This window comes from Phoenix dactylifera, chromosome 12 (genome assembly GCF_051530095.1).
Source record: "Phoenix dactylifera cultivar Ajwa chromosome 12, Ajwa_hap1_PhDact_Kaust_v1.1, whole genome shotgun sequence".
Lineage (NCBI taxonomy): Eukaryota > Viridiplantae > Streptophyta > Magnoliopsida > Arecales > Arecaceae > Phoenix > Phoenix dactylifera.
The window spans coordinates 13,554,218-13,626,306 of NC_143201.1; the positions used below are offsets into that span (position 1 = coordinate 13,554,218).

Consider the following 72,089-nt stretch of genomic DNA (forward strand, 5'->3'; position numbering starts at 1 on the left):
GCTTCAGCCGTAGATAGTGCAACCGAGTTTTGTTTCTTGCTAAACCAGGAGATTAAGTTTTCTCCTAAGAATTGACATGACCCGCTGGTGCTTTTTCTATCAAGTTTGCAACCAGCGAAGTCTGAATCAATGTACCTTATTAAGTTTATGCTCGAATCTTTAGAGTACCATAAACCTATGGTTTTTGTTCCTATTAGGTATTTAAAGATTCTCTTAACAGCAATTAAGTGTGATTCCTTAGGATTAGATTGATATCTAGCACACATGCATACACTAAACATGATATCAGGTCTACTTGCAGTAAGATATAATAAAGATCCTATCATACCTCTATACATCTTTTGATCTACTGATTTACCTGATTCATCTTTGTCTAGTTTGCATGATGAACTCATGGGTGTGCTGATTGACTTGTTTCCTTCCATGTCAAACTTCTTAAGCATCTCCTTAATGTATTTTTCTTGACAGATGTATTTTGCTTGACAGATGAAGATGCCTTCTTTAGATTGTTTGATTTGGAGGCCAAGAAAATAGTTCAGCTCTCCCATCATGCTTATTTCAAATTCACTCTGAATTAGATCAGCAAATTCTTCGCAGAGGCGATTGTTAGTAGCACCGAAAATAATATCATCTACATAAATCTGAACTACTAACATATCTTTGTTTTTCTTTTTAAAAACAGTGTTGTATCAATATTCCCTCTAGAGAATTCATGGTCTAACAAAAATTTGCTAAGTCTTTCATACCATGCTCTAGGAGCTTGTTTCAAACCATAAAGTGCTTTGTTTAGTTTATACACATGATTGGGGTATTGATGATTTTCAAAACCAGGAGGTTGTTCTACATACACCTCCTCATTAATATACCCATCCAAAAGGCATTTTTTACATCCATTTGAAATAATTTGAAATCTTTAGAGCATGCAAATGCTAGTAACAATCTAATTGCTTCAAGTCTAGCTACAGGAGCAAAAGTTTCATCAAAGTCTATACCTTCTTCTTGATTATAGCCCTTTGCTACTAGTCTAGCCTTGTTCCTAATCACGATTCCATTTTCATCAAGTTTATTTTTATATATCCATTTAGTTCCTATTATTGAGTATTCAGTGGGTCGTTCAACTAGGTTCCATACCTTGTTTCTAGTGAATTGGTTTAGCTCTTCTTGCATTGCATTTATCCAATTTACATCATTTTCAGCTTCTTCTATGTTTTTAGGTTCAAAGTGTGAGACAAATGCTAGATGATTATTTAAGTTCCTAAGAGATGCTCTAGTTTTAACAGGTTGAGAGGGATCATCTAAAATTAATTCCTTCGGATGACCATGAGCATACCTCCAAGCCTTAGTCAGCCCATGATCCACAATTACCTCTTGGCTTGTTGATGCTTCTCCAATTACTTTGGTTCATCTTCTTGTAATGTCATCTCATCAATCTTTTCTTCAAGAATTTCTACATCATCATCAAGAGCTACTTTCTTGCTAAAAGAGATATCATTAGTATCATCAAAAACAACATGTATAGACTCTTCAATAACAAGGGTTCTTTTGTTAAAGACTCTATAAGCTTTAGTTGATGTAGAATATCCCAAAAAGATACCTTCATCAGATTTAGAGTCAAATTTACCTAAGTTATCTTTGCCATTATTATGAATGAAACACCTACATCCAAAAGCATGAAAATAGTTTACTTTGGGCTTTCTATTTCTCCAAAGTTCATAAGGTGTTTTCTTTATAATGGGTCTCAATAAAACTCTATTTAATATATGACATGATGTATTAATGGCTTCTCCCCAAAAGTACTTAGGGAGGTTACTTTCACACAATATGGTTCTAGCCATTTCCTCTAGAGTTCTATTCTTTCTTTCTACAACTCCATTTTATTGTGGTGTCCTAGGTGCAAAGAAATTATGAGCTATCCCCTTTTTACTACAAAATTCGTCAAATAGATGATTTTTAAATTCCGTTCCATGATCACTCCTAATAGCTATAACTGAAGCATTTCTTGAATTAGTAACTTCCTTATGAAATTTCTTAAATACTGAAAATGCTTCATCTTTATGAGCTAAGAACATGACCCATGTGTATCTAGAAAAATCATCTACAATGACAAGGCCATACTTGTTTCCACCAAGACTTGTGGTTCTAGTTGGTCCAAATAGATCCATGTGTAGTAGTTCAAGGGGTCTAGTAGTAGTGACACAGTTTATGGATTTAAAAGAGCTCCTAGATTGTTTGCCATATTGACATGCTTCACAAATTTTATTTTTCTCAAATTTTAGTTTTGGCAAACCTATTACAGAATCTCTTTTAACTAGTTTTGATATTGTATCCATACTTGCATGACCTAACTTACGGTGCCATAACCAACTTGTATCATTAACCTTAGTATCACTAGCTACTAAGCAAGGGTTATTTTTGGCAAGATCTTCAAGATCTACCACGTCTTATTCCTTTGAATACTAAGCTATTGTCAATTGAGTTGGTTATGATGCATAGGGTTGGCTTAAACAGAACATCAAAACCCCTATCACATAATTGACTTATGCTAAGTAAGTTATGCTTAAGACCATCTACAAATCGTACATTATCAACAAAGGTTGAGGAGGTGATTTGTATTTTACCTATACCAATGATGTGACCTTGGTTATTGTCTCCAAATGTCACTGCACCTCCCTTTTTAGGCTCTAGAGTGAAGAATTGCTCCTTGTCACCCGTCATGTATCTTGAGCAGCCACTATCCAAGTACCAACAGTTTTTGTCGACTTTGGCTGCAAGACACTCCTACACAAGGAAATCATACAATTTTAGGTACTCAAGTTTTCTTGGGTCCTTCAAGGTTAGTAAAATTGGTTTCTTTTGGAACCCAAACCTTTTTAATTTTTCTTTTAGCTCCTACTTTCCTATGGTCACACACATTAGCTTTATGTCCTACTTTTCCACAGCAAAAACAGGTTATATTCTTAATTTTACTTTCTCCTGCTTTCACAAAAAAGTTACTAAGGAGCTTTTGCTTATTCTTAGGTTTATACCCTAAACCAGCTCTATTAAACACAGCTCGTTGATTATTAAGTATCATTTCCAATTTTTCAGAACTATATGTAAACTTTTCAACAAAAGGTTTGTATTTGTCAAGTTCTTTTGTTAGCTTTTGTTTTTCTGTTTTTAGTATGTTTAAGTCTTTTGTGAGATTATCTCTTATAGTTTGTTTATCGTTTTTAAGTTCTGAAATTTCCTTGGTTAGTTTTTCGTTATCTTTAAATAAGGTATTAGTTTTTTGAATTAACATTTGCTTGCTTGTTTTAAGTTCTAAATTTTCTTTAATGATAAAATTCTTATCCTTAATTAATTTATCGTATTTATGGAAGTGAGATTGATTGGTTAGTTTTAGCTCTTTATTCTTAAGATTTATTGTCTTATATTCATCCATTAATTCATTAAACGCATCATACAATTCATCAAAGGTAAAATCTAAATGCGTTTCAGATGTTACCTCATTTTCATTCGCCATGAAGCAGAAGTTGGCCTTTTCCTCTTGTTCCTCATCCGATGATGATGATGATGAATCGGAGTCCGACAAAGTGGAGACGAGGACTTTCTTTTTTTTATATTTGCTGCCCTTCTTAAGCAAGGGACAGTCAACTCTGAAATGTCCCGGCTTCTTGCATTCATAGCATCCGATTCCTTCATTTTCCCTTTCCTTACCTTTATCCTTGTTGTAGGAACTTGAGGAACCTCTCCTTTAATGAAAGGACTTCTTCTGGTTGATGAATTTTCTGAACTTTCGCACGAGAAGAGCCTCATCATCATCTCCCTCATTATCTTCTTCTTCGCTGCTGCTACTGCAAGATAAATCCTTGTTAGAAGAAGTAGATTTGAGGGCTATTACATTTTTCTTATGAGAGGATTCTTCTTCGCTGTGTTGTTCATTGTGAGCTCGTGCGTCATCAGGGATCCAAGAAGCTCCTCAAGTGGAAGCTTGTTCAAGTCCTTGGCTTCTTGGATTGCCGTTACCTTGGCCTCCCATGACCTTGGCAAACATCGAAGAATTTTTCTGACAAGGTCACTGTTAGTATAATTTTTGCCAAGGCTTTTTAGGCCATTGACAATATCAGTAAATCTAGTAAACATGCAAGTAATAGTTTCATTAGATTCCATCATAAATAGTTCATATTTATGAACTAGTATGTTTATTTTAGATTCTTTTACTTGATTCGTGCCCTCGTGGGTCACTTCAAGTCTATCCCATATCTCTTTTGCAGAATTGCAAGTAGAGACTCTATTGAATTCATTACGGTCTAAGGCACAATAGAGCACATTCATTGCTTTGGCATTTAGTTGTGCCTTCCTAATATCATTGTCATCCCAATCTTTTTCAAGTTTGGGTATAGTAACACCCTCTACAAAAATTGATGGGATGTATGGTCCATTAAGTATGGTGGTCCAAATCTCATAGTCTTGAGCTTGGATAAATATCCTCATCCTAGCCTTCCAATAGGAGTAGTCGGTTCCATTGAAGAATGGAGGTCTATGGGTGGACTGCCCCTCAATATGAGAAGATCCAAATGGGGTTGTCATTTTGATCTTTTACTCTTTTGGTAGAAGAGTTCCGACTCTGATACCACTTGTTGCCCAAAAAGACAACCCAAGAGGGGGGGTGAATTGGGTTTTAAGTAATAGTTGCAAATTAAAAACTTAATGAGTAACTAATTAAACTTTATTGCAAGTGGATTAATTAGTTTACTATATGCAGTGGATGAAGGGAATGGGAGAGACAATAAAACAATCACAAACACAAGTGATTTTATAGTGGTTCGGAGCTAACCCTTGCTCCTACGTCCACTCCCCAAGCTTCACTTGGGAGTTCACTATAATCCCTCGGATTACAGCCGGTTGTTTTACAAGCTCACAACCCAACTTGTTGTTTTACGAGATCACAACGAACTCGGTCGGTTCTCACAGGCTCACCGACTAGAACCACCCGATTGTTTTTCCGGAATTACAATCGAACCCTTACACGTTGGTTTTACCCTCGGCTCACCAACCAACCTTAACACCCTTGATTCAATCCCCTGATTGAATCAAGTAAGAAAAGTAGTTTGAGAAGAGTACAAGGATAGCTTCTTGAAAAGCAAATATAAACAATAAGAATAAAGAAGAGTTAGAAGCCCTCAAACAGATTTTTGGATGTGAAGTAAGGGGCTTCTCGAACTCTGCAACTCCTCTTGAGTGTGCTGAAGATTTGCTGTCAGAAGGGGAGCCTTGAATGCGAGGAAGACGTTTGAAGGATGGACTTCAATGCACTTCTTCCTTCTTTCTCTTGTATTTACTCTTGAGTGGCTTTGGTAGGTGGAAATGCCTTTTTCTTTGAGTGGAGTCTCTCACTTTCTGTCTATACTGTTCACTCTGGCTATTTAAGCAATTCCCATCGAAAACTAGCCGTTAGACACACTTTTAGAGCCGTTCTGCACAATCTGCAACTCCTGACACAGTGTCCGTTGGGATCGGAGTCGACTCGCTCGATCTGGAGTCGACTCGCCTGTTGCTGGAGTCGACTCATGCTTTGCTGGAGACGACTCGCCCACTGTTCAAAATTTAAAATAAAGTGCCGTCCCGTTCTGGAGTCGACTCGGCCAAACTTGGAGTCGACTCGCCAATATCCGAAAATGACTCTTCCTTCTGGAGACGACTCGTTTTCAGGAATCCAAAGGTCTTTCTTTTGGGTTTACTTCCTCGAGTCGACTCGGATTCTCTTGGAGTCGACTCGGCTCTCAGAGCCTGAAAAACTGGTCTTCTGTCTTTGGAGTTGAACTGCCTCGGAGTCGACTCGGACTTTACTGAAGTCGACTCAGCTCTCAGAGACCAAAGTTGGCTCTCTAACTTTTAGTCTTGCACTCCTCTGAGAGTCGACTCTTGCTTTTATTGGAGTCGACTCGCCAACCGTTGGAGTCGACTCGAGTTCTTCTGGAGTCAACTCGGCTCTCAGAGTCCAAAAAACAACTTCTCTGTCTTTCTATCTGTTACTCCTTGGAGTCGACTCGGAACCATCGGGGGTCGACTCGGCAAGCATCGGAGTCGACTCGAATTCTTCAGGAGTCGACTCGGTGACTGGGTCTGAGATTCATCTTTCTGTCCTGCTGTCTGTTCTCAGTCGGAGTCGACTCGCAGTGTGCCGGAGTCGACTCGAGCCTGTGCGAGAACATCTGAAACACTTGGAGTCGACTCGAAATCCTCCGGAGTCGACTCGAGTTTCAGCCTTTGACTTAAGTTGTTTTCCACATGCACTCAAAAGAGGATTCTTACAAATTTTGTCTGATATACTGGATTGAATTCATTAGTATAACATAAAATATACTCAATGGCTTTGTGCTCATCAAAATCAAATAGGGTTATAATCAATCACTCCACAGTACTTCAAGCACCAAAATCTTTTTCCCCATCTACTTATACTTCATTTGTATTTAGGCCATATACATTAGTTTTATATGGTTTCTAGGCTCAATACAAACTTAATCCATTCAAAAAAAGAAAAGAGAGAGAAAAGAATTTTCTTCAACCCACTCAACTCAAATATTTTAAAATAATAAATAAATAAAATAACTCTTAAAAAGAGTGTTATTTTCTTTCATCCAAGAAACATCATCAAAATTGGTACACATGATATTTTTTTATACTATTAAGGTTCGTCCTTTTGAACCTAGGGTGGAATCCTTTTCTAATTGAGAAGAGTAAATGGGAGGAAAATAGTATAGGAGCCCCTTTACTTTTATCTTCTCATAATATGCACGAGATTATGGTACAAACCCTCTGTCTACGGTAGTGAAGTCTGCCCTTTTCAAAGTTGTATTTTTCTCTTAGTTAGGACTAATTTTTTATGCAAAAAATATCATAAAAAAATTTATATTTCATAAAAAAATATCATAAGAGTCTAGATCTTGACTCTTATATTAATAGTCTCTTGTTGTATTGCGATTTTTCTCCCTCATTTGAAGTTATGACTTGTCAAAACTTTGGTTTGCGATTGAATTCTGGATATAGTGGGATCTTGCTTCCAAATCCCATTCTAATCTATCCAAAGTGGCTAGATTGGTCGACGGTAGGTTAAATGATCCTTCTTGATCACATGCCCTTGTAACTAAAGAGCTCGTAGCATATATGGACAACAGTAGCAATCTTTCAAGACAAATGTCTGCAGATAATGGATAGGCAAATGAGCTATAGACAATAGCCCTCCACCAAATGTGAAAGCAGGATAAAATTATTGGAACAATCAGTTATCATTTTCACCGATCTAAAGTGTTGATATCCTTTTAAAGTTGAAACAAAACATTTGATTTTTCATATATTTAGAGTAGAATAATGACTCAAAATAATAATAATACGACATAAGAATCGAGATTTAAAATAATAAATATTGAGTTTTAAAGGCTTCCATTTATATGAACAAAGCTAGGTTTCAATGATGACTAATTGTTAGTCATGATCTTAAGATAGTGGTTGGGGTCTTTGCTTGGTGTAGGAGTCTTGGAACAGCAAATATGTGCAAAAAAATTCTGATTATTAGTTTAACAATAATTTCCATTTCTTAAATATTTTTGTCATCTTGAAAAATTTAATGTTTGAAAATAAAATAGTTTTATTGTTTTGTTGTTGTTGTTCATTATTTTCCATAATAATAACCCATAACAAAAGTCATATTCATTCTATTTCTAAAAAAATCAAGTTAGAAATTGAATTAGACAAATAATAACAATATTCTTTCTTATGAAAAAAATAATTAATATTACAATTGAAAATTGTTAAACTAATATCAGTGCAAAAAAAGAAGAAGAAAGGAATGAAATGAGAGACAATTTAAGCGGTGAAGGACTAGATAATTAGATGGCTAGCCTACTTACATATATATAAAAACATGATTGCCAATCTTTAGTTATCTTGGATTAGCAATTTAGCATTGCTCGGTATCATTATTGTTCTAATTGATGATTATTTAAGAGACCCTTCTTATTATGGAAGAGTTCGGAATGTATCCTTCATGTAAAAAAAGAATGAGGTTCTTTCGCGACATCAATTATTGGATCGCATATTTTGCCGTTATCAAAGTATTTGATCTTTTTCTTTTGTTTGTGCAAATCTCAAAACGGCTATTACGCGGTCCAACCCTTTTAGGTGGGGAAAAAAAAAAGTGAAATATTCTTTGGTGCGAAAGATACAACCCCAACCTATTGCGGAAACCTTGATCAACGGACGTCTCCATCCGTTCCGTCTTGAAAAAACACGCGAAGAACGCACGAGCACGAGCGCACGCCAAACGAACGGTTGCAAGCTGTGTGGGGCCCATATCATGCAGCCTCGAGTGCATGGGTCTCATGATTCTTGCTCTGGGGCCCGTTCTTTTTGGACGACATTCTCGTTGGCCTGCAGAGAGCCAGTCGATTTTGTGTTAATAAGATATTATTATATATATATTCTGTCGAACCAAGTACTGATCTGGACACCTAACATGGAAAACTAATTGGAGATTGGGATGTTTGGTACGTCTCAAGAAAATTGAGAGCTCTAGGTTTTGCTATTAGGAGTCAGAAGGTATGTTTGGTTGAGCAGTGGAGGATTTTAAATTTGAAAAGGGAGAAATGGAAGGATTTTTAATTTTGACATTAAGTAGATCTGGCTCTACTGGGCCTCTGTTTTACCCTCCAAACACTACACATTCTGGATGTATTTGTAGAAGATTGACTAAAGTTATGTAAGTTTGTTATTTCATGAAGTTCATGAAATGGGATGGGCTATCTACCTATGTTTCTTCTCAAAATAAAAAATTGTTAGTCATGATTTTGGTAGCCTAATGACATCATGTTGTCATGTCCCGAGAGGGGGAGAACTCTAAAATTATAACACATGGATTTCATATGGCAAGCCAAATTCCGTGCATGTCACATGCAAGATATGTGCATGGAACCTTGAAGGCTTTTTGAGGTAAAACTTCGAAGGCTTTGAGTCCAAAACAATTGCCTTCATATTATGTATGTATATAAAAGGATATGCTATCAAGTTTCCATGGATAGTATATTACTATGAATTTTTTCAAGCAAATTTGGATTGAAGTTTCATCTATATATGACTAGTATTAAGAACCGAACATAAATGCTCAAGTGGAAAAGAAAATAACGAAGAGAATAAGAAATTTGGAAACTATATTGGCTCGCTCCTTGGAGGGCATGAAACTTACTCAAAAAATTATATTTTTTTAGATAAGTGTTACCTAGGCAATACTTTGACGGAAAAATAATTACCCATATTTTTTTATGCATTGGAAGGTGGTTTTGGAATTTGTTACTCATATTCTTTTGTATTATGATTTTTTGGATAAGTAGCTAAAATCTATCCATCTTTTTCATAATGCCCTTTATACTTTCAAGCCCTATTTGCACACTTATTCTATACTGCCTCTTTGTGATTGAAGCTCAATGTCCTCGTACCAAACTAGGCTTTCAACCCGTACAAAATTGGAGGGGCTAGGTAATCCAGAGGCATGAGAAAACAGTCAAAATTGTATTCAATTAAATATGGGTAAAGAAAAAAATATTGCTTGAATTCATCACCAGCTATTAAAACAAAATCCAATATTAAATACCATAAGTCATGTTCTATCACATAAAATAAGTCCAATTAGTTCCACTAGTCAAACTAAAACAAAAGCCATGCTAGTCTCATAAGGGACCAACTGGGCAAGAACTTAAGCCTGCCTATAATCCTCACGTAGACTAAAGAAGTAATCAGTCTCAGTGCATCATTTAAAATTTTCCTTCTTGCCATCATCCTCTCATTTTGTGTTAGCCCTTCCATTCATCAAACACTTTATATTGTAGTTTTATATAAGTAAAGATAGTTATTTTTTTGGGTGCTATGTTGCTCCTCTTTTCTTTGCATGGTAGATTCTGCAAAGTTCTAATAGATTTCAGGAACACCGATGAGGCTAGTTGGTGGAGTTCTTACTCACGACGTGCTTTGGGCATCAGACGGTGGAATCTTTGGCTTGGAGAAATCCTTCAGTAGCAAGCCAACAAGCTACTAAATATCGTATAGTGCTTAGATCTTTTTTTGCTGGCCTTTTAGTTTTTTAAAATTAAGCTTATTCATTTTCTTACTTCAATAATTAGATTATATCTTGCTTGGATTAATTTTTCTTGTTCGGTGAAGCTTACATCGGGTCCTCCTCGCTTGCATTATTCCATGAAATCGAAATTATGATACTAAGACGATTAGCATCACCATTGCACAAAGATGACAAATGGAAATTGAGAAGCAACACGAATTATTACTAAAAAACATAAAAGCTAACCTACCATATATTTAAGACTGACTACTCTAATTGTAAGCACTGCTTTTCTTTTATAACCCAAAATGAATGGCTCTTTCTTAGATTCTTTTGGTAGATAAGTCTCTTAATTATCCGCGTGAATTATGGAAGTGGGCTCTGAATTATGACACATAATTGTACGCCTCGTAGCATATTTGCGAAGCCTTAATGTGATCATTTAATTGAGGTCTTGTAAGTTAAGTGGGACAGGTACAAAGAATAGATTGGAAAGACAAGGGTGATTTTAGGATCAAAGAGCACTCACTCGGCACACCCTTTTTCCCAGTTGGGACCCTTCCATGGACGCATCTGTACCACCTCTTGTAGAGACCCCACATCTCAGTGATTTAGAATTTGGTGTAGTTAATATCACTCTTTATAAATATTGCATAGTTAAAGTGCCTTTGGAGGGGAAGAATAACTTTGGGTTCGTTTGTCCAAATCGCGTTTCATACGGCTGGAATATTCTTCGCTTTCTTTTCATGAGTTTAATTACTTTACACTTCTTTTAGCTGCGCATGGGAAGCTCTTTTTAGCATGGAAAGATGTGCTTTGAAGTTTAAAACAACAAATAAATGGATAAAGGGAATGGAATAATTAACATCATCACCAGGGGATAAGAGTGCATGAGTGAGAATAGAAGCATTTACTTGATGCTCGGACATGTTGACGAGGGGATAAGACTGGGCATCTTGTTAAATGACAGGAGGAAAGAAAGAGATGCCATCATGCCACTTCTCCCGTCGAGAGAGAGGCATCCCTATTTTTTAGAGCATGTTTTGATTGTCTTCTCCACTTGGAACAGACCGTTGTGCTAAGAACTTATATCATCTTTTTGCTACATGATTGGTTCGAGAAATTAAAATTTTCAATTTTGAAAAAACTTTTTCAAATTTATACTTTTAATCTCATTGTCAATTTACAACTTTATGTTCATTTTAAGTTTCTGTTCTGCTCGAGATGCACCCACCCGTGTTATAGTTGTCCAAGATTTGAATCCAAAAATCTCTGAAGGCTAAACAGTAGGGTATGATAACAGGAACCAGACCGGTTCATTTGAATATTGCCAACAAATAAAAACTTCTCTCAAAATTTAAAAAATTTGTATGCAAGAAAAAAGTCATAATTTTGACATAGAAACGTTATACTTTCTCGTTATCTATAATGAAAATCTTTTTTATGGTTTAGTAATAAAGAGACTCAAATACTCCTGTGATGGTGGTGGTTATTTCCATGATGCTTAGAAATACTCCTGTGGTTGGATCTAGTAGATAGGAGCATCTTTATCCGGTTCCCTCAATTGTTTCCTAAATTTATATGTTCATCATACTCCTGTTGCTGACCTATCACGAATAAAAGGAACAAACGTCTCTGACATACAGATTTCTCCATTTCTTTGAGCAAAGAGGATCACATTTCACGGAGAGTTGGCTTGGATAAACTAGGTTGATTCTTATACTGAATCAAAAGAAATCCAAATGATACAAATACTGCTTTTCTCCTCCAACACTATAGTTTATCATGGAACCAGATATATATACAAATTTCCACTACTAAGAAGGTATCTAATCAAGGTCAATCAAAGAACAAGTTAAATAGACTTGGAAACAAGGCAATGTACACTAACTCACACAATGCATGCAGCCGCAAACAAAACCAACTGAATAAATAAGCAGACACCTTACGTTACAAAGCACCAGAACCATATCCTGCTTCCAATCCCCAGAACAAAGGGTGGAACTACTTGACTTGTTGAGCATGGGCATCCTCGGTGATCACAGGCAATAAGCAATCTGCTCATTTGCTCCTGCAGGACAAATGCTTTCAGGAATTGATCCAAAACTTTTGAAATGTAGCACCAAGTAATCATCCCGAGTCTTCACACTATCTGTGCGGGTCTTCCAAGAGAAAAAGAACCTCTTCATCTTCAACGTTTCCAGTCTCTAATGCATACTGTAGGGGGGTTTTGCCATCTCTGTCAATAGCTTGTGGATCAGCCCCCCTGCAACCAGAAAATCACATAATGGATTTATATCTCATTGTTTTATTTAAAAAAAAAAACAAGAACATTAACTAGCTGACTGATGTATGAAGCCATGGAATGGCTCCAATTTATAGAGGTGAATTCCACCTATATTGCCTTAAGTAATGTAGGTAGAAGAACAAGCCATCTTTTTGGTAATATGACATAAAAAGCCACATATAATCTGAAATATACAAAGCTGCAGTCCACTTAATGTGGTCTTAGAAAACATATGACAAGAGCCGCATATAACTGTAAACCTACAACCTTACAATCATCGCATATTATGTGGGAACGTAATTGGTTTACAAGTTCGTGATATTTTCTAATCACTTGATTCTGTATCAATACTCGATACCATCACAGCAACAGTTGTCTTTGTCATGGTAATCTAAAGCTACTCTAGAGGAAATCCAGTACAAAATAATTCATCCAGCCTCTATTCATCAGCCATGCAGTGACTCACCCCACTTACAAGGAATGCGAAAACGAAGATAATGTAAGTCTGCACAGATAACAACACAATCTTGAACCTCAAGGAATTCACCCAGCAAGATTGACAGAGACCGTTAATTTCTTACTGGAGGATTAGAATTTGATAACATGATCTCGCATGGCACTAAGTATGACCTCTGACTTGAACAATCAACCAATGGACCATTAGGGCTGCTTGCATGTCAAAGATTAACATACTCTGTCGCATATAGACAACAAAATATTGTTGCCACATATGAAAACATGTACTGTACACCAAGTAGACGTACATAGCAGATATATGTAAGGCACCATTGCTGGAACATTACCCAGGTGCTTCTTTTTGTTGGATAAACTGTATGCAACAGAATAAATAAATAAATTTGTACTGACCTCCGCCCATGCTGTTCAAGCACGAAATTGTCACACCTGAAAGAGAGAGAAGAGAAATTCCACGAGAGAGAAGAGAAATTCCACAGGCTTATTTATACTGCTAGGTTAGGAACCCGTATCCTTATCCATGAGATTTATCTCTAATTATTTCCATCCATCACAAAAACTACCAGATAAGATAAACTCTTAATAACCTCTTAATTTGATTGGATTTAAATCACCATTTAAACAAGGTTTATCTTGATGTGGGATAAATTTATCAAGTGGGCCACATCAGTCTTCTAAAATTAAGAGACGTGCTAACATTCTCCGACTTGGCCCACGTGACATAAAGGTGATAAAACTGTATTATGGCCATAAATTAAATTTATCCAATCTTGTAACTTTATCAACAAATACCACTACATGAATCATAGCGGTTATAACTTATTATGAAGACATTTTTTTCCATGTATAACAATGTAAGATATTTGTTGATGTGTACTTTATAAGATATATCCATATCTTACCGAATGATTAAATAATAGTCCCTTAGGATCCTTCCTTTATGCATCAAAAGATACCATACATGACAAAAGATAAACTTTATGTGCACAACCATAGTCATGTATCAAAGCTGTAAGTATTGTTCACAAAATGCAAACACAAAAATGAGAGGAAAATATCATACATCAAACGAGCTAATAAGTTTCATATGATCCACATAATTAGTATAAACTTTAGCCGGCAATGCTTTATTCATGGGATCAGCAATCATCAGCTCAGTACTGCTATGTTCAATAAACACATCTCCAGATCTTACTTTATCTCTCACAACCAAATACTTTATATCTATAATGCCTGCCACTTTTATTATTCTTAGAGAAGAAAACTGCAGCCATATTATCACAATAGATCTTTATTGGCTTTGATATAAAATCAACGACTCTTAGTCCTGCTATAAAATTTCTTAGCCATATAGCCTGTGAAATCGCTTCATAGCATGCAACAAATTCTACTTCCATGGTTAATGAAGCAGTTATAGACTGCTTGATGCTTCTCTAAGATACAACTCCCCCAGCCAAGAGAAAAACATATCCTGAAGTAGACTTCCTTGTATCGGAACATCCAGCAAAATCTGAATCTGAATATCTGACAACCTCCAAGAAATCTGTATGTCTATAAGCTTGAAATTCTTGGTTCCTTATAAATACCGCATCACCTTTTTGGCAGATTTCCAATGTTCCTACCCTGGATTGCTTTGGTATCTCCCCAACATTCCTACTGCAAATGGAATGTTTAGACGAGTACATACTTAAGCATACATCAAGCTACCAACTATAGAAGCATAAGGTATGGTTTTCATATGCTCCAGTTTCAAACTGTTTTGTGGTGATTGTCTCAAACTGAATTTGTCTCCTTTGACAATGGGTGCTACTGTAGGTGAACAAAACTTCATATTATATCTCTCTAAAACTCTTTCGATGTAGGCCTTTTGAAACAATCCCAATATCCTTTGGAATCTATCTCTATGAATCTCTATGCCAATGACATATGAGGCTTCACCCAAATCCTACATCTCAAAGTGTTTAGAAAGAAAATCTTTAGTTCACGTAGAAGACCTAAATCACTGGTTGCGATCAAAATATCATCCACACATAGAACTAGAAAAATATATTTACTCCCACTCACCATAAGATATATACACTGATCAACAATGTTCTCCGTAAAACCATATGAAGTAACAATATTGTGAAACTTAATATTACCACTAGCGGGAGGCCTGTTTAAGTCCATATATGGATTTTCTTAATATGCAAATCAGATGATTATCCTTAGATGAAATCTTTCAGGCTGATCCATGTACACCATTTCTTCAAGATCACCCTCCAAGAAAGCCGTTTTCACATCCATCTGATGTAGCTCTAAGTCAAAATGAGTTACTAGTGTCATGATTATCCTAAATGAGTCCTTAGATACTGGAGAGGTCTCATGGAAATCAATTTCTTTCTTTTGAGTGAAACCTTTGGCCACAAGTCTAGTTTTATATCGTTCAACATTACCAGAGGAGTCCCTTTTAGTCTTAAAGACCCATTTACAGTCAATAGCTTTTGCTCCTTGTGGTAACTCAACGAGATCCCAGACTTAATTCTTAGTCATTGATTCCATCTCTTCATGGCATCATGCCATAGAAAGGAATAATCTCCTATCATGGCGTCTAAAAACGAAATAGGATCAACTTGAGGTCCAACATCAAAGTTGGATTTTTGAAGGTCTACAAGGTAGTCACTAGATATTGTTGGTCTCCTTATTCTTGATGATCGTCTTGATTCAATAAGAGGTTCCGTATGAGTTTGTTCCTCAAGGTGTGGTTGCTCTTGAAATGGTTGTTCTCCAAGTATATTTGGAACTAGATTTTGAAAAACAACCATATTTCCAATTGATTCACCACTTGGTTCACCAATTAGTTTCTTTATTTTCTCAAACGATATGCTTCGAGGAAAACCACTTCCACTAAACTCATGATCCTCAAGAAATTTAGCACTTCCAGCTTCAACGATTCTAGGTGTGTGCGGGAAAATAGAACTTGAATCTCTTGAAGTTTTCAGCATACCCAATAAAAAAACCGCTAACTGTCCTAGGGTCTAATTTCTTTATGTGTGGATTATAAATCCTCACTTCAACTGGACAACCCCATATATGTAAATGTCCTAAACTTGGTTTTCATTCTTTCCACAACTTAAAAGGAGTTTTAGGAATAGCCTTAGATAGAACCCTATTTAGTACATATACAACGGTTTTTAAAGCTTCACTCCATAGCTCGATAGGGATATTTGAATGACTAAGCATGCTCCTTACCATGTCCATCAGCGTACGATTACTTCTTTCTACCACACCATTTTGTTATGATATTTCCGGCATTGAATATCGAGCAATTATGCTCTTTTCCTTTAAGAAATCTAGCAAATGGCTCATATATGTCCAGATTCTGTGTACCTTCCATAATACTCTCCACCTTTGTCTGACCTAACAATTTTAATTTTCTTTTCGATTTGTTTTTCTATCTCTGCTTTATATATTTTGAAAGCATCAAGTGCCTCAGCCTTATCATATAGATATATATACCGAGTATGGTCATCAATGAATGAGAAAAAATATCTCTGACCTTCAGACAAGGTAAGGTAAATGATCCACAAAGATCTGTGTGTATTATCTGAAGAGTCTCAGAACTCCTTTTGGCTCCTTTAGTGGTCTTGTTGGTTTGCTTTCCCTTTATGCAATCCACACAAGTACCAAAGTCGGTAAAATTAAGAGTATCTAGTACCCCTTCATTTACCCACCACTTTATTCTTGCCATTGAGATATGTCCCAATCGCCTATGCCATAATAACAAGGAGTTCTCCTTAATAACATTCCTCTTTATGCCAATCTTTAGGAAAAGAAAAACCCAGCATGATATTGGCAATGTAAATTGTAGTACCAGAATCAATCCACCATGTATTATTAGGAACATTAACAAAATTAGACTCATCACAAATAAGAGAGTAGATTACCTTTCTCGAACCCCTTCTTGTATTTGGTATAATCGTTCTTCACGTGTCCTTTTTTTTTTACAAAAGAAGCATGCAACCTTATTGCCTTCACGCTTGAAAGACACTTTAGCATCTTTCCATTAGAGACACCTTTTTCTTTATGAGTTTTTTCTTTTCCTTGAAGTGCTAAATTAGCAACTTCAAGAGTCTAATGCTTTAATCTCTCTTCCTCCTGAACACACATGGTCAAAAGTTCATTAATCGACCATATTTCTTAGGAAGAGAATAAAATCTACCAAAAATGACTCTGAAATCTCTATCTTTAAACCTCTGAGTTGAGTAGCAATGTCCCGCATTTCAACAATGTGTTCATGCACACCTTTAGAATCGTTATGCTTCATGTCGGAAAGCCTTTTCATCAGGGTGCTGACCAATGCCTTATCAAAGTTGATAAACTGCTCTTTTATGGCCTTCACGAAATCCTTTGCCTTATGGCAATCAGGGATTGAACCCCTAATGCCCTTACTGATATGAGACTTAATGAGCATCAAACTTAAGCGATTAGATCGCTCCCACTGCTCATAAGAAGCCTAATCAATTGGCGAACTTGATTCTGTGGGAACTGGTGGTTCATCCACACGAAGCGCCAAATCAAGATCCATGCACCCCAAAGTCAACAAAATCTTATCTTTTCCATCAGAATAATTATCATCACTCAATAATAGAACCCAAGATGATTCAATACTTAAAAACGTAGTAGGAATAACTCCAAAAATCAAGAACATATTATGCTACGAAACATTTCAAAATTATAGTAAATTCAAACCTCTCTGTGGGCAAAGATTGCAACATGCATTGAATTTACTTAAACTTCATTAATAAGACTAGTAAATATCACACTAAAAATAAAAAATTTTCATTATTTGCGGATATAGAAAATTCTCATTTCAGCGATGAATCCACTATCTTATCCCAACTAAGACAATAAATTAAATAATTTTTTTGTGGGCATAATAATTATTTTATTAACTTAATTGCAATATTAGATACCATTTAATCCCTTAATTTTGTCTCACAACTCTGAATGTGATCCAAAATTACACGTCATAATAATTTAAGATGTCGTGGCTACTCCCAAATTATCATGACATTTTTTTTAAAAAACGGTATCAAAATAAAGCTTTAATGGGATAAATATTATATGAATATTATAATTCATTTTAATTATCCCAAACAATAAAACTTAATTGCAATATTAGATACCATTTAATCCCTTAATTTTGTCTCACGACTCTGAATGTGATTCAAAATTACACGCATAATAATTTACGATGCTGTGGCTACTTCCAAATTGTCATGATGTTTTTTTTAAAAAAATGGTATCAAAATAAAGCTTTAATCGGATAAATACTTTATATGAATTATTATAATTCATTTTAATTATCCCAAACAATAACTTTCTGTTTTTTCCAAAGAAAAATAATGTCATGAAATTGTTCATCTTTAAAATGCAAATATGAACAATTTAAATAATCAAAACTCATCTAAATTGATTATTTATGCAATAAATTCATTACAGAGATCAATATATAATTATCAGTGTACTGTTCTGTAATGAAACTTGAGTATAGGAACCAAATAAATATATCTAAAGGATCTGTACATAATAAAACTTTCTTCTGCAGATCACATGCAAGTTTCTGAAGACCCTTTTGTAAAATAACATACTTTCAGGGGTCAACTAAATATATTTTAGGATCTGCATGTAATTTAAGTTTCTTCTGGGGATTAAATATAAATTTCTGAAGACCCTTTTCTGAAATAGCATACTGTTAGGGAGTTAACCGTAAAAAGCACAGTTTATGCCAAACGGATTCGGGTTTCGGGTCGGAAAACCCAGAAACCCGAAACCCAACTCTCACGCCGGCGGCGGCCGGTTTCTCACGCCTCCAACCGCCCAAACGACGCCGGCGGCCCCTCGCTGTTGGCTCCGGCCAAATGGGAGGAGAAACGACGGCGTGAAGACCCATCCTTCCCCTTCTCCTTGAAAGCCCACGGGAAGAACCCCCTTTCCGCCGCCCCTTCACACGGTGACGCGGCCGCTAACCGACTCGCCATCGGTGGCCTTTTTGGCCACTACATGGGAGGGTATGGCGGCGGAAATCGGAGCGCCGCTGTCTTTCCTCCTTTTTCCCCTCCGACCCGCGGTGGCAATGGCAGGTTGCAGCTGCTGCGACTCGTCGGGGCGGCGGGCCGCAGCGGCCGCCGGGAAGGCGGCGGCCGTGGGCGGCCACGGCCATGGCTGCCTCCTCCCCCTTCTTCTGTTCTCAAAAAGGGGAACAGGCTTGAGAAAGGATGGGTTTAATCTATTTTCTTTATACCAAACAGCATGAGCCGGAGGGTGGCTTTGATACCACAATGTTGGATAAACTTTATGCAGCAAAATAATAAATAAATAAATTTTTACTGACCTCCGCCCATGCTGTTCAAGCACGAAGTTGTCACACCTAAAAGAGAGAGGAGAGAGTCCACGAGAGAGAGGAGATCCGGATCTTCTAACCTATGCAGGACTTGAGTGCCTTAGGTGATGGATCCACAGGCTTATTTATACTGCTAGGTTAGGGACCTGTATCCTTATCCATAAGGTTTATCTCTAATTGTTTCCATCCATCACAGAAACTACCAGATAAGATAAACTCTTAATAACCTCTTAATTTGATTGGATTTAAATCACCATTTAAACGAGGTTTATCTTGATGTGGGATAAACTTATCAAGTGGGCCACATCAATCTCCTAATATTAGGAGACGTGCTAACACTCTTAAGTCAACGCAGTTCCCATGTGTCCTGTTAAGTTTTCTAAACACATGCAATATGCTTGGCAGCAAAGTTGTCCATCAGCAACTATACAACATGTCAGCCACCTTACAGTCACTCCTATTCCCGGAAGCAATCATACAATTTATCTAGGCAAACCCATAAAGACCAACTAAACAGCCATGATCAAATAAAAGGCAACCATGCACAGACCACAGTTTTTTTAACCACATAAATACTCAAGAGTGACAAATAAGGACACTAACTTAGTAATGAGGCCTTTTGGTCATGGTAGTTGTTCATGTCTAGTGTTCATTCAGAAAAACTACTGAATAAGAAGTGTCCTTGCAGTGAGAATGAGGAAACAAAAAATCAGACAGAGAAAAGTGCCGTATAGAGAATACATCGTTAAACAAATAATAGACAATAATTTCTTGAAATAAATGTAATAAATTGTTGAGCAAATTTTCTGAAAATAGTCTCCTATAGTCAAAAATGAAATAGAATAATTTAGAAACTTCTAAAGCTTTGCCATAAAATGTTTTTGGATTAGGGATATTTTTTTGACCTAATGGAGATGCCCACAAGGATAAGGAAATTGACCTGGAAAGCAGTAGTCTGGCAAACAAATGTCTTCCTTTGAGAATACAATGATGAAGTGGTGTCCTTCCCCTAAAATCAGTAGAATTTACATTGGCACCATACTGTAAGAGGAGCTCTACCATGCCCATATCTGCAGTTCGGCATGCAAGGTGAAGTAGGGAGAAGCCCTCAAGGCACTCTTCCAACTCAGTTCGGTCCTCATTTGTGCTCGCTGAGCTAAAGGAGCTCATAGCGGAAGTCTTCTGCAGGGAATCACCTGCTACACAGCTAGAACTTCGATCCAGTACTGCAGTTGGCTGCTCTTGCAGAAGCATTGCTTTTGCAAGAGTTAGAGATAAGTTGAAACATCCCTGCCCATACACAACATTAACATCAGCATTTGAAGTAACAATGTAGTGGTATAGTGCTTTCTTGTCATTGGCATTGACGCTGTCCCACATCTTTTGAGCCACTATATGCTGATCTGTCTTTGCTCTACGAACAAAATCCTTCTCTGCATACTGGAAGCACAAAAAGGCTACTTCAGTATCACATTCGAAGAACCAAGAAACCTGTTACTGAGAGATATCTACAACTTCCAATGGGGTATAGCAAACCAAAGTTAGACTAGATCAACGATACACAAAAAGCTTAATTAATATATTCTACAGAAGAGTTGTTTTTCTGCAATATATAAAACCTGCAATTAGAACTAGAGAACAGTGCACAACATAAATGGCATTCCAGCGCACAAGGCTTCTATAACCGAAGGGTCTGGGGAGGGTCAGATGTATACAGCCTTACCCCTAAAAGCAAACAGGATGTTTCCGTTTTTTTGAGCGCATGACACCAAGGTCGTAATGGAGCAACTTACCATTGCGCCAAGGCCCGCCCTTAGGGAACAATGCACAGCATTAGCTCCAAAAAACACACATCACACTAGTAGCGCCAAACGACAAGCATGTACACTCACAGCACACCTTGAGGATAAGTTGACAGAAGATTACAGCATACATATATAACTCAGTCATATAAATATACATTATAATGACTAAATACCACAAGCTGCACGTGCATGTATACACAGAGATACTAAAGTATATGCACACATTAAAAAAGGAAAATTGTGAAGTTGTGTGCACTATACCATATAGAGAAGCCATAGAGATCCTGAAAAGAGGTTCACACGACATGAGGGCATAAGTTATGTTTAACAGAATAGAGCAGTCAAAAGAATTAGTTCAGGACAAAGAGTAATGCAGAGTAAGAGAAAATAAATCAATGGAGCCAGAAATTGAAGAAAATGATCTGACAATCAACATGACTTCTTGGAGCATGAAGCAGGTTTTGGCCAGGATAAAATAAGAAGTTTTGAAAGAAGCCAAAGGTGGATCAAGTGTTAAGCATCTCTCATAAACATAACCCCACAACATACAGTCCTCAGGATGCATGTGGTGTACAATATGAGGCCAAGTTATTTACTAATAATGGGACATGTGACAATTGAATTAGAGGTAGTCATGGGTAGAAAAGAATGTAAAATAATGCTTATATATATATATATATATATCAAAAATGACAAGACACACCAATTTTATTGTTGAATATCTCAAAAATAGTGATATGAAAGAAGGAACTATGTTCAGAAAAGAAAAGAGAAAAAGAGAGATGAAAAAGGGAAAATAATCCAAAAAACAGGAGAGGCAAGCTTCTTCACAGACTGGCTTGTTAGGCATGGGAAAGGCATGAAAGACATACTTAGGGGTGGCAAACTATGACTCGACCCGCCAACCCGACCCGTGTTCGACCCGCCATAAACAGGTTTGGGTTTAGCCTAAACAGGTTCGGGTCGTAAACAGGTTGACCGTTTAACCAGTTTATTAATTGGGTCGAATACGGATTTTAGACATCTGACCCGTTTAACCTGTTTAACTCGTTTAACTATTGGGCTGATAGAAGATAAAGGCCACAATCCACAAGGCCCACAGCCGGCCCAACTCCCCTCGGCCCGATTTCTCCGCCTCAGCCCGATTTGGTTTTCCCTTTCATTTTTCACCACTCAACCATGATTTGGCCATTTGGGGGGATAGGGTTTGTCAAGCGCCGCCCAACTGCCCGAGCTCTCTACTCTCTCGTCTCCCCTCTCCTCTCCTCCGCCTCCGCCCTCTCCTCCCCGGCTCCCCCTTGCCGACTATTTTTGCCTCGTCGACGGCGAGTCGGCGACCGCGGCTACATCATGCCCCCGATCGGCCGATCCCACTCACCTGGGACGAGATCATCGCGGCTACATCGACGCACCCCTCCTTCCTCCTCGGCTAGGGTTTTCAGAACCCACATCTGGTGCCACCGGAGAGAGTTGCTGCAACTTCTTCCCGGAGCAAGGTAAACCGTAAACCCTAACCCCTCTTTCCTTTTACCCCATGTTAACAAAATAAAAAAAAGAAGAAGAGGAAGAAGAAGGGGGAAGGGACCTACCTGGCTACCTAGGGTCTCCGACTGTGGATCCGGCGCCGCGCTTGATCGCCGTCGTGGCCACAGTTGTTGACGGCCGTGCTAGGATTCTTTCTTCCCTCCTCTGAGGGGTTCTTTTCCTTCCCCTGCTATGGGTAGGCAACTAAAGCAAGGCAGAGAGGGTTCTTCCTCCCTCCTCTACTGAGGCCGTGACTTGGTCGCAGGTGGAACCGCCGCGATGAGGTCCGGGAGAGAAGCCATCAGCCCCTCCCAGACCTCATCAGATCTTCGGACTCCAATTTCTGAACATCAGAGAGACTTCTCTCTCTCTCTCTCCGTTGAACCCCCCACCTCTCGCTCTCTCTCTCTCTCTCTCTCTCTCTGCCGGAAGCAACCCCACCCAACGTCCCAGCCACGGTCCACGGAGCCACCCTCCAATCTCTCTCTCTCCATTTGGTTAAACGGGTCAGAACAGTAAACCCGACATGTTTAATCGACCTGTTTATTAAACTAGTTAAACGGGTCGGGTCGGGTTACCTGTTTAATAAACAAGTCGGGTTCAGGTTGTAATTTCTGACCTGTTTATTAAACAGGTCGGATTCAGGTTTCTATTTTCTGACCCGTTTAACATCTGACCCGACCCGTTTATGTCAGACCCGACCCGATTGCACCCCTAGACATACTAGAGTTTAGAGTGACAAATATGTCAACCCTTAATACGCATTGTTAACCCGTTCCCTATCAGCTTAAGCTTTTGGGTTCTAGTGGCTAGTTAACAAAGTGCACCTTATTAAAATGACTGGGAATAATAATTTGTTGTGCTTATGCAGCACGCACACTGCAAGGGCGAGAAGAAGTCATCCAGGGAGGAAAGCTAGATTTGGATGAACAGTAAAACCAACCTAAATTTGGGTCTGCAGACAAAAAAAGGTCAAAACTCTTGTGCAACTCCACAGAAGCAAGAAATATATCTTAGTCTAAGGAGAAGCGACTGCAGTGATGCACGAGTGATGAAGCAAAATGATACAGAACAGCTCAAACGCTGACCTTGGATATCTCAAACACTACTTAGATGATCTCTCTACCTTAAAAATCTCTTAATGGAGAAGAATTTAAATAACATAAAATTGTACAAATCATTGGCACAACACATTCCAAATCAGAAAACTGTGAATCATTAGAGGATCAAGGTTTAGGTACAAACATCACTTAAAAACCAAACCAGAAACCTATTGATTGCTTAAATTAGATAAATGTTTGAGTGGTTCATCAAAGACGTGACAAATATTCAATGCAGGTCTGTTCCACAAGGTCCACAAAATGCATCAGAGCGAAGAAGAGAGAAACACCAATTGAAACCATCAATGAAGAGTGATACAGTTTGTTGGTTTGCTCACCATTTGATGATATCAGGCTCTGGTACCATGGAATCAAAATTTCAGGTGGAGACATTGCACTAAGTGCACTAAATTATTATTGAGAAGCAGTGTCCCAATACATAGAGCCATGCATAAATGCTGTCTACAAAACTATTTTCTTTAACACTCTGGCGACTAACTGATGCATGACAAGACAATGAAAGCATCATGCAGAAGCTTTGCTCATACAAAATTATCATGCGCGAGCACAAACTCATAAAGATTTTCAGATAGGGTGGTCAAATTACGAAAGGATAAATGTTAGGTCTAGCCCTTTATTAATGAGGTCTAAATTAATGTAAATGATGTTGCTCGAAACTACATTAACCAGATGATGTTTAGTCTTGCAACTGATCCAATTCCTCAGAAGATTCTTCCACAATGGACTCTGATAAGTGAGATTTCGAGTAAGTGTTTACAGAATCTTCTTCTGTCCGAAGAACAGCTGCCAACTATCCAGGCAATGATAGGGCCCTCTAGCCAAAGTTACGTTGTCCAAGAATTGTAGTCAATTTACAGAAGGTTGGAATTTGGTTGAAGCCAATAAGGAAATGCTCTCAAAACTTGATAGAACATAATCTCAATTATTAAGCCTTTCCTGTATATATAAGTTTCGCATATTACAGCCAGAGTTCAAACACAATTTAGTTTTTATTTCCAAGTATTAGTAGCGGAGTATGAAATTTGGTGTCAGTATCCAAATTTCTCAGTGCAGGGTCATGTCTTAAGTCTATCGATCCGGTAATCCGTACTGTGGTCAAGCCGATGGACGACCGTGCGGGAACAAGGAACTGTTTATAGCCGTTGCGGTATAAAATACTATACTCATCCGAGCGAGTCAAGGGATGAGAGCGAAGAAAGCGGTTTTTCGAAGCCTTAGCCTTAAAGAGAGAATTCCGCATTTGTAGTATATAACCAACCCACCCATAGCCGGTCTAACTGCTGAGAGAGAAAAGTGCTTTTCTTTCCCTAATGATATTCAAGAGAAAAATGTTCTAGAAAGATTCATAGAATTGGAAGAACTATTCTTTTTGTGCCGGCTTATCCGGAAAATGAAATTCTTTCCACCCCAAATGCTGTCATTTAGGCTAACTTTACTTAACTTGTAAGGATCTTCCTACCCCCTTGCCTAGCCCCTCATTCTTCTTGAAAAGAATTAGTTCCACCAGAAGAGAAGATTTTTCTAATGACCAGGTTGAAGATAGACAAAAGAACAAATCAAGTACTCTCTTAAAAAGAAGAAACATCTTAGTTGAATTAACTATGACAAATAAATAATTATCTTTGCAATACCTTTGCTTGAATGAACTTCTCTTTTATTGGAATAGGGTCTGAGAGCTTGGGCTTGCTGATACATGTCTGCTGCTGTTTTTTGTCTAACTTACTGGAACTGCATCACAAGAATATATACAGCAAAATTTTGTTAACTTTCTCTCAGTCAATCTCTAACCATACAAGGACATGTTACACGAATTATATAACAAAATTACTATAAAGTCAGTGTAATTTTACCTAGAAACATCATCGCATTTTCCATCACTTGTTGATGGCAATAATTCCTCCCAGATGGAGTTGGCAAATTTATTGCCCAATGCTTGAAACAGATTGATAACTGAAGGCTCCCATACTTTGACATCAAGCGTCAAAGATCTTACCTGCACCCTCCACCATAAAAGAAAAACATTAGTAATTGGCAATAAGAACTGCATGACTTGGCAAGAAAGAAGGCCACCAACAATTAACACAATTTAAAAGCAACTACTTTTCCATTATCCTTGAGTAAAGACTAATTTATTGCATGTCATAAGACAAAACCAGAATTTGAATGCATCACTTTTCTCTGTCCTGAACAAATTGGCATAATTGTCCTTTCAGAACAACAGAAGTACAACATTCATAACCTTTGCTAAGCTTGATAAAGATTGATAACAAAAGGCTCCCATACTTTGACATCAAGCGTCAAAGATCTTACCTGCACCCTCCACCATAAAAGAAAAACATCATTCATAACCTTTACATTTCTTTTAGCAAAAGAATATTGATGTTACATATCATAATCTTTATCTTATTCTTTCCCTTAATTCAAAAAATTCTAAATAATTGGCCATTAAAAGAAGACAATTCAAAAGTAGTTTTGCATGGACACAGATATGAGAATCAAATCGCACACATATCCAAGTGTCTCACTTGGCGAGAAGGAATTAGAGAGTTGCATGGAAACGTAAATTTAACTAAATTACATATGAGCTAAACTTGGCTACACTCGAGTGGATGTCCACTCAAATCTGTTCAGGTCTAGATTCGATGTTGGGGATCCCACATCAATGATCCGGATCGTTGGATATGATCTATTACCTTTAAACTATTTATACACCAAAAATCATATAATTTAGAGACCCTTAACCTATGTATCAAGCAGTCAATAAAAAAATGGGGCAGTCCAAATAACATGAACTATATATGTTTATTTTGATCACTTGATGCATAGACTAGGGAACTCCAAATCACATGACTTTTGGAGTGCAAGCAATTTAGAGATTATAGATCACATCCAATGGCTCAGATTACTGAAGCAGGACTCTCATTGTCCAATGTAGATCTAACCGGATCTGAGTGGAGATTCACTCTAGTGTAGCCAAATCCAAGTCATTCTATATTGGGAAAATTACAGCATCCTTCAACTTTTTGTGATTTTCACTTATACCCCAAAACTTCTAATTTTTTTCAATGAGACCCTAAAACTTAAGATTTGGTTGCAATGTACCCGATCCATCCATCTTCGTTAGGATCTGAGCATGTGATTGTCACACGACAACTTCAGACACTATATTCAATAAATACCCTTCCCTCCTTGATTAGGCGAGGGATTAGTTTTTGGAAAAATTACAACATCCCTTCAACTTTGCACAATTTGCACTTAACACCCCAAAAATTCTATTTTTTTTCAATTAGACCGCAGTACCCTTCCCTCCCCATTCCTCTTTCTACTGGTTTGGTTTTGCTAGACCTGGTTGAGTGCGGTGAAGATAGAGAACAAAGAGAGAGCAAACCTAATATTGATGAATCTAAAGCTGCAGATGGCAACGAAGGCATAGAACAGAATAAAGCCGAGGAAGAAGATGAAGGCATAAAGAAGGGGAAGAAAAGCTTTTGTTGTTTTGGAAAGCAATTTGTTGTTTTGGTACAATGAATCTGTTCTAAATTCTAATACGACAATAGATAAGAAGTTACAATATAAGCCACTTCATTATAACTACATTTCCACTACCATCCCCTCTTATACCAGAGCTCTGTCCCACCACCATCGTCCAAACAAGGAGTCCCCATTTTGATCTCAGCTCCCATGTGACACCGATATATAATGATGAACAAGAAGGAAAACAAGAAGCGTAAAACATCAAAAATAAACTTTCCAATACCCACCCTTCATCTTTCCTTCCATCACTACAACCCAAATGGGAAGAACAAAAAATAAGGGATCTTTCAAGCAGGGAAAAGAAACTTCCCATTAACTCAAATGGCACAAGGATGGAACAAATAGAGCTTTTCTTTGTCTAGAGGAATGAAAAAAGAAGACGGGGAAGAATCAAATTAGACTAAAAGGAAATGAAAGAGATAGCAAGAGCCTATAGGAGAACAAAGGAGGGACTTGGAAAGCTTCCCTCTTTCAACTTAAAACCATGATTGAGGATTGAAAGTATGAAGCTTGGTTTCTTTGCAGGACTCAAAGAGGAAGAGGTTCCTAATGGTAGATAAGAGAGTGAAATCCCCAAAACCCCACAATTCTCAAATAGGTCCTCTTTCGAGGCTCGTCAAGGTCGAAGGGGGCAATTGGGGTGGCAAGAGGGTGGGGGAGGAGGGGACTGCGGCCAACGTGGGGGTCTCCATCGGTGGCAAAGGGCCGGGCAAAGGGGGCGAGGAGGGAGAGAGACATGCCCAAGCAAGGAGGGAGAAGGTTGGGGAGTAGGTGAGGGAGACGGAGGCAAAAAGGAGGGAGGGAGTGAAGAGAGTTCCGGTGTCCCAATCGCCGGCAGCGAGGGAGGCAGCACCGTAGCCTCAGAAGAAGAAACACAGTCGTGTCTCTTCTTCCATGAACTCCATTCCTAAAGAATGTGTCTATAAGTTGGAAAATCATTTAATAAATTGGAAAATAGGATCTCCCCCGGTAATTTAGTTGTTTTGTACATGCTGTTAACAATGTTAGAGCTTGGATGGACAGCTAGGCCAAATCGCAATGAAATTAAGTATTGGGGTCTAATTGAAAAAATTAGAAACTTTAGAGTGTAAATGCAAATCACAAAAAGTTGAAGGGGTGTCGCTGCAATTTTTCCTTATATATACCTTTGAATATTATCTTTTTAAACAATAAAAGAAATATGTTAAAAATATATTGTTTGTTAAAATCTTTCAATATACATTTGTCTCATTCAAGTATCCCAATTAACTTAAGGATATTGGCAAAATAATATTTTGTAGAATTGTTTTAATACCTATATTTTTAAGAAACCTCGAAAAAGAACAATTATTTCACTCTTAATATCAAATTAGAGGATCAAACTCCTCATTGGAAGAGTTCAACTCACTCATCGTTTGAAAAAGTTCAACTCTCTTCCAATCATTAAAAGTGGCTATCAAAGAGCTTCCTAAGTATCCAAGTATCCAATACAGTCCTTACCAGACACGGCATTTTAATACTGGACGTGAGTGTCCAGGTTACACTATTCAAAGGTGGACTAAATGTGTAAAAAAGGTACGAACCCTACATGTGCCTCTTTATGTGGTATGAATAATCCTAACAAAACATATTCTAAATCATTATTTATGATGCATTTTTAGAAAGCAGCACCTCACATGAGGTGAATTTCATACACATCAAATTGAACAATGAAACTACAATATAACAATAGTTTCTGAACAAAAGATACCATAACCAAATGCTTACTAAAAGTAGGTCTGATCCAGTGAGGTCCAAAGTTGACAAACCAAAGGAGTTAGAGAAAGTGAGCATGGCTGTTTCTTCTATTGTCTAGAAGTGGATTCCATATGTGCACTCCTAGGTGTGATATCCTGCTTATAGGTGCAATGAATTATCCTCATACCTACTCTGCCCTCATACTCTAGCTTGCTGTTTTCACTAAAGTGCAGGGCTGAAAATGGATCAGATATTACCTGTCCAGATTCACTTCTGTATCTAAATTTATCTGAATATGGACAACAAATTATAACATCCCACTAGCATTTATACCTGTATTTGTATCTGTCAAATAAAAGCAGATACCAATATCGATACATATATCTTCTTGATACATATCCAAATATCTGATTCTATTAGCAATTATAATTTTATTTACTTTCATATAACTCTCATAAAGTCCAAAGGAAAACAAATGACAGCATCGACATATCTTTGGTCTAAGCATCTTTCATATGGGAAACTTTTCAATTTTTTGGATTGCATACTTAACAATCAGTTTTTTTTTTAAATACAGTATGTTGTCTAGCAAAATTATTAGGATCCACTAAAAAGGTTAGATGATTCCAATGGTGCAAGTATATTTTATTGTTCTCTGTATGATTATTTGTTTCTCTTAAAAAAAGTAATAAAAAAATGTCGAGAGGCCTAAATATTTAAAATGTGTTAAAAATATAAAATGGAATATTATTTTACCCATAAAATTTAGCTATCCAATTTATCCACATTAATATCAGTATTTGTCAGTATCCAAAGTATTCTAATCCGTTTAAAACCAACAAGGATACAAAGTTTAACATCTGACTGATATCGATATTCATATTCATCAAACGGATATGAATATGGATACGCTGAAACCAAACTGTATATGATCTGCTCTCAGCCATACTGAAGTGGCTGCAATCACAAAAACCAGTAAGAACTAATTTAGGCCACAGTTTTCTGCTTGGAGTTCCCAAGGAAGACTAAACCTACAGATCAATCATCTGATGAAGCTTAAATCCAGCAGAGAAAGGCACTCCCCTAAGATCAACAAAAAGGTAAAAGAAGAGATATTTTCAAATGTTCTCAGAAAGAAAAGTTTTACATGGGGTTGGATGTAAGAAGCAGGATGATTTAAACTACTATACGTACCATGAGGTTTGTTGGCCAACCAATTCGGCATTGATGAGCTCTATCGTCTAACAACAGGAAGCGACGACTTGGAGTGACCTAAATCTGCCTGAATCACGTTGGCTGGGATCTTTTTTGTTTTAACATCAGTCAAAATATGGTTTTTTATGCTATTGACAATTTGATCCACCTCCAAACCTCCTTCCAGTTTCCGGTGAACCTCTTTGGATCATCTACCCAAAACTATGAATTTTTGTTTGGGTTACCAAGTCCATTACTTCTTCCAATATTAATACTTGTTATTGTTTAGGAGTTCTGCATTGCCCGGTCAAATCATCATCGTTCTTGCTCCATTACTATTATTATTATTGTTCTTCCATTACTAATTTTTAGTTAGTTATCAAATTGCAGACTCCTATCTTGGATTTTTGGGTGGTTTCCATGCTTTGAATTATTGAGCATCTATTATCGGCTACATATTTGCCTGAAATGGCAAACCCACACTTCCCCCACCCCCAACCCCCCCACCCCCAACCCCAAAAAAAAAATAAAGAAGGAAAAAAAAGAGGGAGAAGAAAAGTCTTGCATTGTTTTGTCATTTAGGAGAGTCTTAGATTTCCTTTTAGTAAGCAGATTCTTGGAACCAAGATTAGCCAAACCGGCCCATTTCGAGCATACCGAACCAGACCGATCGATACCAGCACGATTCAACCAGTTGGTTCGGTATGTAAGAGCTGCACTTCTTTAGCCTTTGTTCAGTTTTCCCTCGCTTTATCACGCAGTTTTGAAGCCCTCCACCCCCCAAGCAGCAAAGCCCTCCTCCGTCCCCGAAGCAGTGAAGCCCTCCGTCCCCAAAGCCGTAGTCCCCAAAGCCCCTCTCAGGTGAGTCTCTCTCTCCCTCTCTCTCTCCCCCTCTACCTCGATCTCCATCACCGGATTTGGAGCTCTCGAAGCTCCGCCATGATGACTCGAACTTCCTCAGCCCCTCTCTCTCCCCCCTCTCCCTCCCTCCCTCCCTCTCCCTCCCCTTCTTTCTCTCCTTCTCCCTCTCCTCCTTCCTCTTCTGGTTTTGGTACATCTTAGAACAACATGATATGGACATGTATTGTACCATGTTAGTCGCTAGCCAATATGAGCCCCAACACCAGTTCGGTAGACCTTGCTTAAAACACTTTGGTTTTTGATCTCTTTCTTTTCTTTCGGCAAATCTCAATCTTAGAATTCCATTTGCTAGGTTTATCATCAAGAGCCATACAAATTCTACTTCATAATAGGATTTTGTGGGCCTTTAGACCAAGCATTTAGTTTTAAGAGATTTGCATCTTTGCCAGTTTTAAGGTTAATCCTGTCATTACACTTCACTGGGGAACTGCCCAAGTACCCTAACAATCTTCACAAGGATACTAGCAAGAGGTTACAGTTTCACTAGTCAAGCGTTTTGACTTTTGAGATAAGGGGACAAGGAAAGTGAAATACTTAACTTGCTCAATAATACAAACTTAAAGAACAGTTCGATAGCTGGCAAAAATGTTGCACAGTAATGACAAGTAAAGCATGCACAGAAGGATGTGCATCTGATTGCAAATGCATCTGTGACTACACAAATACAAGTACGTGAACTCCAGAATGCTGTGACAATTTCAAAACATGTATATATAGTACCAATCTTGTGCTTACCTTAGATATATGCACACCAAGGTTCCGATGAACCCCTGAACACTCAATGCATACCAGAACGCCGAGGTTCAAGGATGCCCAGTCAGGATCAGACGCACCACAGTCAGCACAAGTGTCATTTCCACATACTTTTCTTAGCACATCAATCGGTTTCTCATGCTTCGCATTGGACCTATGCTGTTGTGAGCTTCTGCCAGAACGCTCAAAATGTCCACTCATAAAGTTCTTGTCCAACGACGATTCTTCATTTAAGTGATCAAAATCAGATGAGCTATCAACTGAACTACTTTCACTGGCAGCATGATGATGGCCACTGCTTGTAGGGCTGGCAAGGGAATGCTGAAATTAATTTGGGACAACCAATTAAGATGAAGCCATAAAGTATGTGGTCATGCAGTGATAAAATTCTCTCTTTACTAACCTGTTCAGGTGACTGGGAGCTCAGTAGAGAAGCAATAACTCCAGTTATTTTTTCAATCCAATCCATCTGGTCCATTGCGCTCTCCGCCTGCATCAACATACATAATCAGCTAGGAAATGAATACTCCACTTTGATGAATTCAAGATAACTTTGATGTTTAGTGATGATAAACACGATCTACAAGATGGATTAATGTTAAGCAATATAAGAAGTAATAGAATTTGCAAGCCCAATATTAACAGCAGGTGACTATAAGTTGTAACAAGAAGTGAGTAGTAAGATAATTATAATTTTACTGTTTATGACGACCTAATGTCCTACCTGCAAAGTGTAGTTCTTTGTTGGCGAAATGATCCTGAAGCAGAAACGTAAGTCTGACTGGTCTGCATCAACTTTTATTGTTGAAGTGAGCAAGTTCACAGTATGACGTGCAACAGACTTCTCATCATGTACACCACCATGATAGTGAGAAGAGAACCACCGGCTCAGCAACCCAGAACCATGTTCAGATGAGTTGTGAGTTCTCTGACTAGAGTGACCACCCTAAAGTTGCAAGGGCATGTTAACAATAGAAATAAAAGATAAGAGTTAAGACAGAGCAAGTACGGCCAGGTCAAGAAAATAAAGAGAAATTACTTTCAAGTTTCAATAATCACATTAAATACAGTAAAGACCTACAGATGGTCTGCTCCACTGCTTGCGATAGTAATACAGCATTCCTCGACTATCAAGAACAAAAAACCTTCTCTTCCAATCACCTCTCAAGTTCGATGATCGTTTTGAAAGATAACCTTGCCGAATGGTTTGAACCTGCAAAATCATAGTTGTAAAAATGACATGAAATTACATGGTGCAGGTATTTAACCGAACAGAATAAACGCCTACCTAAGCAAGAGGTATTCCAGTTTTCAGCAAAAACATGATGTACTTAGAGCTATTAAAATTGGAATTTAATCAAAATATGTCACCTTTCCCTTTGCAGCTGACTGCATCACTGCATCTATCATTTTATGGGAACTTCTACCAATAGCTTGTATGCCATCTCCATTAGGAGAATCATGTGACCCATTAGAAGGCCATCGACTTTCTCGGTCAACCTGTCTTTTGAATTCTTGCATTCTCTCTACAAGAGCTGCCTGCTCATAGTTAGACCGTTCTCTTGACTGTTGTGCATAAGCCAGAACCTTTAAACAATATGTGCACAAGGATTTTAGTACTCCACATTTTAGATTATATAATATGTGCATTTATTGGTGTTGAAATATTACCTTGGGTGGCTGAGAAAAGTAACGCGACCAATAAGACAAGATTTATTGCTTAGATATGAAGAATTTGGACAAAAGTTTAGACCAGGACATCCAACATCGGTAGAAAAAGGAGTGCCTAACATATGCAGCCAAATAATCATAAAATTTGAGCAACGACAGAGCTGGACAACTTTTAATAAAGTTAATCACTGTCAGGACAGCTCATGTTAGAGACACGTACAAATTACTATTAACTACTGATTAGAACAGACAACAGTACGGCAAGCTTTTCCTCGATGTTAGATTGTGCCTCTGATAAAAAGTTTTGAAGGTTTTTTGATAGCTAGGACCAATGATTTGATGACAGTAGCACCAAAGAATTATATCTGAAACTTACAGAAACTTTAATGTTTAAAACCCAGTCTGGCCCAGCTATCCCAGATTGGCCTGGTGAGAGTCTGGGTCTTGGGACAGGCCCACAACCCTGGTACATATAAACCAATACCAGTCTGCACTGGCAGGAATGGAAAAAGAGACATAAGCCTCTTTTTCTTTACCTAGCTGGTTCGCCTATATATATCTTCAAAAAAAAAAAAGAGGCTGCTGACGGATGGTAGGTTTGAATCCTACTTGGGAGAATTTTTGGCTTTCTGAATCTGAATTTGTAGTTATAGCTTTTCTGACCTAGCGATATCGAGTCACAGTGGGCCTCAGCTCCTGGGCCAGAGATCCAAGGTTAGGCATTGTACCAGTACATCCTCTAAAAACGATACACAGAAGTAGAAGGGAGAAAACAAAGAAGGGGAGAGAGCTCAGATCATGAACCCAATAGCAAATTGGTGTAAACACTGGCACCATATGCCTAATCATTGGCTCGAATACTTATCCTAATTCTTAGTTATGACAAACAAACTTTAAAACATTCTAAACAAACATTAACAACAACAAATAACAGAAAGAAAAGGGAAAAAAAAGTGTCAAGTGACTTACTGATATGCAACCATCCTGAACCAGTCCCCAACTGATGAGGGTCAGAGACCAGGATTTAAAACCTTGAATTCTAAAAATATTCAACAAAAGAATTATAAAAACTTACCCATTCCCTTAGAAGTAACATGCATGTGGTATTAAATTGGTGCTAGTTGTTTATTTTGTTTCCAGGGTCATCAAATTCTTTATGAAATTTTGTTCCAGATTTGATTTCCGTTCTAAAATCTATACACTACTTATGCAACCAAAAGGATGAAAGAAACCATTAATAAATTCTAGATATTTTCATTAGAACTATGTATATGTATCTTCAATCCAGTTCAAAAGTCAGATACGTAGAAGCTAGAGTCCTCTACTTAAGTTGCCCAGACCATCAGAGAATCCCAGTCCAACTTTGGCACTTACAGTCTCAAAATTATTAAGCCAGCTGTATATGAAATTTAATGTTATTCAATACAAATACATGCTTTTCCCTTTTTTTCCCCTTTTCAAAGCAACCTTTCATGCTCTTGCACTGGGCTACTAGGTTTTAACAAACTTCTCTATCTTTTTCCATAATGACAAAATCTCAAAATTATTAAACCAGCTGTATATGAAATTTAATGTTATTCAACACAAATACATGTTTTTCCCTTTTCTCCCCTTTTCAAAGCAACCTTTCATGCTCTTGCACTGGGCTACTAGGTTTTAAAAAACATCTCTATCTTTTTTCCATAATGACAAAATTTATGGATATATAAGGACAATTAAGACACATATAAAGACCAGCCTAGTCAATATAAGCGACAGTGCCTATTCTTCCTTCCCACAGTTTTAACAAGAAAGCCAATAATAAGCTACTTTTTTCTGAAATTTCATTCATGTCGTATAACATGTTCAAGGAAAGCGGGTAGAACCATATATTAAGCAAGCCACTCCTGCAGTGATTGCAAGCATGAACAACAGATTGGAGTTATGCCATTCAAAAAAACAAACCACAGCAGATGCATCACATAACCATTTTTTTTCATATGTGGAAGGTGGGCATTTCAATTTCATCCTGCATCATACATAAAGCATAGTTCTCAAACCTTGGTCTCAATCACAAGGTACAAATTAGTATTGGATACAAGTTGAATGAGATAACTAACAGCCGCAATGGTAATTTTGAGAAACTTACAACAAGAAATGTTGATCATGCATAGTCATAATATTCTCCGAATCACTGAAAAATTCTCAAAATACTATCAGCTTTTCTCTTAACCGAATTATCCTCTGAATTATTTTTCAAAAATGAAATGGCCCAAAACTTAGTTATTCTCGAATCATCCACGAATTTTAATATTTATTCACAAATTATTCATCACTAATTTAAGAAATTTTTATGTATTACAAATTAATGTTACCATATATTGTTCTAGCAGTGTTTTTTTGCTATCATTTGTTACTTTTGCATCTCTATACTTATTTTAAAGTAGATAAATCTATAAATATTTCAGAAAGCCCATATATTCTTTAATTTACTATTTTTTCTAATTCTTTGTTATCCAAACTCTTTCCAATTTTCGAGGGATTTTCTAGAATTTTTCCAAATTTCAAATTATTACATCTAGCCGAATGGTTCCTGAATGCCAAACTTGTGCCTGTTATCATGAGGAATCTCTACATGCACTTTGGGAAGTTTCTCAGTCAAAAGATATAAATCATTACAAGCATCAGGCCAACATTGCATGATTATAAATATAGCCAAAATCTCCAACTATAAGAAGCTTAACTAGCAAAGATTCAAAAGGCATATGCTAAAAATGAACCTGATGGATATATGGTTCCATCTGATGCAGTAGCTCATATCCCTGCACAAAATGGCCATAAAAGGTTATAAATCACTGCAGCACAACGGAGCAACAAATACCTGATAAATGCAACCACAAAAGTTACTTGTTTGAAATAACGAAGATGAGCATCCATTGCTCCACTAACAGCCTCTAAAAACTCAAATCTCTTCTTTGCCTCAATGTTTGAAAGAGCAGTAACCTGGATATTCATGAGAAATCCATCATAACATAAACAATATGAAACATTATATATACACGTGGAGGTGCAGACACCTTGTGTGGATGAGAATTAGTTAGATAAGGAGATGTTAGTACCAGACTAAAACGAGCTTGCTCAAATGATGATCTTGCACTATGGAGCTCCTGGATTATGTCCATAATTTGAAAAAAAATCCTTAATTAAAAAAAAGAATATTCACAAGGGAAATGATGCAGAACTCAGGATAAATTACTCTATCATTATATGAAAAACACTTTAAGACAGAAAGTATATGGTAATTACATCTTCTAAGATAGTTGCGATGTCAGCTTTTGTGCCTTTCTTCAGTGATAGATACTTCTCACGAGCCTGTCACACAAATTAAACACCAGAAACAGTCATGTCAGAATCATAATAAAATATAAATAATATATTCCACAATCAATAAAACCTTCAAAATCTAGTGGTATTCATCACGAAAAGAAGTTATCTTGAACTTCCTTGAAAATCAATTATAGTAATAATGAAAGTAACTCAGAATGGCTGAGCAATCTCAAATAGATCCACCAGTATTGCAAATTTGCAATCAATATTTTCTATTCATTCCAGCATAAGAGTACTAACATGGAGAGTTGTTGCAATCAGCCACCAATGTAGGCTAATTCAATCTGATATTTTGCTTGAAAGAGATCCAAGTCTTTTTAGTATTTTGAATTTCACAGGAATTGCATAACTTAAACTGACTGGAAGAAAATTCTGCTGCTCAGAACAAACAGGAATCCTGAATATCTGTAATCTTGATAAGATGCCATGAACTACTCATCTTTAAATAGTCTTGTATTTTTTTAAAGTAAAAAAAAACGTCTGGTTAACATTTTAAGTTATTAAACAATGTCTAATTAACATTTTAATTCCTCAACTTTTCTAAGTTAAGGCGAGCAAGTCTTCATCATCTTTAATGACTGTTAACCTGGTTATTAAAATAGTCAAATTATTAAAAGAGAAAAAAAAAGGATGATATGGTAGCCCTAAGTTATGTCTTTTGCAAGTCAGCCACATGCATTTTTTGGTCAGACTAATATAAAGAATACCCAATGCATGAGTTTCCAGCCACTGCAGGATCTAAGGAGGGTCAGACATATGCACTCGGACTCCCACAGGCAGAGTGGCTGTTTCCATGTTTCAACCGTGTTTCGAACACGACACCCAGGTAATAATGAAGCAACCTTACTGTTGTGCCAAGGCCTACCCGTCGATTAATAGAAAGATAGCATCCAATTATTGAAACAAAAGTACACACATAAGCTGGTTGCTGAAGATCATATATTAAGCTGAAATACTTCTATGCTTCCATCCACTAGCCCCACTTAAAGTATAATGATAACATAAATCATCATCAATTAGCCAATTTTTTTAGAGGTCAAATCTCAAGTTCATTTAGCAACAAAGCAACAATGACTAAATACAAAGGACAAGGAAGTCGGTAGGCTTAAGAACACATCACCCGGATGCAACTAAACCAACAGCCATGTCTGCATAGATGTATAGAACATGGTTACCTAAATTGCAAGTTATACAGTCATTTTGTGAATTGGTATGTCTCGAACCAGTTCACAATAAGATTCGATATAACTCGGGAGATAGAAGATGATGATAAATCTATACTTCTTCAGCTTCTCTGATGGATAAGGTATAAGAAGGCCGTTGTGAATGGGATTCTACGACAGGAAAGGAGACTGCTGACAATAGGAATCCACAATAGTAGGAAAATTTGTGCTGCTGGAAGATGAGGAATTGAGGGGTCAAAACAGGGAACCTGGCAAAGTTGAAGTTAGTGCTCCCTAAAATCTCCCAGAAGAGAAGTTATTTGGAAACAAAACATGCAGTCTTATATAAAAGTCAGTGATGTACAGATTTCAATAATTTTCACACATTACTTGTCATTTTTTAATTGATCAACGGGTTCTTTTTTCTCACTCAAATTTTATAATAATGTCAGTTCCAACAACCAATTGTTTTTATCAAAAATATTATACTTTTGATATTTATAAAATATATTTTCTAATCCAATATCTATCATATTTGGTTCATCTCTTGGCAGCAAATTTTGAATTTCAAACCCCAAAACATACCAAGTGAACCAACATACGAGGTAACATAGGTACAGACCATGACCGACCAATTTACTTTCTTTTCACACTTTCACAATAAATTTACATAGCCATCTCACACAAAAAAAAAATACTTTGTCAAGAAATGATTAAGATATAAAGTAACAATCCCACCAACTGACCTGGTCATAGAGAAGGCTAGCCTTGTCAAAATGCTTACGAGCATCCTGCCACAAGATGAGAAGTATACAATGTAGAGTTAAAGTTGCTCAAAGTAATAACAATGCCAAAGCTTCCAGGAAACAATAGATAATAAACAAACCTTGACATCATGCAGATCCATATCTACAAATTGCAGCAATCTGTCATTCAGCATGTGCTCAACCTGTACAAGGAAATATCAAAAAATTTAGCACTGGAAGAAGCAAAGAAAACCATAATACAAAATATAATCAGATTATATGATTCAAAAGAAGAAGAAGAAGAAGAAGAAGAAGCAGGACTCTACATGGTGAATATCATATATGCTAGCTTGAGGTGGCAACGGATGACAAATTGGCTGACCAGAAGATGAAATGAAGCAGAGGAAGCAGCTATGCATGTACTAGCGCATCATGATGAACCGGTAATCTAATTGAGAAACATATGAAATCTATCCATAAATAGCCATCTAGATTTATTTCACCATTCAGCTCTAACGTCATATCCAGCATGAAACCAAGCTACTTCAAATCCTTCCTCATTACTTAAACTAACAAGTTGAACTGTGATACTGTAAAGACAGCAAGAGGCAATATAAATTGCCATAACACATTTAAATCTAAAATTGGCAAATATTTTTATCTAGTTAGTGCAATATCTGACTCCTTTCTAATAATTTGACACAGATTCAGGTAGAACTCATTTTCCACTTGTGATTATCAAGAGCTTGCCTTATCTGAAGTAATCTCACATTTTTAATATGGTACAGTCTCTAGCATAACATAATAACCTTAAAAAAGGCAAACAGAATTCATACTTCTAAGATAGTTAGAGCGTAACTCTAATAATACCAATAACTGATACAATATTGGGCATCATGGAGCAAAATAAAAACATTAAAAAAAACTCCCATCTTTTGGGCACATTTGTATGAAGATTTATCAAGCCTCTGATATATGGATAGTTACTTGAGCAAGAAGAAAGTAATAAAGGTGAACTTTATTTTCACACAAACAGACACATCTTGAATCATATAACTTAGGCACTTTACCTGAGAACGTAGAACTTCTTTGTATGTTCCTATTTCTCTCAACGCAATTGTAAATTTGGTCATAACAGGTCCTGCATAAGAAACAGAAAACCAGTAAGCAAGTAAATCAAGCAATACGATATTCCTATGCTTTCTAAATAATTGCAGTAACACCTATCTAGATCTAGAAACATTTGGCAGGTAAAAAGTCATAAGAAAGGACAAAAAAGAGAGGAGAAACACAAACACACACACACACACACACAAACTACACAGAATTCTACCATATGAATAGTTGAATACTCTAACCCATGTTTTGCTCAAGCAAGCTTTTATCACACAGAGTGACATAATCATTGCTTTTCTTGATAGCAATGGACTAAAATGATATGGTATTACCAAACACTGCAAAGGAAAAGCCATACAGAAAAGTAACACACTGGAATAACCAAAAAATGTAATTAGTATTACATGAAAATGTCAACACAGGACTAACCTCCAAAAGCGACACTAATGGGGTCATTGTGCCCTCCTCCAAATGTTTCAAGAGAGCTTGCAAAAGCTATATCCCCATCATATGCCTCACCAAGTCCTTCTCTGGAAGTCAAGCAAACACATCGTAAGTGTCACTATGCACACTCATGCACGCACTCAAACACACACACATACCGAAAGAGAAAGAGAGTAGACATTGCCTGCTCATCATGTATACTTTACAAAATTGCTAGTAAAAATGAACAAGTTTCGAAAAAATCAAATCACTACTGAAGACTGTACCACAAAAGAGATAAGTAGCCGATCACAAATGTTCATGCTAGTACCTCACTCCACCAAATGCAAAAGCTTTTTCATTGGACAAACAATTCAAAATAAACAATATGATAAAAGTGGGGGAAGGGCAAATCGTAAAGTTTATTACAAAATCCAAATTAAAAGAAAAATGGGACGGCCTAGTACACGAGGCTCCTGTCATTGTGGGGTAACGAGGGTCAAATGTATACAGCCTTACCCCCATGTGCGGAGAGGCCATTTATGTGTTTCAGAGCCGTGACACCCTGGTCACAATAGAGCAACCATACCGTTGCACCAAGCCTCACCCTCAAGCTCCAAATTTAAACTAAGATAATAAACTTTATGTATGAAAATAACTACGATCTTTATAAGCAGCAAACAAGTTTTGTGCAAAAGGAGTTTCAAAACAATCACAGGCCTGAAACTACAAACTTCCATTCAAATAGCAGAGTGGTAATGGGACAAAATTTGAATCAACCATGCCATCTAGAGATTCTAGACAAATTTTATCCAACGGCACAGACAATTGAGATAAGCACGTATGTAGTTTGTTAATGGTCTACATGTTATATAGCAAGAGATCATAGTTCATTGTCATCAAAGAGTGCTAAAACCAAACTTGTTCCTTATGGAATGGAATCAAAGTCTCTCCCAAGTAATTTCTTATCCCAGTAAATTTTAGCATGATCCTAGTCAATTTTTCGGAACCTATTCTTATTTTGAGATTAGGAAGGGTGGAACATGGTGCAGCATGCACCTTGATGGAGATGTACAATGAGAGGAATAGGACAGGAAAATCCAGACTCATGCTTGAGGCAATGTGGCACAATATCATTTAATTGCTGCGTTTGGAATGAGGTACAAGAACCCTATTCATAGGGTGACCCTTGAATTCTTTTGTGATATTTGTTTTGGATCCTCTAGGAAGTAGAAATTGTAACTGTCATCTTGTTTGTGACAGAACTAGCAAAGTTTGTGGTATCCCTACGATAGATTTGGAAAGTTACAATATTAATGTCATTCAAAATGATAGAGATGTGCGGACATGAATTCCTTTTCTTATGAAATTAAAAAATAAGGCTGATTAAAATTCTGAGATCTGGTTAGATTTGTGAAATTATTAATTATGATAATGAGCTTTGTTACAATAGAAACACATTTTCCATCTTGGAAGCTGATTGATGGACAGAAGAACCAAATAGTACAGGAAGATTGTTTTTGCGATCATGAAGTGCTTTAGAGTCCTAGCTGGAGTGAGCTTCTGAATATGTTTACACATGTATGAAGATCCGTATCTTTGTGGATTTGATTAGATATTGGGATGAATATAGCTGATTAATGATCTAATATAAGGTTATAATATAGGGATCTCTATGTCTCTATGTTTGTATAGGGATCCTATTCGACCACTTAATTAAAAAGTATTAACTAAAAATATGGAAAAGCATCTACAAAAGGATAGGGCATATCCACTTCCCTTTTCACTTTATTAACTAAGCTATTTTACGACAAGTGGAAGCCTAGCTAGAAGTTTGCAAAGACATATATGAGACAATCAAGGTTGACAAACATCCATGATGTTATCACCAATGGCATCGATAATGTCAAAGATCATGTGATTGTGGGGATCAACGTCCACAGAAACATCCTGAACCATTTGTACTGGCACAAACCGCACAATACCGGTGTGGAACCAGAATGGTCCCTAGGCTATTTGGTATATGAGCAAAACCAGTCCAAACCAAGCAAAAAAAAGGTGTGCAAGCCTGTTTACTGTACCATACCACCTATATCGTACTGAACCAGTAAAATATCAATACGGTACCCTATTCTAGTATTGCGGACCTTGGCGGGAATGATGTTGGAGTTGATAAGAACATTGTTGTTAATGATAACCAAACAATCAATGATTAGCAGTTACACAAATGGTGTATATCAGTCACATTATCATAGAAGACGATGGTAATTATTATGGGACGGTCACATTGGAAACACCAATACTTTCAAAAAAACTAAATGATGTATTGCAAGTGGCTACAATTTCCCTAGGATAGATATATAAGCTCTAAGAATTTTTTAAGCATATATTTCTTAATTTAATAAGCATATCATGGAAAGAATTATTTACACTTGTAGAACAATGTGTGGTAGTACCTTATAGTACCTACACAACATACATTTTGTGCGCATATCACCTATCTAATCACAAGTAAAAAAATTATAATAAAATATATTAAAAGAAAGCAAGGTACACCATACTGTACCATACCAATTCGGTACCGATACCCAGTACAGGTGGTGTATCAACTCTCGGTATACCAAAAAAATTTCGTACCGTACCATACCGACACTATGCTAGTAGCACCGATACGGGGTCTAATATCGAGATGGTGAACCTTGAAAGATGTAATTATATTTAAATTATTCTAAGATTCTAACTAAAGAGACCAATTATGAACAACAAATGATCTCTATTCTGATGATGGACATTTCTTGTGTACTCATCCAAAGAGACAAACTTTCCAAAATTTCACAAGAAACATAATGATAATGTGTGATACTTAGATGTTTATGTCATAATACTCAAAACCAAAATGATTGCATAATTTTCTCAATGTATATGCCTACTTTATCATGCAAATGAAATTCCAATAGACAAGTATAGTTCAAAAGGTAGTTCGAAAGAAACATAGATCTTGACATACGTATACTTGCGACAGCCTTTATAAAACCTTAGGCACCTCTCCCTTAATGATTCGGCACTTTCTTCAAGCGATTGAATCTGTTTATCATGAAATACAAGCCAGCTGTCAATATGATGCTGAAGGAATAAAACTCAGTGAGACATGAGCAAACTTCGCAAAATCAAGGATACAAAAGCAAAATGATTCATTGTTCTATTCAATTACTTTTTACAACCATAACGCTTTTTGGTCATCCATATCACTTAGCAATTCACCAACACAAGAAGTACATAACTGCAAAAATTTGCCATTCTCCCCCCTATCTGATTTATTTCTGTCAGTTAATTTCCATGATCTTCCAAATGAGATCAAAGGAAGTTATCCCCTACTCACTGAGTTATAATATGGAACACAAATTTACTGCACTACATAGCATTTCCCTTTTTCAACTCTTTCATGACAAAATGGAAAATTCTCACTGACAAAGGTGCAGCGGAAAATATCTCCATCAGACCTATAAGATATATCATAGTACAAAAATAGAGTACAAAGAGGGGCATGAAATGTAGCAGCATATCGAAATTAAGAGAATCAAGAAGATGGTGCCATCTGGAATCTTTGTAAGCTTACTATATTCAATTCCCGGTATAATAGACATACAAGTATACAACACATGCTGATAAGTTGAACTGCCCCAACCAATCTAGATGTTTTTGCAGTGTTCGCAAACACATAATGCAGATGACTGAGTTACAACTGGAAAACTGCACCAAAGCCATTTATCTAAGTTCAGGTTGAGGGACCAGACTAGCTAACACAACTAAAACATGAGCCAAAAATTTAATAATATTTTACAGGGACCTTAACTTTTCATATAATGTTACCAAACACATTTCTTTTGCAAGTGCTTGTTTGCACTAAAAGTTGCCAAAAAGTGCTATTTTTAAGCAACACCAGTTACCATTTTACATCTTGTTTGAAGCTGCCTTCTCTTATTTCTGCCCATTTCGATCTCTCCATTTGGTCTCCTCACCTCACCAAATTCCTTTACTCTCCACTTCTGCAACATCAGAGTGCTACTGTATAGAAATCTGGTATTCTCTTCTCCAGACATGGCATACTCATGTTGATGCTGTCAGTATGGTTTGATTCCACCAGGCCTTTGCCCGTGTTTCATCAAGAATGAAACCTTGGTATCTAAAACCTTGGAACAAGAGAACAAGCTTGACCATCTCCATAGCACCTACAATAAACCACTCAATCTCTCTCTCACACACAAACATCCCACTCTTCCCTCTCATACTTCCAGCCATTCCAAAAGCGACTCAATCAGAATTGTGGTCAGGTTGAATTTCTGAAATTCCAGTCACTTTTAGGATCAATGGTTGGACTTTCGTCTAGGGTTATGTTACAATTGTCCTCTTTCTTAATCGTTTCAGCAAAAACTAGCCGCCCACAGCTGCCCTTTTATTGATATACTTTCTACAAGTCTTTATAAAACAGCAGCACAAAAAAAAAAAAAAACACCTCCACACTGTCTTAATAGAATTTACCCTTTCATCAAAATAATAGTTGAACACATCCTAGATCTATCAATCTCCTAAGTCAAGCATACAATTGCTGCTTCTGGGAGTTTATCCGGGATCGGAACTTTTGTAAGTTCTTATTTCATAGGTATTGCTCCATCCGAGAGGAGGGCTGGGTAATGTAGCAATATATTCCCAAAAGGAAAACATATGTTAGTGAGGCTCAACCTGGTTTCAGATGAATAATGCACATCTCTATCTTGTTAGATACCACAAAAAATTAAAAAAAACTTGTTGCAGTAACAGTGTATTTTGTCCATAAGATAAAAAAGTACAAGAATCCCAACACAAATAGAGAATCAGAACTTCCAATTTTGTCGGTCAGAACCACAAATAATCCTAAGCAAGGGACAAGTCAATGAAAGAAACAGGGGATGAGACAACTCTGGATTCAAATCAAAGGGATTGATGTACGATGCAAAAGGAAACAAAAAAAAACAACTATTATGTGGATCCACTTGAAATACTATAAAGGATTGGTGACGTGGCCTATAGAATTGCCTTGCCACCTACACTTGCTGGTGTACATAATATTTTTCATGTATCTATGTTAAGGAAGCATGTACCGGATCCCAACCATGTTGTGGAATATGAATCCTTGAAACTCAGAAAGGGTCCGACACATGAAGAGTACCCTATGCAAATTGTAGATCAAAAGGAACAGAGATTAAAGTGGTGTGTTATTCCATATGTTAAAGTGAAATAGAATCATCATTTTGTATGGGAGGCTACTTGGAAGTTGGAAGATGATATGAGGCAAAAGTATCCTCAATTGTTTGAGAATCCAAGAATCATACTTCAAGGACGAAATTTCATTAAGGGGGGAAGGATGTAATACCTAGACCCATGGCCCAAGCCCAGCCCATGCTAGGGCCTGCTAGTAAGGCGGTACCCACATTCTCTTGGATAAACAGTGGCCACCCTGTTAAAATAGCAGAAGCACCCCTATTTCTCCCGATCCCAACCACACAACACCCTACCCACCTCCACTGCCTCTCGTCGTGCCCTTTTTACCCCTACCACATGACCCCAGCCACCCACTCCACAGCCTCTAGCACCTCTTGCACACCCTCTCCCCCTCTCGCTTGCCTCCTTCCACCACCTCTCTCTCCCTCTCTCTTTCACTCTCTCCCTATATCTCTCCCTTCTCCCATAGTTGCCTCCTTCAACCACCTCTCTCTTTCTCTCTCTCTCTCTCTCCCTTCTACCCTTTGTGTGTGTGTGTGTGTTGGCAAGTGCTCCCTTCTCCCCTCGTGTGTTAGCGGGTGAGGGGGTATCGTGACCTCATCCAGCCGTCTGCCACTCTCTCTCTCTCTCTCTCTCTCTCTGAGCCAAGCCCCCAGAGGGGGGCCCTCTCACATCATGCTATTCTCATGTGACATGAGAATGTATTTGGTGAATATTCTCTGCAAAAGATTGGTCATTGATGGTGAAGAAATTGGCATATCATGCCTGTTTATGTATGGAGTCCTAAAAACCCACCATCATTCATTTAAAATGAAAAAATGGATCCATCAAACTTGGATTTCGATTGAGCTTTTTGCCTTCTCAAAAGGAGACTGGATGAGCATATGGCAGGAGAGGCCCAAGGATCTCATTGCTACGGGAGCTAAATCTGACACCGAGGGTCTTCAGAAAAGGATATTTGTGTCAAAAAAAAAGTGTTTCAACAATTGGCTGTGACACCAAGCAACTTCCTTCTCTAAGTACATGACGCAATGATTTGAATACTTATGTCTTCACAATGTCATCGAAACCTCCCAATCAATTAAACAAACAAACTACACTTTGATCAATGTGCGTGTGTGCATGCATAAATGTGTTCGATTTCAAAATACCACCTTTCTGAAACAATATGTCTGTCGTATACTACTGAGAAAAATCCTATGGCCGAGATGTTGCAGCTTGCTGATGAATGTAATTTTATTGCAAGAATAAAGGCGACCCGATGTTCCCAAAGGGGTACATCGGGTCGCCTTTAACATCTCCATCGGAAGAGAGGAAAAAAAGGAAAGAAATAAAGAAAAAAATGCATGCATTTAAATGCCTCAAAAACAGGGAACTATCGAGCCATTCTCAGTTCAGAGCATCTCACCTGTTTCCGAAACATGGGAGAATCATCGAGCTTGGTGAAATACATGGTGAAGCCGCAAGCTTTTCCACCTCCCCGCACCAAATCCTCATCAACGCCCACGCTCCAATCCCCAGCTCGCCCAACCCGACCTCCAATCCACCCCCGGACGATCAAAGACCCATCCGATCCATCAGAGAAACACAGAACCCAGAAAAACCGAGCTCCCACCGCATCAATCCCGCTCCGCCGGATCCAGATCCGCCGTGGATACAAATCCACTCCAATTTCTCGACCCCGATCATCACGAGAAGCTTCGCCCGGCGAATCCCACCAGTATTTCCTCCGATTTTAGATCTCTCCACGTCCAGGACGCGAGCTCTTCAGCTCCAAGCTCCCGAAACCCTATAAATCCAAAGAAATCACGGAAAATAGAGGAAAAACACGACGAAATGAGGGGATTAAGTAGAAGAAGCGGCTCTGATCGAAGAGATTTGGGGAATCCAATGAACTAAATTGGGGAGAAAGCTCAGAGAGGGAGAGAAAAAGGAGAGGAAGCGAAAAAGGAGGAGAGAGAAAAAGGGAAAACAAAGGGATTTTTTTTTCTGAGGGATTTATTTTTTATTGACCGGATATAGAGGGAATTTTGGTCTTAAAACGGCGGGGTTCGGCGGTGTCTTGACCGACATTTTTTTTGTTTTTTTTAACCTACCGACGTTTTTCGTTGCTAATTATTTGCGTAGATAGAAGACGGTCACCGCTGGGTGAGTAAGTTCACGAAACAGTGGACAGCTCACCCTGCCAGCTCTTTGTTTTTCTATCTCTATTTTTTCTAACATCAACTAGTTAGGAATTTAGGCATGGTTTCAGAAATATGTAAAAGGTATCATTTTTTTATTTTTATAAAAATATTCTTGTTATCATATTATTAGATAAATACAAAAATATTGTTTGGTATAAAAAATTAATTATTTGAGATTTCTCTATTCTACTATCAGAATAAAGCTCTCCTAATAACTCTATTTGTGAATCCCTCATTTATATATGTCTATTTTAAATTTCTAAAATAAATTTTAATTTATTATCCTAGCAAATCAGAAATATGACTCCATTTTCAGCCTCTATTAGAGAGTGAGTTTATTCCAATAGCATGGGCATCGGATGTGCCATGCTATCAATTTATTGAAAATTTGGATTTATGAGTTGCTACGAATAGATGGTCAACATGTGTGGATAAGAAAATGCCCAATCTCATGTTTATATTGAATAAATATATCAAGGTCTTATCATGTTTATATAGTAATATAGTAAAGTATGTATTCTAATTATAGATTCTTGATTAAACTATATTCTAACTAATTATATTTATTGTTATAAAAATTAAATTAGATCGAATAACCAAATCCTCGATCTCTAATCTTCACACAATTATAAATACTTTCAACCTTTCTAAATATGTCCTTCTCAACCTCTATTTAAAAGAGAGAAGAGAGATGCATTGGTTCAATGTGAAAATGTTCTATTATTAACTTAGAGACAATAGGTTTAGGAGATGATTATAGATATTTTATGCTTTCTTTTATATGCAGTTCATGTGCTAATGCATGTGGACATAATCCAAACATTTATATACAAGCTATGAAGAGTAATTTACGTCATACTATAGGAATTATTCTTCATGACTAAAGGTAACGATACGTTAAAAGTTCTTGATAGTTTCTAATTGATATTTCATGTATGTTTACCTCAAATTTTATTATGTATGAATAAAAGATATAGTTCTGCATAAGTTGAATGCATCATCCAAGTGCTAATTTATATAAAAAATCAGATTCTATACATATTCTTTGCTTATATGGAGATTGCTAGAATTCTGAACAATTGTATGCAAATCATATAGAATATACTTTGAGATTTCTCTTGTGAAAATCTTGTACTTTCCATTGATCAATTATCATAGCAAATAGAGATTTGCATGTCAATATTTCAACAAACCATGTTACTTAGTCACAAATATATATATATATATATATAATACTCTTGTCAAAATAAAATAGCCTCCAAAATTTGTCATGGTGGAACCAACATTTTTGAAGAAAAATGAAAACTCAAATACAAGCACAGCAATGCATTATCTCTAGCTAGCCAATTTGTAAGTATATTAGCTACTTAGTATATGTACATAAAAGTTAAAAGGGGAGAAGAAAAAGAAACATTGACGGTTAGATATCCAATATATATGGATTATAATGATTATCTACAAATATCTGTAACTATAGAGGGTCACCATTTTACCTAAAACTATAACTTTTTCTTTCTAAAAAAATTGATGAAACCCTTTCAATTTATAGAAGCTTAAAACTTTTAAAAATAATCCTATTTTACAAGACAATGGTTGAAAAATATAAATATTTTTTTGAACATCGTGTAAAACGACTCTCACTTCTTTTGCATAAAATGCAAATATATTTCAAAATTTTAACTTCTCTAAGAAAAAAGTTAGAGGAGAAAAAAATCTTGACATGAAGGGCTCCAAATGCATCTGCATTTTTCGTTGGAGAAATTCAACGATATAATATTTTTTTTTTTGCATGCATCATACGCTCTACAAATTGGGTATATAAAATTAGTGTAAAACTAGGGCTGTTATTGATATAGAAATTCTATCTTAGAATTCACTGGTACAAGTTTTCCAATTAGACATTTCCCTTTGTTAATTTTTTAAAAAAAGGATTTTTTTTATGGTAGATAATTTAATAAATAAGATATTTCCCTTTGTTAGTTTTAAAAATATTGATATTTCCCTTTGTCAAAAACAGGAGAGTAGATTTACCGGCACTGGTGATCGGATCCTCACTATAATTAAGATGTGAAGACTATAATAATTTATGTTTAATTACGAAAGGCACCCCGCCCGACCTGACAGTATGGAAGGCGGAATGAGCATGAGCCGAGCAAATTCTAAAAGGGAACCGATGCCCCCCCGCACCTATTGCACGAAATCACACCATAATTGCACTCCACACTGATACCTGGGTCCCACGGCATGGTTACGTCATGAGTGCCAGTTTGGGTGCAGTGCACGGTCGACCAGCCACCGGGAGGAAATCATTCAATCCGCCCCAGTTTTGTTTTGCTTTCGCTTTTCGGGCTTCCCCCTTCTTTTAGGACGGCGGGACCCACCGTCGCGGAGTGGTGTCTCATTCAAAATCGAGAGATCAGGACCGTCCAATAGATGGACCCCAAAGAGTTAGATTAATTTTATTGCTATGTATTTTGTAGCCCTCCCATGTGACAGCATCGTTCCTCCTTTCAGCTTTATCCCACCGTCCCAAATTTCTTTTGGCGGCACGTTGATCGAGTGGTCCTGAACGGTGGACCTCATGGTAGAGGGTGCTGTTTGGTACATTTAGATGCACCGTTGGCTATACAAATATTAATTACATCTATGGGGTTGGTAACTCCATTATTGTACGTAGCGCCAAGCATTTACGTTCTACTGATAGCCAATTAGGGGTCATAATCATAATAACATTATAGTTGACATAAATTTAGTTTTTATAAGAATGTATATTTAAATAATGAATGTTAGCATAGGAGAAATAGTAGTTACTATGTAAAATTTTTCACTTCTTGTTTAATTAAATTGGTACGTTTCTTTCAAAATTAATATTATTTTAAAAATTATTGGCAGAACGATGTTATACTCCACATAGATTAAGCATGTTGGCCTAGAATCTAAAATAAATACCAATTAAATCAGGTAGCAATAATATAAAAAAAAAATGAAGTTAAAAAGATATATTTTTAAAAACAAATTAAAGACCAAAATAATGAGTTTGACTTTCACTTTTCAAGATGTTTCACCTTATAAAAAGAATTTATTTTTATAAAACCACACACTCTCTCTCACTACAAGATAAAAACATCATCATCTCTCACTTTCACTAACTTAACTTAAAAAGGCAAACTCTTGTATATTGAGTCTAAGTTTCAACTTAATTTAACATGAGCCTAAATCCTAAAGTTATTGAAATTAATGATCAGCTAAACAAAAATAAAATTAGAACTTGGCAATAAATCTCAACACTCCTTCTCATTTTAAAGTCTATATTGATAATGTTGAATCCGCCAATATCATGAAACTCCACAATAGCTATTACCGTTATTACTATAGTAAAAGCAATATGCAATGACTTATCAAATCAACAATCAAACAATGCAACTTTTTTGTTGGCTCGAATAATAACTTTTTTATTAGTTCATCCTTTTCAATGCATGTGTTGATGTCCCTGATATCCTCCAACACATTCTCTCAATATCAAATCCATGATCACTATGCTTAGATTCTATTAAGCATCTATCTTATCCCAACAAATATCATATTGCTAGTTGCAATCACTATAAACACCAGCCATTACTTGCAAATAAAAAGTCAATAAGAAAATTTTGGCCACATTCACATGCCTTTAGTTGAGTAGCTTTATATATCTGCACACTACTAGCTTCTACACATGAAATTAAATCTTGATGCACAGTCTTCTAATTATTCGATCTCTAGAGTAGTTTCCAAATTAACTAGCACACCAAAAGCATTGTTGAACACGAAGGCACAATATGAGTTATCCACACCAAACATATATTCTTGCTGCTTGATCTTCGAAGCTACCTCAAACTTAGCCAGGTTTTTTCTTTCATAACCGACTAAATCGCCAAATGAAACATCCATATCTTGAATAAGATAGCACTAGTATAAGACTTTTCTATATGATTTGACTCCTTATTACGGATCTATATAATTGGATCAACTGTAGCATCCTTTGATTCTTCACGAGCAATTTCGAAATCAACTGATTCTCCAATCTCAATCTTTTTTGAACTTAATATAGTATTCATCTAATTGGGCTTCTCTCACACTAGATTTTCATCTAGACTTGGTTGATTTTTGGCTGATCAACTTTGCCATACTTTAAGTTTTTTGAATATGATCCAATTTCTAATTAATCAAGTTTTTCCTTTCTTCAAATCTCCATCTTTAAACTAATTTTGCTCTTCTTTTGAATTTTCAGAAAAGTCTGGAACCAAAACCCATTATTCAAGCAACTTTTACTTTAAAACACTTTGATGCCACACTTTGCTAAATTTTGAGTAGATAGCCATTAGAAAATCCTATGCTTTCTTCAGCTCCTTTGTATTTTGCATATAGAGATAATTTGCTCTATCTATCATAACTTGGATAATTTCCATCACATTCTTAGATTCCAAATTTCACTTTCTTCTTACAGCCTCATTGGTAAAAATATTTGTTGGCATCATCTCTGACGCTTCTAAGATGTCCCACAAATTTTGTCCCATCAAATAAACTTTAATCCAAAACCTCCAAATTGGATAAGAGATATAATTTTACTTATGGAGATATATAGTGGTAGAAAAAGTAGCTATATTAATATTGGTGAAATCAACCATTATGATCCAAATATTGAATTATAATAGAGTCCACACATTTGCACACACATATAATAAATTATTGGAAACTCAAGAACCACGTCAAATAACCTTCAAAACTACTAACAATCAAGTCGCCGGTTTGAAAGTTGCTCTTCAGATAAATCTAACCAAACTTGCAAACCCCTCGACCATACTCCAACTTTGCTACGATATCATGTAGAACCATAAATATACGAACTACCGATCTCAAAACATCTGGCTCTAATATTACATAGAGCCATAAAAATATGAACCATCAATCTCGAAACCTATACTCTGATACCATATAGAACAATATGTTACAAGATGTAGATCAAGCATGCCGACCAATTATCCAAAACAAACATCAATTAAATCAAGCACCAATAGTAAAAGAGAGAGAGAAATAAATTTATAAACAAATAAAAACTAAAATAGTGAGTTTTTTAGCTCCTATTCTTAATGTTGCCTTACTTCATCCAAAAAAAAAAAAAATTCTTCCAGCACTTCGCATCACTTTTTTCTCTTCTTTATAAAATTGCATTCTCTCCCATTTCCCCCATCCGCAAAAAAATAAACTCTTGTTTATTGGATCTAAGTGGACTTAAATTCTAAAATTATTAAAATTAATGATCATCTAAATAGAAATTTTAATAACATTAAGATTTGGCAATTAATCTCAGCATTGTTAACTTTTAGAAGAACTAACATTGTCACACAGTTGAAGGACATGTGGCTGGTTAAGTTGGTTTTCTATACGGTTGTAATAGGAGGCACATTTTCACTTACCTCATATTATTTTTTTATATATAAAGCATAGAGTTAGTTCTTCTTTTCAAATATAAATACATTGATGTAACAGGAGAAAAGGATGAATAAAATTTCCTTTCCTTTCTTCCAGTCACTTGCCGTTTTCCTCGATTCCTTCCCTGTTCTTGCTCACAGCAATGGAGCTAGAGCTATTTTTTGATATGGTATCGAGCTGAGCTTCTTCTTCAGGTTGCGCTGAAATCTTCTACGAACCCAAGCGTGGAAGAGCTTGACGAGCTCGTTGATGGGGATGAATTAATGCAGTTCAGAGCTCTTCCTTCTTGCAAATATACTCCTACTTGCAGTTGTGGTGCCCTCGCCACCATTGCCTCCTTTCAACATAAGGATTATGTTGTAAAGTTTCTTAATGGTTTAAATGACAATTTTGTTTCTGTCAAAGATCATATACTGTTGATGGAACCTTTACCTTCCATTAACAAAGTCTTCTCCACTGTGCTTCAAGCTGAGAAGCAGAAATCTAATCGAGCCAATTTTGGTCATAATGTTTCTGTAGAGCCCATTGCTTTAGCAAGTCAAACCAAGCCTCAACAACAATATTAGAGGAACAAATCCAACAACAACAACAAGAAATGTCTCATTTGCAATTGGTGTGGGAAGCAAGGACATACAGAGGAAAAATGCTTTGAGAAGCATAGATATCCACCTGGCTGGAAGATCAATCGAAATAAATCTACAAATTCTGGTAGAAAGAGTATCACTTCTGCCAATCATGCACAAGGAGCTATGATCGATAAAGAGGATGCTGGTGACATTCCACAACTTCCATTCACTCATGAGCAATGTCATAAGCTTCTCTCATTGATTTCAAATTCAGACATCTCACAACCATTATCAGGTAACCAAACTTCACACCAAGCAAGCAGTGTCTTAGGTCCCCCACCAATGTCTGGTACTCTTCTGCCCTATCCTTCAATTCATTCAATTTTTAGTGTCTTTCACGAACCATAATATACTTCTCTCTTGTCACATACACCTCATCATCCTTCACAATCATCTTGGATCATTGATTCAGGTGCCACAGATCACATGGTGTGTAATGTCACCCTGTTAACTTCCGTTTCTTGTCAAGTGAATTCTATTGTGCAACTCCCAAATGGTGAATCTGTTTTTGTCACACACAGAGACACCATCCACATCACTCCACACTTAATCCTCACTGATGTTCTTGTTGTTCCCTCTTTCACCTTCAATTTACTCACTAAGACAATGAAATATTGTCTAATCATTCTTACTGGACTTTGTTTTATTCAGACCCTGCCTACATGGTTGACGATTGGACTGGCTAGAGAACGTGATGGTCTTTTCTACTTGCATTTGCCTTACAAACTACATTCCAAACCTCAAAAACAGTCTTCCACACAAAACTACAATCTTTAAATTGCTATTCCATCTCACAGTAAAGCACATGGTGCTGAGTCACATATGTCTTCTTTTCTTCGTAATGATTTCGATCTTTGGCATTATAGGTTAGGCCATTTGTCTAAGGATCGCCTTGATTGTATAAAAAGATCTTTAGGAGTAAACTCCTTTTATCAACATTGTACAGTTTGTCCTTTAGCAAAACAAAAACATGTCTTTTCAATTAAGTACTAGTGTTATTTATTCCATTTTTGATCTTATACACTGTGACATTTGGGGACCTTATTTAGTTGCTACAATTAGGGGTTATCATTACTTCTTGACTGTAGTAGATGATTATTCTCGCACTACAACGGTTTATCTTATGAAAACAAAAGGAAACACCCAACAGCTGCTACAATCTTTTTTTACTCTTGTTGCCATACAGTTTGGTGTACAAATTAAGAAAATTCGTAGTGATAATAGACCTGAATTTCACATGCCTGATTTTTTCAAAGCCAAAGGTGTTTTACATGAAAAATCATGTGTTGAAACCCCTCAAAAAAATAGTGTGGTTGAAAGAAAACACCAGCACTTGTTACAAGTTGCAAGAGCCCTTTGATTTCAAGCTCATCTTCCATTGAAATTTTGGGACGATTGTGTTTTGACCGCTGCTTATTTAATTAATCGCATTCCAACCCCTGTTTTGTCTAATAAATCACCATATGAGCTACTTTTCTGTAAACCATCTCACTACACTCACTTGCGGGTTTTTGGTTCACTATGTTATGCTTCAACTCTCTCTAAAAATAGATCAAAGTTCGATGCTCGAGCCACTGCATGTGTCCTTATTGGTTATTCTCTTGGCATGAAGGGATACAAATTTTATGACTTGAGTTTTCGCTCAGTTTTTGTGGTTCGTGATGTTGTTTTTCATGAAAAGATCTTTCCCTTTCAAAAGCAGCATGTAATCTCCACTATCTCCGTATCAGGCACATCCCCTGTAGTTGTACCTCTGCAAATCACGGATGATTTTCCTCACCATGTCACCTCCACTCTCGGCTCTCAAACTCAGAACTTTGGCCAAGACATTTCTCCTAATGTCACTTCTTTTTCTGACTCCCAAGTTCAGACTTCTTCTCCTATTCCTACAAACCATGCACCTAGCAGTCCTCGACCTACCAGAATGAGACATCCTCTCTCTTATCTTAGAGATTATCACTGTAACTGGTCATCTCATTCATCTAATAGTCCATCATCTTCCATGACAGGAGGATCTGGTCTATTTTCAAGTACTCAAGTATTATCTTGTTCTCTTTCATCTGTTTTGTCTTACACAAAATTGTCACCTCCACATCGAGCTTTTACTCTTTTTATTTCTTCACATTTCGTCCCTCAAACCTACTCTCAAGCTGTTGTGCGTCCTGAATGGTGTCAAGCTATGAAAGCTGAACTCACTGCTCTCGAGGAAAATGAGACTTGGACTATCACTGACTTGCCTCCTGGTAAGCAGCCAGTGGGATGTAAGTATGTGTACAAGATTAGATACAAGTCAGATGGGACTATAGAGCGATTCAAAGCTCGGTTAGTAGCAAATGGTTACACTCAACAAGCTGGGATTGATTACTTGGAAACTCTCTCTTCTGTAGCTAAAATGACCACAATTAGATACTCTTAGCAGTTGCTTCTGTTCGTGGATATTTTTTGCACCAACTTGATGTCAATAATGCATTCATTCATGGTGATTTGCAGAAGAGGTGTATATGGAGTTACCTCCTGGATATGCTGGCAGTAAGGGAAAATTTTTTGGCCTAAAGCAAGCTTCAAGACAATGGTACTCAAAATTATCACAAGCTTTGCTTAACTATGGTTTTGAGCAGTCCAAATCAGATCACTCTTTGTTTATATACAAGTATGATTCTATCTTCTTGGCACTTTTAGTTTATGTTAATGATATCATATTGGCCAGTGATGATATGAATGAGATTACTCGATTGAAAGGGTTCTTAAATGAGCAGTTTAAAATCAAAGATTTGGGACAATTGAAGTACTTCTTAGGAATTGAAGTAGCACAGTGTAAAAGAGGTATTTCCTTATCACAAAGAAAGTATGCCTTTGAAATCTTAGAAGGAGCTGGTTATTTGGGGATGTAAACCGACAGATTTTCCTATGGAGACTAATCTGAAATTGCAGAATACTGATGAAGATCTGCTCATTGACCCTACAAGCTATAGAAGATTGATTGGAAAACTTCTATTTTTAACTACAACACGGCCTGACATTTCTTATTCTGTTGGTAAGCTTAATCAGTTCATGGATAAGCCAGCAAAAGCACACATGAATGCTGCCTACAGAGTGCTAAGGTATATCAAGCAAAATCCAGGACAAGGGTTGTATTTTTCTGTTGATTCAGAATTGCACATCAAAGATTTTTGTGATTCAGATTGGGGAGGCTGTAAGGACACCAGAAAGTCAATAACAGGGTACTGTACGTCCTTGGGTCACAGTTTGGTATCCTGGAAGTCAAAGAAACAGTCCATAGTTTCCAGATCTTCAGCTGAAGCAGAGTACAGAGCTCTTGCTTCAGCAACCTGTGAGGTTTTGTTGTTAAAATACTTGCTTGCTGACTTGAAAATTGATCATTCACGACCAGCTTTACTCTTCTGTGACAGTCAATCAGCCTTACACATTGCAAAAAATCCTGTATTCCATGAACGTACTAAACACATAGAGATTGATTGTCATGTTGTTCGCAAAAAACTACAAGCATGAATCATCAAGCCAATTCACATTTCCTCGAGTCAGCAAATAGCTGACATTCTCACAAAGGCTCTTAGAAAATTACAATTTCATAATCTATTGCGCAAGATGAATATGATCAATATATATTCATCTTGAGGGGAAATTTTAGAAGAATCAATATGGTCACACAGTTGATGGACACGTGGCTGGTTAAGTTGGTTTTCTGTACAGCTGCAATAGGAGGCATATTTTCACTTACCTCATATTATTTTTTTATATATAAAGCATAGAGTTAGTTCTTCTTTTCAAATATAAATACATCGATGTATGAGGGGAAAAGAATGAATAAAAATTTTCTTTCCTTTCTTCCCATCGCTTGCCATTTTCCTCAGTTCCTTCCCTGTTCTTGTTCATAGCAATGGGGCTGGAGCTATTTTTTGATATTAACTAAATTATATTTTTGGTGGTCGTATTTTTTTATTCCGTTATAGGACAGGACAAGTAGCTATACGAGTGGGTCTATTGCTAAGGGACACTGTTCCTGGGATGAAAAAAGGGATTTCTTTTCTGGTGGCTGATAAAAAAGTTGAGAAAATATTTTAATGTTAGATTTAACTTCATCGGTAAATCATTGACATGACGTACGATAGATTTAATTAGCGTAGCTCGTCCTTGTCAAGAAAATATCTGTTCATAGACAAGACTTTGTCATTTAATATCCAGGAAGACGGAACAAGAGGCTGAGAATTGCAAGTACGGGCACAAGCTCTATATGACAAAGTTCAAGAACGGGCAAAAAAGGCTGGTAGTTAAGGATTTGCTCCTACGAATGGCGATAATGACAATGGCAACACTCTAGAAGGAGAGAGGTAGGTGGTTGGGGGGCTTCTTTATCTTCTTCTTCTTCTTCTTCTTCTTCTTCTTCTGTTGGATGGTGATGGCAATGATAGCAACAATAACCGTACAAAGAGAGAGAGAATCCAAGAGGAAGAAGGTTAGGAGATTTTAGGACAAGAGAGAAAAATGATCAGAGGGCCTGTCCAATTTCTTTTGTGGTGATTCATGATAAACATTATCCCAGAAGAGGATGAATCAATGATGGCAAATGACAAGAAACCAGTTTATACAAGCGATGTGCCGATGTTTGAAATCTCCTCTGCTTCGCCAGGAGGTGGCTCGAGCGATTTGCACATCCTATCAGATTTGGCTGGCTAGGAACGCTTGAACCTTTAATGAACACAGCATATCGCTGAAACTTGTGGAAAGTGCCGTGTGCAGGCGGCAGAGATCAGTCACATCATATCTGTCAAGGTCCCCTTAACAGCTCAAAACATCTGGGATTCCCATTTTGCTTCGGCAGCATCCCATACGGTATTTTTTACCTGAAAGCTCGCATCCCTGAGTTTTCTCAAAATCATCTTCGATGGGTCTATCTTGGACGGAGGTATGAGGGGCGACGTGGGTTTTATTATTCTGGACCCATCTACCAGGATCGTGGCTGCAGAAGATAGTCAACTCTCGGCATATTGATTCTGGAGGCGGACCTTCGTCGCGCCCGGTGTATTTTACAAGCCAGTTCCATTGTCCCGAAGAAAAACTCGGCCACAATTATCAGTTAGATCCGGAGGGTCCAAGAGGTAATGGGTGCATCCACCCTTTTCTTCGAGATATTTGAACAATGGTGAGGGATGAAGAGGCCTTTCAGACCAAGTATGTTTTTTGTGATGCAAATGGAGCTACGGACTGAATGACTGCTTATGTAGCCAGTCACTCAGGTAGCACTCGAGGTATTTTATTTTTTAACTTTATTGGATGCATCCATACTTGCTGATATGATCCACCAATCTTAGTAAAAAAAAAAAACAAGAAAGGAAAAGAATCAGGGGGCCCATTCCATAAATAACCGACAATCTTGGGCAGTGAGAGATAGTGTGTATGAGAGAGAGGTTTTGAGAGATTCTCTTCGTCCCTTCTCAGTTAAGCCATCATTAATTTAACTTAATGATAGAAGTGAGACAATAACAGAGTTCATCTTTATCCACTAAATGGCAACTATGCATGATCCTGTTAGAGAAAACCTACATAAAATTGAAAAATCATAAAAAAAAAGAGTTGGTTTTATGAAAAATGCCCTTTAGGAATTTACTTGCTCATTGACATGTGATATTTTCTTCAATGTTAACAATATTTTTATGAAGAAAATAAAAGGAAAGAATTTGGTGTCATCTGCACGCTAATTAAAGCATTTCTTTTCTCCAATGAGTCCCAAATTGGGTATGGTGCTCCACATGGAGGAAATGGAGGAAGTGGCAGATCTTAGGGAGGAAGGGCAAAGTATCTAATTTACCAAAATTTATAAATAAAAATTATAGAAAAACTAAAATTATAACAATTCATAATCTCATCCAAAATAATCAATCAGAAAATATTATTTAGATTTCTTGATTCTGTATAAATACCCAAGATCTACGCAATAAATAACGGATATTGGACTAAACATACGCGCACACGAGCTATCACATACTTTCTCTATTTAATTTTTGGCGTCCTCACCATGCTAAAAATACAAATTTATTCAAATCCAATCACAAAAATACTTCACAACTTTGAGATTTTGATAAAAGTTGGAACCACACAGGATATATAGGTCTCTAGATTCCCAAAGAATTTGAAGCAGGAGAGATATATAGAAGATATTATATTTATATTAAAGAAAAAAAGACTTAGGGATTCTTATACAAATTTCTTACATATTCTTTTCTTTGCTTTTTAATTAATCTCAGCAGTCTATCCAAATACACCACCATTAGACAAGGTCAACTTGAGCTTAGTTAGCATGGGATGCAGAAGACTACTAATTGGCATGGGGAGATGAAAACCATGATACACAAGCACCAGAGGCCGGTGTTTCTCTCTAAAATCATGCTTGGCATGATACACAAATCCTTGCCAGTGCAAAGATAAAATTGATTAAAGGCGACTTAATCCAGATTCATCTAAGTGGCTGGTTCCCTCTATTTCAAGGAAATTGGTTGGTGGAAGGGAAGGTTTGCCGACACCTTTAGGAAATAATGTGCCTAAAGTGCTTGGTGTAGCTTTAGCTCAAACCAAATCCATACCATACCAGCATAAAGGAAGCTGAGTATATGTGAATTGCTTATATGCTGACAACAACTCCTACCTGCAATAAAGGAGAGACATTTACGTATGTGGAAAGTTTATATGCATGTAGGTATGTATGTAAGATCAAGAATACACATTATTCCGTACAAGCATTTCCATATCTAACAGCCTTTAAACTGTTATAGATGGGAAACCTATGCATCATTTGGAACTTTATGGCGCATCAGTTTGAATGCAACCTGCTCCAAGGGAACCAAAAGATGGTTGACCATACTAAAAAATACTGTATTATACCAAAACATACTGGTAGCAAAATTACACTAGTGTCCGTACCAAAAACGGTGGAATGAAGAGAGAGAGAGAAAGAAAGAAAGAGAGAGAGAGGGTGGCGGACCACCGAGAGAGGGCCAAGGAGATGCATGGAAAGGTGGAGAGTTCCATTAGGTTCTTCCATTTCGTTTAAAACAAAAGTCCTTTTTTTATTTTCAAAAATTTTATGTAAAATCCGCAAACTTTTTTTTTTATTTTGAAAAAAAATTAAAGTCGACAAGAAATTCACCAACTTTACTTCAAATTTTCAAAAAGGAAAAGAAGCCCCTTAGAAATCCCTATTTCGAACAAACCGACCACCCCTCCACCCCCCTCAACCCCCTCCACCCGTCTGCATGAATCCTCCGCCCTCATCCGGATGCCCGCTACCCTACTCTTTGTCCCTCACTTTCTCTTCCTCTTCCCTCTCTCTATTTTCCTTTCTCCTGTTCTCCCTCTCCCGCCCTCTTTGCGGCCACGTTAGGACATGCTCAATTGGCCTCCGCCAGTCTTCTCCCTCCCTTTCCCTCAGCCTCTGCGCAAGTATTAGGATGGAATAGCATAAGAGTGTACCAAACCATACCGCCAGACAACCGATCTGAGCTCTAATGCCAGCACAACAATCCTTGATCAGTACACCATGAACCAGCCAGTCCTGATATTGTACCAAATTAGCATCAATATAGGTACCAAAATTTGTACTGTAAACCTTGAGTTGAAGTAGTAGCAACTACCACTAAAGACAGAAATGCCGCCAAGATATAAAAAAAAAAAAATCTCACATGCTTCAGAGAAGAGAAAGCAGCTCGGATTTACCCCCTTTAACAGACGTGACAAGAATGAGAAAAATCGTCCTTTGAACAAATGGGCGCACCTGGTTATCCATGGAACAGCAGACCATCCAAGTCTCGCAAACCCATTCCAACAGAAATACAAAGATGTATCTAAAGCTGTGTTTGTTTCAAGAATAAGAAAAAGCAGAATAGGGATGACCATGTGAGCATACCAATGGGAATAATTGCACCACAACTAAAACTTCTGGCTGAGGGCATTTCTGTTCATAAAAAGAAAGCAAGGCAGATATGAAGATACATGCACAAGGTAAGCGACTACCATGAAAGATATGTCCAAGAATCGTGCAGGATTACCTGGTGAGATACGAAGATACATGGACAAGAATCATGTGCCAAAATCTTGATCTGCTACGTATGATGAGAACAATGTGTCAGAATCTTCATCTCCATTCATAACTTCATCACATGGCCTCCTGACAGATGCACTACCAAGTAGTTAAGGTTTACAAAAATTCTGATTAATTACATAAACATGTGTTTCCTTGTTTCAATCTTTTCTTTTTTTTTGTTTAGAATATTTACTTCTTGAAATATACTACTATTTTCAACTACAGTAAGATTTCTAATATTTTGTCTTTCAACCATTTTGTGATCTTAAATTTTCACAAACAGAACGAGTGTCCTATACTGGAAAAAATAGAGAATGTGGTGGCGTTTGAATGGCAACGGAAATTAACCTTTATTGGAGACAATGATACAAATAATTTAAGCAAACCTATGAAAATGAAAAAACTTGAAGGAAACAAATCTTCTAGAGATCACTACAAATTCGAAAGACTTAAACATAGAAGAATCATTGACAAACAAGAGTTGGAAAAGAATGAACTAAAAAACAAGGGACCTTGTCTTTGAAAGAAAGGAATGAAGAAACATAGAGAGGCTCAGATTCACCTTTGATCCATCATTCATTTTTTTTATAACGACCAAAGACCTCACCCAAAAAGGTCTAGCCAGAAGGTTATGAATTGGTGTCCTTGCCCTGCCAGGACCACCCAAACACACAGCCGATGTGGGACTAAACAAACACCCGCACGGATCCTCACAAGTCACATCCTTCTGCTGCACTCCTCTCAACAAGTGATTGCAGCGGTTGTCTATTAAGAAATAGAAATAGACCATCCCAGCTGCCATGCACTGTTGCAAAGGAAAACAGAGGGAGGAGTCCAAAAAAGGTTTCATCATCATCGCCTCCATATAAAAAGTACAACAACATAAAGAGAAGAATGGATTCAAAACAGAGAGGTCTTAAATAACAGCCATGTTATATTGTTGAAGAGGGCAGCTCCTGGTAGCACCAGGGCACCAACCGACCAACTCTTCCTAATTCCCATCCCACCATCTCCCCATCAAGTGAGTACCCAAGCAGCAACTGCAACATTACAGCACAGCAGCCATTCAACCCCCTCCCTCCTTTTCTCTCTCTACCACCCAAGAGGGGAGAAGAAATAGAGAGGAGAAAATTAAAAGAATCTCCAGCCTCCAAGAAGTCCATCTCCAATCCCCCTATCTTTCTTTCTGATGGCCCAGCTAGATCAGGAGTAATGTGAGGGAAGGAAAACCAAGACCAAAACCAAAAAGAGAAGGGATGAAAGATGAGAGTGGCTTCAGACATGTGTATCAAGCCAGCCAAATCCCTCCTCTCTCTTTCTTCTCCACCCAAAACAAAACTACTGTCCCCAACTTCCCATATTGCCCCTCTGCAGGCCAGGAAACTCTCCACCTCCCTTCCATCAAGAGGGAAGACTCATAGCCAGCTCTTGTTCCCGTTTTATATGGGGCCTTTGCTTCCTTTGATCCATCATCTCTTCTTCATCAACCCTGGACTCATCTCATCGAATGGCTGCAGCGGTTGTCTGCAGAACAGCAGACCTTCCGAGCTGCCCTGCGACCGTTAAAAGAATCACAGGAGAATACTAAAGAGACGAAGGTTCAAGATCACTACCTTGCCCTGTTTGGATACTTCAGAGAAAGGCAAACAAAAGAAGGGGACTTTGGGCAATCTGTCTTCTCTCCTCGAAACCTCCTAATTCAAGAAAGATTCACCTTCCTTTGAGCCGAGGCCTGCCGTCATCATAACCGTTATATGACTGTTATGACAGATATAACAGCCGCTACATGCCCCACTGATTTCAAATTTTTTAGCATTAAAATGCAATTGTATAACCATATTATAACAGAAAATAATCAAAGAATAACATTTTTACTTTCCAACCATTGTTCATTTATTAAAAGTATATTTTCAAATGGTACAAGGTCCTTTGGAGAGAAAGTCAGTATCACATTTGAATTTTGAAAGCACTATCTTATTCAGCAAGAAACTGAACATGAGAATAACAACAGTGTTATGATGGGCCACTGTACCACTAAATAACCCACTGTAAGAGCCACTACTCTTTCCGATACATAACAATGGAAGGGGCCTGAGATGGCCACCCATTATAACATGATAACAGGCGATATTTTAAACTTTGAGAGGAAGGGTATGAGGCCAAATATTAATTTAAAAACTGCTCAGAATGCTTTAATAACACGAGATCTCTTTGCCATTTATAGATTTCTTCCCCACATAGAAATGTTTTATTTTCCTAATTTAAGGGCCTTATATGAGATATTTTCATAATCGTAATTTAGGAAAGGTATAAAGAGGAGTGGAGAATAATAGCATTAGACTCAGATCCCGAATAGGAACAAAAATACTAGTATATCAGGCACTAATCCGGTAATGTTATAATGAGCAGACACCCCCTTTCCAAAGAGCTTTTTAGGAATCCTGGCTATCCATTCTAGATTCCTCCTTGATGACTGAACAGGCTACAGAAACAACGACGCACCAGCACCATATGAATTAAGTTTGGGGTTTGCACAAATTCCGTTTAATTATACTAAAGTTTCTTTTCATGTTTTATTTTTTCTTTATGTTGTTTTAAAATGTTCACTTCACCTGTTGCCACCTTATATCTTTTATGAATAGTACCTGGGAGACTACTTTCCCATTGACATTTGTTATGGCATGATTTCTAATGTTTTCTTTCAACCATTCTGTGGTCTTAAATTGTTAGAAAGTAAAAGACTTGTATACTCAAAAAAGAGGATTTGGTGCCATTTGGATGGTAGGGACAATTTCGAGAAAAATAAAGAAGATAAATATCATTGTGACAAAACCCAACAAAAACATTATAAATCCCTCGAAGAAAATGAATTTTTACAGATCACCTCCGATTTGCATGATTTCAACATACAAATATCATAAAGAACAGAGTAATAAACAGGGTACTTATCTCAGAACATAAAATGGATAGGGACAAGTGGGGAATGGCTCAGATTCACCTTTGATCCATCATCCCACTTCATCTGCAATCTTTGTCAACAAATGGCAGCAGAGGTAGCAGACCATACAAGCTACCTCACAATCGTCACAAAAGAAAAATAAGGGAGGAATCTAAAAGAGCTTCATCATCACTACCTCCATAGAAACGATAGACCAAGGCACATATATAGAGAGGCGTATGGCGTTTAAGAGCCGAGTTCGGAAGATCTCCAGTTCATGACCTGGCGGGCACTCTATAGAATCTTTGTTCATCTTATAACAAAGAGGGTGCCAACTCGGGGAGCACCAGGTCACCAACCTTTATTTACTTCTCCATGGAGTTTTCATACCTCAACAAATGACATAAAGGCTGTAAATGAGTCGGGTCATGTCAAGATCCAACTTTGACATCAAGAAAAAGAAGAACAGAAATCAATAAACTCCAAATCCTTTCAGATAAATATTTTGAACATTGAAAAGTTTGAAAAAAATGAAAATTTTGAAAAAGGAGTGGACAAATGAACAAGGGCCTAGTTCTGAATGAAGGAAGAAGGGGAGAAGCAGAGGCTCAGATTCACTTTTGGTTTGTTAGATATTGCAGTCTCATCACTTTTCTCAATGAATGGCTTGCAGTGGTTGCCTGCAGAGTAGCAGACCATCCAAGCTGCCCACCACCATTGTAAACGAGCATTGCTGCATAGGCAAAAACAATTGCCAATCTGGTGAAAATTCACTCGAGTGGAGCCAAGTCAAGCTCTCTCTCTCTCTCTCTCAACACACACACAATATATATATATATATATATATATATATATATATATATATATCTGCTCTACCATCACATAGCTAGAAGGTTCATCATCACCGCCTCTAGATTCTCCCTAGCATCTCAGTTGGTTAGACTGTGTGACTGTTAACCATACAGGTTGAATTTTCAAGTCCCTTGATATTTATCATTGAAAATGCATTGTGTATCCTATCAGAGTAGAATAGAGGAAAATGATTCATGTTGCCGACTCCAACCAGCTCAAAATTAAGGCTTAGCTGACTCCAACTAGCTCTGAATTAAAGCTTAATCAAGTTGAGTTGTACATACATACATACTTACATAAAGGGCAACTAGCTCTGTTTCTAGTATACCCATTCCTGGGCCCTAGGGGGGTGGTCGAATCACTAGACAACTTTTCGTACAGTTGCCTCAGTAGCTATTTCATTCATTATAGGTAATTTCGTTCGCCTTTGTGGGCTTTGAAGCATCATAAAGTTTTCCGCTTCGTGTAAAGGTCCACTTTGTCCCCCAATAGCGGTGTTCTGGCCCATGATCAGTTCGGTTGTGTAGTGCTAGCTCAAGTGTTGTCTACCTAGTCGGAGCTGGAATTCAAACTTTGTTTAAATGGGTCCAGTCCTTTCGGGTCTAAGTTTCTCTGAAATTCTGCCTTTGGTTAACAAGAAAGGCTCACCTGGCTTGATCATGCTTGCTTGGTCGACCTCTCCTGATTTATCTGTCAGTAATGTGAGCATCCATGGGTTTTGTCCTTGGTCAGCATGATGGATAGAGCATAGTGCTTCGTTTGATGGAAGCACGAGGGAATGGATTTTATCGGTAGGCTTTTTTTGGGGCGCTTCTGTTACAACGACTTCACTTTGAGGCCTCTCACCTACCCCATGATTCTCTCTAGACGCTTCATCGTGATTATTGCCCGGTGAGTGCGAAGTCAAAGTGGGAAAAAAAGATTCGCTCTAGCCCATTCTAATAGGGCTTCGAGTGGAATAGACCAACCTGATGTAATGCATGGAACTTGATTAATTAATAGGGCACGAGAGGATACTACCTTTATTCATTCATTTATTCACCTCCGCCCCTACCCCTGTTGGGGGGTCCTGATCTCGATCAAATGCAATTAACTATTTTTTTTCGGTTTGAGGCAATTAGTATTTTTTTTTATGTGGGAGCGGGTCGGCCATGGAAAGCATTCTGGTTTCTTCTTCAGTGAGGCATTAACGAATCTCACATTGATTGAAGTGTTTGATCTTCCCTGATCAGTCAAAAGAAGAGTAAGTTGATTGGGGAGAGGGAGGTGGTAGAGGTGCTGAACTACATTACATGGATGGCAGGAGGAAACAAATGTCTGAAGCGAGTCGGTTTCTCGGTTTCAAGAGAAAATTTATTTCCAAGGAGGATAGGGAATTGGGGAAGGCTTCAAAGGCTGTTCTACTTATTGCTCGATGAGGGTAATCAGGTCGGGTCAGAAGGTGGTCCGATTCCTCTTCGTTGGTTTCAAATCTAGCCAACGAACATTTGGTTGCAGGGGAGGATAGGTAAACATCTCTCCCCCTGGAGGCGATAGGTTTCATTCCATCTCAAGTCTTCCATCCCTCCGGAGTCAACTACTGTATGGAAGGATCCATATATATGTAAATATATGTATGTATATGTAGATATGTACGTAAGTCTATGTATGTGGATATATATGTATGTGTATATATATGTATGTATAACTAAACTCGACTAAGCTTTAATTGCTAGCTAGCTAGAGTCAGCTAAGCCTTAATCCTGAGATGGTCAAGATGGTTGGGTTAATGGAAAAGAACTTAGAAAAAAAAACATAGACAAAAATTCAAAAAGGGTGAAGAAAAAAAAAGGACCTTCTCTAAAAAGGAATGGAAGAAGATGTTAGAGGCTCTAATTCACCTTTGATCCATAAGTCATCCCTTGTAACAACCCAAGAGATCAACTAGAGAGGGCAAGCTAGAAGATTATCAATTGATGTGCTTGGCCCTGCTTAAGTATAAAAAACCTTCCTAACAAGCACATGAAATGGGACCAAACAAAAATCTGCATGGATCCTCACATAATTTCTTTTATTGTACTCCTCTCAAATGGTTGTCTATGAAACAACAGACCATCAACGCTGCCATGCAGACTTTGCAGAAGAAAAACAGAAGAGTCAAAAAGAGGTTTCCTCATCAACGCCTCGAGAAAAGATAGAGCAAGATAAAGATACGAATGCAATCAAAGGTAATGTCTAAAATAAGGTAACTGGGAGACTAGCTCCCTATTGAGATTTGCTATGGCATTATTTGCAAAATAACATTGTCTTCAATCATCTTTTGATCTTAATTTTCACAGAGAAAATACTTGAATACCGAAAAAAGGGACTTTGGCGTCATTTTGGATTGCAGTGAAATTGAACCATTTTTTTGGAACAAAAAAGAAAAGCTACATACCAATGCAACAAAATCTTGGAAAAAAATGTAACAGACTCTAAAGGAAGTTATTTTATATTTGCATGAAGCTATCATAGAAAATTCATAAACATAACAAAATTTCAGAAAAACAGAATAGAGAAATAAATAGAATACTTATCTTAGAAGATAAAAAGGATGGGAACAAGCAACTAGAGGATCAGACTCGCCTTCGATCCATCTTTCCTCCTCCCGCACAACATCTCAAACGAATCATTTTAGCAGCGGTTGTCTGCAGACAAGCAGACCATCCAAGCTGCCAAGCAATAGTTACCAAAATGACAAAAAAAAGAAAACAAGGGAGGGGTCTAAAGAGCTTTCATCAAGAAAAAGATCCAACTTTGACATAAAGGCTGTAAATGAGTCCGGTCGAGTCGAGATCCAACTCTGACATCAAGAAAAAGAAGAAACAGAAATCAATAAACTCCAAATCATTTCAGATAAATATTTTGAACATTGAAAAGTTTGAAAAAAATGAAAATTTTGAGAAAGGAGTGGACAAGTGAACAAGGGCTTAGTTCTGAATGAGGAAGAAGGAGAGAATCAGAGGCTCAGAATCACTTTTGGTTTGTTAGATATTGCAGTCTCATCACTTTTCTCAATGAATGGCTTGCAGTGGTTGCCTGCAGAGTAGCAGACCATCCAAGCTGCCCACCACCATTATAAACGAGCATTGCTGCATAGGCAAAAACAATTGCCAATCTGGTGAGTGTAGCCAACTCAAGCTTTCTCTCTCTCTCTCTGTGTCTCTCTCCATACATACATATATACACACATACATACATACATACATATATATATATATATATATATATATATATATATCTGCTCTACCATCACATAGCCAGAAGTTCGTCATCACCGCCTCTAGATTCTCCCTAACATCTCAGTTTCTTAGACTATGTGACTGTTAACCATAAAGGTTGAGTTTTCAAGTCCCCTGATATTTATCATTGAAAATGCTTTGTGTAAAATATGAAAAGCCAACCAGCTCAGGATTAAGGCTTAGCTCACACAACTAGCTTAGAATTAAAGCTTAATTGAGTTGAGTTGTACATACATACATACATACATACCTATATATACATATGTAAATATATGTATGTAAATGTACATATGTAAGTCTATGTATGCATATGTACATATGTATGTAAGTCTATGTATGCATATGTTCATATGTATGTAAGTCTATGTATGCATATGTTCATATGTATGTAAGTCTATGTATGCATATGTACATGTTGCTGGAAATTGGACCCGAGGGTGATCGTGGACAGAGGAGGAGGAGCTCCGGCTGTTGGTGCGGCGGCGGATGGCTGTCTCCAGCGGACCTGCAAGAAGCCTGTAGCCGGGGGCTCCGGCGTAGGCCCTCCGATGCTTAAGTCAGAGAGGAGCTTTTAATAGAGAAAAGTAATGGAGAGGAAAGTGATGATGTAGAGATATATTGCTGGCCGGGGAGGAAGAAAAGTCCCCTGCCTAGAGCTCTCCCCCCTTTTTATAGGAGGGGGTGTAGCAGTTACCTGTGATCGGGCGTGATTGCGCGAATCAATGAGTTACCATAAACGACCCGAGATTTCGGACTAGCTGGCGATCCGTTGAGATCATGTGTATTCAAATGTTGACAGCCGTTGAGGCAGAGATTGCGGGATTTGATCCTAGAGATGGCGGGCTTGATTTTCGATGTAGTGGGGAGGTCTACTTCTCCCTTTGACAAGGTTTTTCTTGGCCTTGAGGTCGATCGGGCTCAACTCTGCCGAGACCATGCCTGCCAAAGTCATGCCGAGATCGAGGTCATGAGATCTGTGGTTGTCGATGCCGAGACCAAGCGCTCTGAGGTCGGACGCTCTGAGAGTATGCTCGCTATCGTCACGTTCGTCATCAAGTGCCGGCGATTTGACCACGTGCTTTGAGTGATCCATTTTTCCCCCAACAGTACATATGTATGTAAGTCTATGTATGCATATGTACATATGCATGTAAGTCTATGTATGCATGTATATATATATGTGTGTATATATATATATGTATGTATGTATGTATGCATGCATGTATGTATAACTAAACTCGACCAAGCTTTAATTGCTAGCTAGTTAGAGTCAGCTAAGCCTTAATCTCGAGATGGTTGGGGTAATGGAAAAGAACTTAGAAAGAGAAACATAGACAAAAAAAATTCAAAAAGGGCGAAGAGAAAAAAACGAGGATGTTGTCTAAAAAGGAATGGAAGAAGATGTGAGAGGATCTAATTCACCTTTGATCCATAAGTCATCCCTTGTAACAACCCAAGAGATCAACTAGAGAGGGCACGCTAGAAGGTTATCAATTGATCTGCTTGGCCCTGCTTTAGTATAAAAAACCTTCCTAACAAGCACATGAAATGGGACTAAACAAAAACCTGCATGGATCCTCACATAATTTCTTTTATAGTACTCCTCTCAAATGGTTGTCTATGAAACAACATACCATCAATGCTGCCATGCAGACTTTGCAGAAGAAAAACAGAGGAGTCAAAAAGAGGTTTCCTCATCAACGCCTCGAGAAAAGATAGAGCAACATAAAGATACGAATGCAATCAAAGGTAATGTCTAAAATAAGGTAACTGATGGAAGGCAAAATGGATCGTCCTACTCCAGCATGGAACCACCCAATTCCTGTCGAGCGAGCCGGGCCTCGGCCCCGCTAAGAGTCGTGCCGACCTCGGTCAGTGGTCAGGCCAACCTCAGACCCCGCCGAAGGCCAAGCCGACTTCGGCCAGAGGCTAGGCCGACCTCGGACCCTGTTGAAGGCCAAGCCGATCTCGGCCCTGTCAACCTTAATCCCGTAAAAAATTCCGTGGACCCTCGGAACAAACCTGGAAAGATATCTCTCGAATCCTCCGCCCACGAGATTGATCTCCGTGATTCACGCTGCCTCCAGCTAATGGCTAGGTAATCACAGCTCAACCTATAAAAAAAGGTAGTAAAAGGCCTTCGGTAAGCCATTAAAAGCAATACAAAGCAATTCAAAACACTCAAAAATCTCTCCAAGAACTCTGCTAATTTAACCATCGGAGGGCTCTTGCCGGAATCCCCGGCCAAGGCTTTATGTAGGTACCCCGGAGCGCAGAAGGTGGCTCCCTTTCTCCCCTTTCTCCGTCCCGGCCGACGTCTTCTCGCCTCCGGCATAGTCACCCTCAGGCCAAATTTCAACCACAACAGGAACAAGCAACTAGAGGCTCAGACTCGCCTTCGATCCATCTTTCCTCCTCCCGCACAACATCTCAAACGAATCATTTTAGCAGCGGTTGTCTGCTGACAAGCAGACCATCCAAGCTGCCAAGCAATTGTTATCAAAAAGAAAAAAAAAAAAAAGAAAACACGGGAGGGGTCTAAAGAGCTTTCATCATCATTGCCTCCCTCGTTTGGTTCGCGCAAGAAAAAAGGAGAAAAAAATGTGGTCAATAGAAAAATAAAAAAATACCTCTTAAAAATAAAAAAAATGAACAAAATAATATTTTCATGGAAATCCATTTTTATATAAAAAGAAGCTCATGGAGGATATGAGCGAGCTAATTTCCCACCGATTAAAAATTAATTTTTTATAAAAAATACTTTTAAGCCATCAAAATCTATAGACAAGATCTTTTCTACCAAATCTGAGGAGTAAAAATTATTCCCGCCTACCAAACGAGTGCAGAGAGGGATCATTGCCTCCACAAACATATAGAGGGATCGGGGTTGTAACTTTCGCATGAAAGAAGGATTCACCTTCCTCCGCACCACCCACCGCACAGATTTCAAAGCGCTCCAAACTCCATCACTCCCGCCTGCACAGATCTCAAAAGCGACCGGTGGAAGATCCGACGGCCGCCGGGGGCGAAGGAATGCGTAACGAAACAAGGGGGCGGCTCGAGGGAACACCAGCCGAGCCACCGACCCCATACTTATTTCTCCCCGGAGCTTTCA

The 72,089-nt window shown here is 37.7% G+C and overlaps 1 protein-coding gene and 1 long non-coding RNA gene across 16 annotated transcripts in view; both read right to left on the reverse strand.

Annotated features, from left to right (window-relative positions):
• Window positions 1-11,786: 11,786 nt before the first annotated feature.
• LOC103723881 (ADP-ribosylation factor GTPase-activating protein AGD3) lies at window positions 11,787-47,562 on the reverse strand. The gene is made up of 19 exons (XM_017846814.5): window positions 46,957-47,562; window positions 43,297-43,373; window positions 40,296-40,396; window positions 39,821-39,891; window positions 38,891-38,953; window positions 38,751-38,795; window positions 36,761-36,826; window positions 36,574-36,621; window positions 36,362-36,457; window positions 36,235-36,276; window positions 33,176-33,391; window positions 32,886-33,017; window positions 32,529-32,750; window positions 32,208-32,294; window positions 31,787-32,125; window positions 25,537-25,679; window positions 25,318-25,414; window positions 20,177-20,676; window positions 11,787-12,356 (listed from the first exon to the last, which is right to left on the reverse strand). The coding sequence occupies exons 1-19, from the start codon at window positions 46,999-47,001 to the stop codon at window positions 12,239-12,241; spliced, it is 2,508 nt and encodes an 835-aa protein (XP_017702303.1). The 5' UTR covers window positions 47,002-47,562; the 3' UTR covers window positions 11,787-12,238.
• A 12,432-nt stretch (window positions 47,563-59,994) lies between these two features.
• Window positions 59,995-72,089, reverse strand: part of LOC103723878 (uncharacterized) — a 13,923-nt gene continuing 1,828 nt past the window's right edge. Inside the window, exons 1-6 of one of the 15 annotated variants that reach the window (XR_015971940.2) lie at window positions 69,387-72,089; window positions 61,890-68,535; window positions 61,558-61,795; window positions 61,325-61,396; window positions 60,580-60,671; window positions 59,995-60,490 (exon numbers count right to left, since the gene is read on the reverse strand). The exon at window positions 69,387-72,089 is cut by the window's right edge and continues 1,414 nt beyond it. This is a non-coding gene — a long non-coding RNA (uncharacterized LOC103723878). Of the gene's footprint in view, window positions 60,491-60,579; window positions 60,672-60,990; window positions 61,397-61,523; window positions 61,796-61,889; window positions 68,536-69,386 lie in introns of those variants that run through there. The other 14 variants (XR_015971931.2, XR_015971939.2, XR_015971941.2 and 11 more) reach the window with 14 other exon arrangements.

Excerpts from the sequence above, each read along its gene's own strand:
- LOC103723881 (XM_017846814.5), bottom strand. The coding sequence starts at position 47,001 with ATGTATTTCACCAAGCTCGATGATTCTCCCATGTTTCGGAAACAG. Across the intron at positions 36,458-36,573 it reads AGCAAGCTCGTTTTAGTCTG|GTTACTGCTCTTTCAAACAT; the intron begins GTACTAACATCT and ends ATGAATATCCAG. Across the intron at positions 20,677-25,317 it reads AGAAGTTCATTCAAGCAAAG|TATGCAGAGAAGGATTTTGT; the intron begins GTATTGCAAAGA and ends TTGTGCTTCCAG.